The sequence below is a fragment of the Anomaloglossus baeobatrachus genome, chromosome 1 (assembly GCF_048569485.1).
Source record: "Anomaloglossus baeobatrachus isolate aAnoBae1 chromosome 1, aAnoBae1.hap1, whole genome shotgun sequence".
Lineage (NCBI taxonomy): Eukaryota > Metazoa > Chordata > Amphibia > Anura > Aromobatidae > Anomaloglossus > Anomaloglossus baeobatrachus.
In genome coordinates this window covers 72,262,419-72,334,507 of record NC_134353.1, presented here as the reverse complement: position 1 = coordinate 72,334,507, position 72,089 = coordinate 72,262,419, and positions in this window count along the sequence as shown.

Below are 72,089 nucleotides of genomic sequence, written 5' to 3'. Positions count from 1 at the left end.
ATGCTAAGTCATGTTAGACAGCACTGACTCTCACCAATGGACGTCTGTCAGTTAAGATGAGGGACTGTCTTTAACATGCAAATAGGAGAGTGAACCAAGATATCGCCCGCACCAGGGGGGACAGAACCGTCTGCATATATAAAATAAAATATTAAGTTAAAACTGTACATGCCAGTGTGATGTCCCCTGTATAAATGTCTGCAGATTAATTGGCATTTTGGGAGTAAAAGATTTCTTTAAAATGTCATCGTTCTTAGCAGCACATTGTCCTGTGTCTCCCAGGACTTTCCTCTCGTCTGGTCTTCGGCAGCACATACCAAAATGGTGTCCATACAAGGAATCTGTCACCAAGTTTTGCTTCCCCATCTGAGAGCAGCATAATGTAGAGACAGAGCCCCTGATTCCAGTGATGTGTCACTTACTGAGCTGTTTACTGTCATTTTCTCTGCTGCAGATCTAGCAGTTGTACAGAGCTCATGAATATGCTGGACTACCTGCAGCACGCCAAGTAGTCCTGTAATGATAAGCTACTGATGATTAAACAGTGATTTTATCAAAACTACACTAAGCAGACAAGTAAGTGACACATCGCTGGAATCAGGATCTCTGACCCTACATTATGCTGCTCTCAGATTAGGTGGAAAAAACCTGGTGAAAGATTCCCTTTAAGACGAATTGTGTCAATATATTCTCTATTCTTTTAACTGTGTCACATTTTTCTCTCCTAAACATATTCCCACTACACTGTCCGTAGTGAAATATGACACCATGCCCCCCCATATTAAACCCCCTACTGTCCTCCCCACTATGAATTATACCATCCACACCTTCCTCAGTTATGAACTATGTCCTCCACTGTCCCCACCTCTCCATGCAGCCCCCACTTCACTGCCCCCCTCATGCTGTCCCCACTCTATAATGCACCTTATGCTTTGAATTCTGCATACCAAGCCTTCCCAGGCTCCTAACTGAGCCCCCAATGCTGCCCCTTCTCCATATCAAGCCCTTCCATACCAAGCTCCCCCATGCTGCCCCTTCTCCATATCAAGCCCCTCCATACCAAGCTCCCCCATGCTGCCCCTTCTCCATATCAAGCCCCCTCCATACCAAGCCCCCCCATATCAATCCCCCCCATGCTGCAGCTTCTCCATATCAAGCCCCCTCCATACCAAGCCCACCCCATGCTGCCCCTTCTCCATATCAAACCCCCTCCATACTAAGCCCCTCCATACTGCCCCTTACCATATCAAGCCCCCCCATGCTGCCCCTTCTCCATATCAAGCCCCCTCCATACCAAGCCCCCCATGCTGCCCCTTCTCCATGCCGTGCCCCTCCCATGTTATTCCTTTTCAATAACGTGCCCCCTCAGGCTATCCCATGTCCATAGAGCCCCCCCATGTTACCCTATTCTCCATACCATGTCATCCATTCTCCATTCTGCAACCACCATTCGCTATACTGATTACCACCCTCATTTTCCATCCCCCATTCTCCGTAATGTGCACCCCCATCATGCTCCATACCTCAGGCTGCACACCCCATCGTGCTCCATCCCCCAGGCTACGCACCCCCATTGTGCTCCCTCTCCAGGCTTCGCACCCCCATCGTGCTCCCTCCCCAGGCTTCGCACCCCCATCGTGCTCCCTGCACAGGCTGCGCACCCCCATCGTGCTCCCTCCCCCAGGCTGCGCACCCCCATTGTGCTCCCTCCCCCAGGCTGCGCACCCCATCATGCTCCATTCACCCATGCTGCGCACACCCATCATACTCCATCCCCCCATGCTGCGCACACCCATCATACTCCATCCCCCATGCTGCGCACACCCATCATACTCCATCCCCCCATGCTGCGCACACCCATCATGCTCCATCCCCCCATGCTGCGCACACCCATCATGCTCTATCCCCCCATGCTTTTCACACACCCATTATGCTCCATCCTCCCATGTTGCGCACCCCTATCATGCTCCATCCCCCATGCTGTGCACACCCATCATGCTCCATCCCCCCATGCTGCGCACACCTATCATGCTCCATCCCCCCATGCTATGCACCCCATCATGCTCCATCCGCCCATGCTGTGCACACCCACCATGCTCCATCCCCGCATGCTGTCCACCCCCATCATGCTCCATCCCCCCATGCTGCGCACACCCATCTTGCTCCATCCCCCAAACCTCCATGTTGCGCCTCCCCCTGGGTTGCTTGTTCGGCGCGGTCTTCGGCTGTAAAGAGCTTACCTACTCCAGGCTGCATCTTCAGTCCTCTGCGGCAGCTGCATCTCCTGTTTTCGGCGGCGGTGGCGGGAACTCCCATCCTCTGCGGGGGCTCCATCACTTCCCGTCCTCCTCTGCGCGGCACAGCCTCATGCTGCTGTGACCTCTGCACAGTGAGCGCACGGCAGCACTTCGGGGCGGGGAGCTGATTGCAGCTCCTCTGACCCCAGAAGTGCCGACGCGCTCACAGCTTCATTTATATTTGCGTGTCTTATAGACGCGAATATAAAATGACAGCAGCGCCCCCCTCCCTCCTCCAAAAAGATGCCAGATTTAAAAAAAAAAAGAAAAAAACTTTTTTTTCTTTTGGTCTTGGCGCTGCCTCCTGGAAGGCGCCGCCCCAGGCACGTGCCCTCCAGTGCCTAATGGCAAATACGGCCCTGGCTACCACCTCCTTGTGGCACACCGCTCTGGACCCTGATGGCCTTTTCATCTTTAACAGGCAGGGTGAAGAGGTTCAAAAAGAATGGCGCCTCTTTAACTTTAACTTTCCTGCCACCTTCCACCTGGGATCCAGATGGCCTCCTTCACGGAAAACGAGGACATTCAACAAGGGTGACAGTCCAAGCAGTCATTCATTTTTTTTTTTCAAACCTTTAACTAACCTGCGGGTAGCTGTCCATGTTCAGCTACCACTGCTGCATAGGGTCTTGAGGTTCACTCAGCCCTCCAGAACCAGTATTCCAGGAACAACCCCAGCACATTCCGGGAGTTGGGTTCACAAGTGGGAATGGAGGCGGTGTGGTCGGCGGTTTTGCAGCTTCAGGGACTCGGGCTGGCTGGTGCTCCACAACCAGGTTGGAGACTGGTTCCGGCTCAGGGCAGTTCAGTAAAGCTGAGGGGGTTTGCATTCCCATCTCCCAACATTGCTCTGCGTGCACGGCCTGATTCTCATAGGCCCATACTGCTGCCACCATTCTCCGTACCTCCGCTTTCAAGTCCACCAGGCAGCGGTCCCTGGTACCGGATGGCTGGATTCCTGTTTCGCTGGTGCAGACATTTTGTCTCTGCGCCGTCCAGGAACGTTATGGCACAGTCCTGGCACCCCAGCTTCTCTTCCGCTGCTAGATGCCGTCACACTCCCTCGGTTTTCGCCCACCACTCACTCTGGTGCTGTGGCCCTCTGGGAACTTCTGGCTCCGGGCTGACTCTCAGAACGAAGGGCGGGGCTTCGGCTGTGCTTTTGATGGAGAAGACGGCGTTTTGGCGCCAAAAGATGGCGGAAGATGGCGGGAAACGGGAATCTTGACTCGCGGTTTTGACTTCTAAGGTGCCCAGATAAGTGGGTCCTGCTCGTATCCTGTTTGTTACGCTAATCTTTGAGGCATGCCGCCCCTGTGCCAGCAGCCGAGCTGCTCGGATCCGGGTTCTCAATGGCTCGAGGGTCCCCGGACCCAGGGGTCATGCGGCCACTCAAATGAAGGGGGTTATTTACAAGGGAATTTAGAAAGGTTGTGACGCCACCCGTGGTATGTGGTAATTAGAAGTACCACCGCTGCAGTTGGGAGTACTCGGGGAGATGGAATGGGGTAACCAGGTATTAGAACCCTCCACGGGTAGGGGGAATGCACCGGGACTCGGTGTGGGGTATGCCGTGGGATGTAGGTTTAGGAGGTTGGAAGGCAGGAAGCAGGGATCTCACGGTTGGTAGTCGTGGTGCTGGATGAGGTTGGTGCTGTTTTGGAAGGCCATTACACACACAGACTGTAGTTAAACCAAAAGTCCTGGAGTACCGCTGCCGCTCAGGAGGGGAGCCCGTCCAGGTGTCCACTCCCAATGATATTGCTTTGCTGTGTTCCACTCTAGTCCGACCTTCCGGGAGGTTCTACTCCTCAGCCCCTCACACCATGAGGGTTGCTGCTTTGCTGTCCTGGGAGCTCCAACTCCCCAGCTTTCTCTCCCCCTAAGAGTTACTACTTTCCTCCTTTCTCCTTGCTCCCCTGAAGCCGACTGCCCTATCACCTCCCACCAGTCTGCCTGACTCTTAGGTGGGCGGCCCTTTCTCCACTAGACCTACCCACTGGTGTGTGTGTGACTGGGGTTTGCATGCTGATGTTAGCAATATCATTAGGTGGAACCTGGAACCAAGGAGGGTGGGTTCTGCATTATAAGGACAGGAGTGCAGTTCCCTATGACACCCTGACTAGTGCAGGGGCGTCACATATCTTTAAAGGATTTAGAACAATACAAGGTCTCATACATATGACTAACATGAAGTGGAGGAAGGGGGAGGCATGTCCAAATCTTGGGCCCACATTGCACTAGTTATGTCCCTGCCACGTAATGATGTGAGCCAATCAGATTGATACATAGTAGAGGTGCCATTTAATACAGCTATACGCAGATCAGCTAATTTGCATCCGGCAGTCAGGTCACCTGAGGTCACACCGTTGTGGTGCTGTGCCACACCCCTCGTGGCCCACATGCTCCATTCCCTTATCCTTCATAAATCTATTACTTCTGGGGATACAAATACTCTGACCCTTAGCTCTGGATCTCAGGATCTTCTCTGATGAAGGTACGCGAAATGCCCGTCAGGGGGCCACCACTTGGTTTCACAGTGGGCATATGGTAATATACTTCATGATCTTATAATCCCTTCTCTGAGCCATATTGCTGCTTTATGTTCACTAACCGCTGAGTTTACACATTGCACTCTAAGCACCTTAGTAACACCTATGACACTTTAATTGTGTATAAGTTAATATCAGGATTATTACTTCTCTGTATACAGAACACTTTAAATATATGACTCTGCTTCCTGCAGTTACACTTACTGTGTATCCTATGTTTTACTAGTTTTATGTTCAATAAAGAAAAGTTTTTATGCAAATATATTGCATCTGCAAGTATGTTTATGTGAGAGTTTTTTAATCCCCTCGGGGACTATTTTGGGTTTATCAGTAGACTTAAGAGTGCTTCTGTTCCCGTATTGATGTAGTGGGCTCGGTTCTGTTTCCCATATCTGTGGCTCATGGGACCATGATGTGTGGCTCCTGGCTGTGTGCCAGCTTTGTGCATTAGCACCTGGTCTACTAAAAAGTTGGGAAGAGCAGGTCTTCAGATAGTGAATTTTGTGTGGAACCCTGCCATGAAGAGCATATCTGGATGTACATATACTGGACTTCAGGTTGGAGAGCTAAATGTGGTAAGCTGGAGAGACGATGAAAATGCTTGTAGTTGGATGCGATAGTGTGGTTGCGTACTTGATGTGAGAATTCCTAATAGGTGTAAGGTGAGAACCCCTAGATGTGTGTACACTGCCTCATTATTATTTTTATGGGGAAGCTTTGGCTATTATTATACTGGAATTAAGGGCTTTGGGTGTCACTACTGTGGGGAGAGAAGCTGTAGCTGAGTGTCACTATTGTGGGGAGAGAGGCAGGAGCAGAGTGTCACTACTGTGGGGAGAGAGGCAGGAGCAGAGTGTCACTACTGTGGGGAGAGAGACAGGAGCTGAGTGTCACTAATGTAGGGAGAAAGGCAGGAACTGAGTGTCACTAATGTGGGGAGAGAGGCAGGAGCTGAATGTCACTATTGTGGGGAGAGAGGTAGAAGCTTAATGTCACTACTATGGGGAGAGAGGGAGGAGCTGAGTGTCACTACTGTGGGGAGAGAGGCAGGAGCTGAGTGTCACTACTGTGGGGAGAGAGACAAGAGCTGAGTGCCACTACTGTGGGGAGAGAGACAGGAGCTGAGTGTCACTAATGTGGGGAGAAAGGCAGGAGCTGAGTGTCACTACTGTGGGGAGAGAGACAGGAGCTGAGTGTCACTAATGTGGGGAAAGAGGCAGGAGCTGAATGTTACTACTGTGGGGAGAGAGGCAGGAGCTGAGTGTCACTACTGTGGGGAGAGAGGCAGGAGCAGAGTGTCAATACTCTGGGGACAGATGGAAGAGTTGAATGTCACTGCTTGTGGGGAGAGAGACAGGAGCTGAGTGTCACTACTGTGGGGAGACAGACAGGAGCTGAGTGTCACTAATGTGGGGAGAGACGCGAGAACTGAGTGTCACTAATGTGGGGAGAGAGGCAGGAGCTGAATGTCACTACTGTGGGGAGAGAGGCAGGAGCTGAGTGTCACTAATGTGTGGAGAGAGGCAGGAACTGAGTGTCACTACTGTGGGGAGAGAAGCAGAAGCTGAGTGTCACTACTGTGGGAAGAGAGACAGGAGCTGAGTGTCACTAATGTGGGGAGAGAGGCAAAAGCTGAGTGTCACTACTCTGGGGAGAGAGGGAAGAGTTTAATGTCACTGCTTGAGGGGGGAGAGACAGGAGCTGAGTGTCACTACTGTGGGGAGAGAGGCAAGAGCTGAGTGTCACTACTGTGAGGAGAGAGACAGGAGCTGAGTGTCACTAATGTGGGGAGAGACGCGGGAACTGAGTGTCACTAACGTGGGGAGAGAGGCAGGAGCTGAATGTCACTCAGTGGGGAGAGAGGCAGGAACTGAGTGTCACTAATGTGGGGAGAGAGGCAGGAACTGAGTGTCACTACTGTGGGGAGAGAGGCAGGAGCTGAGTGTCACTACTGTGGGGAGAGAGGCAGGAGCTGAGTGTCACTAATGTGGGGAGAGAGGCAGGAGCTGAGTGTCACTACTGTCGGGAGAGAGGCAGGAGCTGAGTGTCACTAATGTGGGGACAGAGGCAGGAGCTGAGTGTCACTAATGTGGGGAGAGAGGCAGGAGCTAAGTGTCACTACTGTGGGGAGAGAGGCAGGAGCTGAGTGTCCCTACTGTGGGGAGAGAGGCAGGAGCTGAGTGTCCCTACTGTGGGGAGAGAGGCAGGAGCTGAGTGTCACTACTGTGGGGAGAGAATCAGGAGCTGAATGTCACTACTGTGGGGAGAGAGACAAGAGGTGAGTGTCACTACTGTGGGGAGAGAGACAGGAGCTGAGTGTCACTACTGTGGGGAGAGAGACAGGAGCTGAGTGTCATTACTGTGGGGAGAGAGGTAAGAGTTGGATGTCTGTCGAGGGCGGAGGAGGGGACGCCGCTCTCTCCCACTGCTCGGGTCCGGCTGCCGCTGCGGCCTGCTGCTGCTCGGTGGCTCGAGCGATGGGCCGGATCCCGGGGACTCGAGCGGCGCTCCTCGCCCGTGAGTGAAAGGGGATTGGGTTTTGGGATAGTTTATTGTCCGTGACGCCACCCACGGTTGTGGTGATTAAATGAACACCACCGCTGCTCTGTCTGGGGAGCCCGGGAGTGATGGTACGGAGCAGCCAGTTGTTGATTTGCCCTTCCGTGGGTAGGGGTTTTGGTGATCCCGGGGCCCAGTGATGGGGTTGGTATGGTGGACAGGCGGGTATGGGGCCTGTGGAGGTGCAGGGGCGCAGGGGCAGCGCTGTGCCGCACGGCACGGAGGTACTCACTCAGCCAGTAAACACGACACAGTTCTCGGTAAACAAACGGCTGGTTGGACAGGTCCCTCGGACGGTTACGGTGCTGCGGTTCCCTGCAGTTAGCGGTGCCGGTCTCTTCCTTGCACCTATGTAAAGTCTCTTGGTAGCGATGGGTTCCCACCAGTTACCCACTCCTCGGCTTCAATCTGGGCCGAAGGAGCCCTACTTTGCCCGCAGGCGCTGGCCCTGCGAAACTGGTGCCCTGGCGGTGTCTCCCCTTCACGGTCGGACTGTTGCCTTCAATCGGGACTTGGTTGTTAGGAGACAGAGGTCCCCTTCACTGACGGATTTGGCAAATTATGGCGACTCCTTGCCTTGCCGGGATCCGAAAGGCCCCTGCCCTGGTGCTGACTGTCCTTCGTATACTGGTCCGGTACCGCCGGGTCACCACCCGTCCGCGGTCCTTCCAGCAACCTCCAAGCAGTCCCCCTGCAGACTATCACCCCCGTTCTGCTGACCTTGCTGTCTCTCAGTCCGGGGCACACACCCGGACCAACTTCAGGCTTTCTTAACTGTTCCTTTTTACTTCTTCACTCCTCTTACAAGCTCCTCTCCTTTGCTCCACTACCACTTCACTTCCTTCTACTTTCACTTCCCTAGCTTAACTCACTCCTCACTCAAGCTCTGCCTGAGCTCAACTGCCTGGTTTTCCCGCCTCCAGGGCTGTGAACTCCTCGGTGGGCGGAGCCAACCGCCTGGCCTACCCCCTGGTGTGGACATCAGCCCCTGGAGGAAGGCAACAAGGATTTTAGGTTAGCTTAGATGTACCTGCCGGGAATGTGGGGTGCATGTGATGTTGTGACCTGTGACCCCTGGCTTGCCCAGGGCGTCACATTCCCCCTTAGCAAAACGCAGACCGTCCTCGGGCTGCACGTCCAACACCGGTTTTATTTTCCTTTTGTTTTTCTGTAAAATAGGAAAAACGGTAACATATATACAATTTATGGCATCATCCCACATCGGGAGGTTCAGTTCTTAAACGTTGCAAACATTAAAACGGTCAATGGTTACGGTCTCCGCTCTCTCCCACCCAAGTAACCTGGCCCTGATGCTGCCCCTAAAGCCCAGGCAGCACCCCTTGACCCCAGTCCAGCACAAGTTACCCGAGCGGGATCTGTCCTTCCCCTCCAGAGGGTAGCCACCGGTTCCTGTGGTGGCTGGGCCCCAGCCTGCTCTGCTGTGGGCCCTCCCTCCAACCTGCCTCTCCGGAGGCGGTAAATGCGGAAACGGTAACACAACTTATTTACAAGCCACTAGCGTCTGTGGTTGCCCTGCAAGTTCACGGGCTTGTCCATCGGAGTTCCTATGCAGCTAAGGGGTCCCCACGGGGACAACGGTGCCGGCAACAGCCGGTTTCCAAATCACGGTAGAATCAGGTAACTGTTCGGTAATCAATTCTTCATTTTCACAACTTTTTCAAACACACTTTAACACACATGTTTTCTTCCCCTCCCCCTTTTAAAGAACGGTTTCCCTGTACCTAAGTGGGGGCCTACCTAGGTTGGGACGGGTGTCAGTGGGGCTAGGCAGTGGGGCAGAGGGAACAATCGGTTCCTCCTCCCTGCTATCGTGTGGGGCAGGCGGGGGCATAGGGGAGCTGGGCACAGGTTCATCCCTAGGTACTGGCACTGGTTCTGGCTCACGGTTGACCGCTTCCACCACTTCTTCATCCACAGGTTGTGGGAACAGTATCACTGGAAGAATCACCGCGCCGTTCTGTGTAGGCCAGTCTGCTGGGAAGTCACCCATCACAGTGTGGATCACCTCTTTTGCCTTCTCTGCTGGTGGAGGAACTGGTACTTCAGCCGCTGCCCTCAATGCTGGTGGGCACCTTTTCAGATGGTCCCGGGAAACCGTGGCCAAAGTGCCCCCTTGGTCACGACTGATCTGGTAAGCCTTTCCATCTTCCCATCCTGTGGGTTGGATGACGTATGGGATTTGTTCCCATTGATCATCCAGCTTGTGGGTCTTCCTCTTCCGCTTTAACACCACATCTCCAGGCTGGAAAGGGCCCGCAGACGCTTTCTGATTGAAGCGCTGCTCCTGTTGTTCTCGACTCCGACTTAGATTCTTTTCCACATACTCTTGAATCTGTCGGTACTGCACCCTCCGCCGGGTGTCCCATTCAGCCGTTGAGGGGAGTGTCTCTGGGGCTTCCAGTCCCATTTCCAGATCCACCGGCAGTCGGCCGGGCCGAGCCCTCATCAGATACGCTGGGGTGCACTTCGTTGAGCTAGACGGGATATTGTTGTACATATCGACCAAGTCAAGCAGCTTCTCCGGCCACAGGTTCCGCTCCTCCAACGGCAACGTTTTGAGGAGGCCAAGGACCAGATGGTTCATCTTCTCACACATACCGTTGGTCTGGGCATGGTAAGGTGTGGTCCGGATCTTCTTGCAGCCGTACAGCTGACAGAACTCATGGAACACCTCCGCCTCAAAGGCTGGACCTTGGTCGGTAAGCACCTTCTCAGGGTATCCATGGGGTCGACAGAAGTAAGCTTGGAACGCTCTAGCGGAGGGACGGCCGGTTAAGTCCTTGACCGGGACAACCACCATGAACCGGGAGTAATGATCTACTATGGTCAGAGCGTAAGTGTACCCACTTCGGCTGGGGGTGAGCTTCACATGGTCCAAGGCGACCAGCTCCAGCGGTTGGTGTGTAATGATCGGGCGTAGGGGAGCCTTCTGGCTGGCTTCATCCTTCCTCCTCAACGTACAAGGACCGCACTCTCGACACCAGGCCTCCACAGACTCCCGCATCCCACTCCAATAGAACCGCTTCCTCAACAGCATCTCCAGCTTCTTCCATCCGAAGTGGCCGGCACATCATGGTACGCCTGCAGAACAGTGGGTACATCAGCTTGGGGAATCACCAACTGGCGGATCTTCTCATGGGTCTTCGGGTTGATCAGCTCACGGTACAACCTCCCCTGATGTAGACACAGCCGGGTCCGTTCCTTCCACAAGCGTTAGGCTTCAGCTGGGGAGTCAGGGTCCATCCCAGCAGCGCCTTGCTCCACCAGGGTCTTGACTAGGCGGACAGCGGGCACCTGATATTGAGCTTCCTGCCACTCCTGATTGGGCAGCGGATCCAGGTTCACCCGTTGCTGGTGGACATGTACCTTCTCAGTTGGTGGCCGGTGGAATGCAGGCAACTCGATCTCTTCGAGGTCATCATCCTCGCACCCACCTTCTGAGAAGTGGGGCATCCGAGAGAGGGCATCAGCATTAATGTTGACACGACCGGCCCTGTATTTGATGGTGAAGTCATAGTTGGCTAATCTGGCCACCCACCGCTGCTCCAACGCGCCCAGCTTGGCCGTGTCCAGGTGAGTCAACGGATTGTTATCCGTGAAAGCGGTGAATTTTGCTGCGGCCAAGTAGTGGCGGAACCGCTCGGTGATAGCCCACACCAGTGCCAGGAGCTCGAGCTTGAAGGAGCTGTAGTTCTCAGGGTTCCTTTCAGTCGGCCGGAGTTTTCGGCTAGCATAGGCAATCACCTTCTCATTTCCTTCCTGGACCTGGGACAGGACTGCCCCCAAACCCACATTGCTGGCGTCTGTGTAGAGAATGAATGGGCAGCCGTAGTCAGGGTACGCTAGGACCTCTTCTCCAGTCAAGGCCGCTTTCAGCTGACGGAAGGATTCCTCATGCCTGTCCTCCCACACCAGTGGGGCTCCGATGGGTCTACCACCTTTGGTCTGTCCCACGAGGAGGTCTTGCATGGGGGCAGCCATCTTCGTGTACCCCTTGATGAAGCGCCGGTAGTACCCCACCAGACCCAAAAACTGCCTTACTTCCCTCACGGTGGTTGGTCTTGGCCAGTCCTGGATGGCAGTGATCTTCTCAGGGTCGGGGGCGACACCTTCCACACTCACCACATGCCCCAGGTACTGCACTCTGGGTTTCAGCAGGTGGCACTTGGAGGGCTTCAACTTCATCCCGTATTTGGCAAGGGACGCGAACACCTCGGCTAGGTGCTCCAGATGGGCTTCATACGTCTGAGAGTAACACAATCACATCATCCAGGTATAACAGGACGGTCTCGAAGTTCAGATGTCCCAGACAGCATTCCATCAGCCGTTGGAAGGGACCAGGGGCATTGCACAGCCCAAACGGCATACTATTGAATTCACAGAGCCCCATTGGGGTGGTGAAGGCGGTTTTCTCCCGGTCTTCCGGGGCCACTGCCACTTGCCAGTACCCACTGGTGAGGTCAAGGGTAGAGAAGTAATTTGCGGTTCTCAGTGCGGCCAAAGACTCTTCAATACGGGTCAGTGGGTAGGCATCTTTATGTGTTATCTGATTAATCTTCCGGTAGTCCACACACATCCGCATGGTACCATCCTTCTTCTTGACCAGTACCAACGGAGCGGCCCAGGGACTACAGCTGTCCCGAATAACCCCTGCCTCCTTCATGTTCCTCAACATATCTTTGGCACACTGGTAATGTGCAGGGGGAATAGGCCTGTACCTCTCTTTGATAGGGGGGTGTTCACCGGTGGGGATGTGGTGTTGGACCCCTTTGATCTGCCCAAAGTCTAGTGGGTGTTTGCTGAAAACTTGTTCATACTCCCGCACCACCCTGTATACCCCTGCTTTGTGATGTGTAGGGGTATCATCAGTGCCCACGTGTAGCTGTTGGTGCCACTCATTTACCTCCCCTTGAGGCGGGGAGTGCTGGTAGTAGGTGGGGAGACTGAGGGAATGGCCTCGTGGATGGTGTGGGGATCCAGGGTGAACAGCTTGGCAATGGTGGCATACCGGGGAAGCCTGACTTCTTCCTCCCCACAGTTCAGCACCCTCACGGGCACTCTCCCTTTTTTTACGTCTACCACCCCTCGGGCGGCCATTACAGTGGGCCAGTGCTCGGAGGGTATGGGCTCCATCATGGCAGGGTAGTCACGCCCCTGAGGCCCTACTGCTGCCCTACACCAAATCATCATCTCACTCCTAGGGGGCACAATCAACGGAGCAACATCCATCACTCTCACTCCACCAATCTCTCCTCCTGTTGAGTTTACATGCTGGCGGTACATCAAGGCTCGGATCTCACGCTGCACAGCTCTCTGTCGGCTCACCGCCGCCGTGGCGGCCAGCTGTTGCAGTAGGGCCAACACATCACCCATACAGTGCTCCATCACATTGGTTCCTAGCACTATCTTCGGGTTATGATCACTGGGTTCATTCATGATCACAATCATACCCTGCTGTTGCAGTTCAGCTTGCCCGACTGTCATAGCCACCTGTTTATACCCCACTTGGGTCAATGGGAGTCCATTAGCAGCAATTAGCGTTATACTAGTATCTGGGGGTGCCAGCTCGTCTATCCCCCAATACCGCTGGTACAATGTGTATGGTATGGTGGTTACCTGTGATCCAGTGTCCAAGAGATCCATCACCGGTATGCCGTCCACAGCCACGGGGATGATGGGCCGGGCCCCGATATACCGGTCCCGCCAGTCTGGGGGGCCACGGGGTTCTACTCCTGAGGATTGGCCCGGGGCCCCAGGGGTTGCTCGTTTAACGGGCACTGTCGGAAGTAATGCCCAGGCTTACGGCAGTTGTAGCAGGTTGGAGGTCTGCTCCGCGGGTTGTTAGCACTTCTCCGCTGCATCCAGGGGACATCCTCAGGGCTGTCGGCAAGCTGTATCTGTGCTGGAGGCTAAGATCTGGTCAAAGGTTGGAGTGCAGCAAGAATCTTGGCAAGGTCTCCGTCCATGCGACGGACCTGGGCTGCCAGTTCCTCCATCGTGCTGCTTGGTGCTGTAGGTATTGGAGAGGTTGGTAGGGCAGGGGCCACCACAACGGGGGCCGTCTCAATGGGCCACGGGGCTGGCTCCAAGATTTCTGAAGCTGGGGGCTGCAGTGCTTTAATGGCCCGTTCCTTTAACACGGCAAAGTCCACATCAGGGTGTTCTAGGGCCCACAGCCGGAGTTGTTTGCGATCCTCAGGGGATCTCATCCCCTGCACAAATTGCTCTACTAACATCTTGTTGCTGTCCGCCTCATTGATAGGATTCACCCGCTTTAGCGTGCGGAGGGCGGTTTGCAGACGTAAAGCATAGTCCCGAATGCTATCCACAGACCGTTGCCGGCACTGGTAAAACTGTATCCTCAGCTCAGCTTCAGTCCGGGTCTCAAAGGCAGTCTGTAACTTCTCAAAGATGGTGGCTACAGAGAGCCGGTCCCCCTCGGCCCAGGTCTCCGCCTCCTGCTCAGCCGCACCGGTTAACTGGCCCAGCACTACCGCTGCACGTTGCTTATCGGTCAGGGGGTACAGTTCTAGCAACGGGTTAAGCTTTTTCCGGAAGACCTGTAAAGCATCAGGCTTCCCGTCATACTGCGGTAGCCAGGTAGCTCCGGGCGCATAGGGCAAGGAGAACGGCATCACCTGAGCGAGTGCGGGGGCCGCGGCACCTCCCGCCAGCGCGGCCGGGACCTGGGCAGGCCCCTTCCCATCCGCGGGTGCCACTGCGGCTGCGACCACCGCTCCTCCAGCGGCTCCGTCGGGCGCAGACATCTTGTTTCCGTCCCCCTTAGCTTCTTTCCGGCCCCTCCTCTACCGGGGCGGGGTTTTGGCCTTCGCGCCTCTACTACTCGAGAAGACGCTCGAGCGGGAACTTTTCGCGCCAAAGATGGCGACTTCTGAAATTTTCCGGCCGGATACCTCCGGCGGTCACAAGGCGCACATCTACCCAACGGCAGAGCGGTAAGATCCTGTTCGTGACGCCAAGTTGTCGCGGGCGGAGGAGGGGACGCCGCGCTCTCCCACTGCTCGGGTCCGGCTGCGGCTGCTGCGGCCTGCTGCTGCTGCTGCTCGGTGGCTCGAGCGATGGGCCGGATCCCGGGGACTCGAGCGGCGCTCCTCGCCCGTGAGTGAAAGGGGATTGGGTTTTGGGATAGTTTATTGTCCGTGATGCCACCCTCGGTTGTGGTGATTAAATGAACTCCACCGCTGCTCTGTCTGGGGAGCCCGGGAGTGATGGTACGGAGCAGCCAGTTGTTGATTTGCCCCTCCGTGGGTAGAGGTTTTGGTGATCCCGGGGCCCAGTGATGGGGTTGGTATGGTGGACAGGCAAGTATGGGGCCTGTGGAGGGCCCCATACTTGCAGGGGCAGCGCTGTGCCGCACGGCACGGAGGTACTCACTCAGCCAGTAAACACGACACAGTTCTCGGTAAACAAACGGCTGGTTGGACGGGTCCCTCGGACGGTTACGGTGCTGCGGTTCCCTGCAGTTAGCGGTGCCGGTCTCTTCCTTGCACCTATGTAAAGTCTCTTGGTAGCGATGGGTCCCCACCGGTTACCCACTACTCGGCTTCAATCTGGGCCGAAGGAGCCCTACTTTGCCCGCAGGCGCTGGCCCTGGGAAACTGGTGCCCTGGCGGTGGCGGTGTCTCCCCTTCACGGTCGGACTGTTGCCTTCAATCGGGACTTGGTTGTTAGGAGACAGAGGTCCCCTTCACTGACGGATTTGGCAAATTATGGCGACTCCTAGCCTTGCCGGGATCCGAAAGGCCCCTGCCCTGGTGCTGACTGTCCTTCGTATACTGCTCCGGTACCGCCGGGTCACCACCCATCCGCGGTCCTTCCAGCAACCTCCAAACAGTCCCCCTGCAGACTATCACCGCCGTCTGCTGACCTTGCTGTCTCTCAGTCCGGGGCACACACCCGGACCAACTTCAGGCTTTCTTAACTGTTCCTTTTTACTTCTTCACTCCTCTTACAAGCTCCTCTCCTTTGCTCCACTACCACTTCACTTCCTTCTACTTTCACTTCCCTAGCTTAACTCCCTCCTCACTCAAGCTCTGCCTGAGCTCAACTGCCTGGTTTTCCCGCCTCCAGGGCTGTGAACTCCTCGGTGGGCGGAGCCAACCGCCTGGCCCACCCCCTGGTGTGGACATCAGCCCCTGGAGGAAGGCAACAAGGATTTTAGGTTAGCTTAGATGTACCTGCCGGGAATGTGGGGTGCATGTGATGTTGTGACCTGTGACCCCTGGCTTGCCCAGGGCGTCACATCTCTGCTTGACGGTCTCTAGATGTGGCTCATGACCCTCTTTCAGAGCTGAACGTGGCTCTCAAGGTGGGGAAGGTTGGGGACTACTGATCTACGGAATGTGAAATTGATGGCATCTATTTATGGAACTCCATCTATAGTTTTTCAGAACAAACTGCACAATAATCCTTTCTATAATATGATAGAATCTGGCTGACTCGCTGCTCCGAGTCTTCATGTCAATTATTTAAGTGGTACTCTTTCCTATGGGGATTAATTAGCCGTCATACATAAGCAGCACTTTCTCTTTCTAACAATAGTCAGCAGATTATCAGTAGACTTGGCTGAGGTTATATCAATACTGAATTCAATTACATTTCTAATTAAAAGCTAAAGTAACGAGACATAAGGACCCTCGTGCCTTTGTGTCTGAAGTGGTCTAAAAGCTGCCGCTTGAGAACAAAACAGTATCATAAATAGTACATGGTAGGTGGATGGTTGTTACCTCTTCTGGCTCCAGAATATGTTCTTATCTTTGGTCTAGGTCTCTTCTTCCTCTGATTTTGTGATGTCATAACACTGCGTTATTTAACCTGGCAAAGATGGTGAGATACTGCCCTAGAATTATGGTAATCTTGCAAATATTTGATATTACGATATTCACTGATATATCTCTTCCATATTATGTACTACTGTCTCAGGACTGCTACATCAATTACCATTGTTCCAACACTGCTACATCATTGTTGTTCCGTCTCGTCTGCTCTGCTGCACCTGTGCTACCTTTCCGTGCTGCATGAGAATTGCTCATCTGTAGCGCCCCTGAGCCACTCAGGGCACTAAAAGGAACTGTATCCTCTTAGGGATGCAGGACCTCCCCCCTGGGACCTGGAGTACCAGTGCCGATACCACCAAAGCAAACCCAAAATCCTAGTTCTCCACTCCACACTGGGCATAGAGGGTTAATCATGTAAGGGGATGGTCGACATAAAGGAACGAGTCCCAGCCAGCCTGGTGGGAGGGGTCAGCAGTCAGTTGAGAGAAGTGAAGCGCACAGATAGGTGTGCATATGTGCTGGAGCTAGGTCCATGCAGCGGTGACCCCGGGGGCACGGGAGAGAGGTTGCCAGGGCGGGTACGGGCAAGTACCGCTGGGACCGGAGTACGCAAGGGGCACAGGGCCCTAGATCAGGCGCCAGTTCTACACGGCTTGATAAATACCTGCCCAGTGAGGACACCTTCATGGACTTCACCGAACCAAAAAAGTCGGGTCATCAGCAGTAAACTAGGATCGGGGTTCAGACACTTACCTCCCCACAGGGTCTGCACTGCCCGCCGTACGGAGAAGGAGACTGTATCCCCAAAGGGGATAGTCGGGCCCAAAAAGCTCCATGCTACGGGGACCCAACCAACAGAGAGTGCCGGGGACAAATCAACCTGTGTCACTGCATTGGCACTGATACTCCAAGGGACCCGAACCAGTAATCCAAGGGCCTGAGTGAGTAGAGACTGTTCAAGACAACTTGGTGTGGTCTCCGTTATTACCCTGTCACATCTTTCAGGCACGACCCTATCTGCAGAGGGCCTAACACCATTGCTGCAACCACCACCAGCTCTGGGAGTACCCACAATCAGCAACGGCGGTTCTCCATCATTAACCGCAACCTGCAGGTGGCGTCACGAACATTAACTCTTATCTCCCCTGTAAATACCCCTTTTACTAAAGGAGCCCCAGGGCACGGAACCGGGCAACGGCCACCAGAGTGACATTCCCATTTGCAACCGCCCGGGACCGAGTACCCCCTTTCCTGGGCGCGACACTTCCAGTTCAGAGACTTCGGCATCTACCCCAAATGGGTGAAACACAACAAATTGGTGGCCAAGGAGCTTCAAGAATAATGTCCAGTCACAAAAGACTTCAAAGAATCCCAATTAGAAGATGTAGAATAAATTGGGAACTCATCATAGAGTTGACAATTCAATGGGGTCCAAAAATTCCCAGATACTTCTCCAAAGAAGCAATGCTATAAGTGCGAACTCCATACTGAAAGACATGGAGCCACCAACAAGTTTGTTTGATTGACCTTGTGCTGTGTTAGAGGGGCTCAATGTACTGTCATGTCCCCATCTTCTACAGGAGATTACGCCCATAATATGGATTGTGATTGAACATGCCGGTACAGTACTAGTAAGAGTGCCATCCAGTAGTTGCGGCCCAAGTCTGGTACTACAGCTTAAGGTCATACATTGGCCAATGGTTGCTTATTGGAAAAAAAAAGGTTGTGCATAGTTCCGGTGAGAGATATAACCTCTTTCAGAAATTTGACAACCATAGATCACACATTGGCTGCTCACCCTAAGGATAGGTAATCACTGTTATATTCTAGAAAAGACTTTTAAGACTTGAGTTGAAGCTGTCAGAATGGTCACCAACTCTAATTTGGGCATAGCATTGGGGGGATATGCATCGAATGGGGCGAGTCATGCCTGCCTGTCAACTTCAACATGGCACAACTTACTCCAGAAATGTAGGCCAGCACAAACTGATGTACATTTCTGTTACAGCATACACTTGTTATCAGAGAGTCCTGATTCATTAAGCCGCATAATTAATCACGTCAGTGCATTCAAGCAAGTGTTTCAATAATACTGGTGGCCCTTTATCATGGCGACTCCAGACTCTGTTCATATTGCAGAGTCTGTCAGACAAACTGTTGCTTCTTAGTTGCTCAGCCAGATTCGGGCATCGACTGTTTAGTGCTCTCTGGTCATCGGTTTAGCAGGAGTTAATTCCTGCTGGCTTGTGAATGGCTGCTGGGGTCACAGGTTGCTGATATCCTATCACAGCCACCTCCACCATATAATAAATGGTGTAACCTAGCCTCATATACTAAAGATAGCTCTAGCTTTGCTCCAGCATTAGCGGTCTTGGGGCGTGGTGATCCAGCTGTTGGTGAACTGTTGTATGCAATTTGGTTTGTTGTGGAAATATTCTTGCTGTTTGTTTATTTCCTCCCTGTACTTTTTTTCTCCCTTAACACGAATTGTCTCTTCCCCTGTGTGTGCTTGCAGTGAGTTTGGACCTTAGTTTTCTTCTGTCTGTCAGTATTTGTGGGATTCTTTACTCCTGTCCCAGCCCTCCTCGGGGCGGGGGAGAGGGGGTGTTAGACCAGGGCTGTTCAGGAGTTAGGGCTACGCTGGCGGTCCAGACCTGGATACCATCAAGCCTACCTCTAGATTAAGGGACAGTCTAGGGCCCTTAGTCTGAGAGCCAGTCTTCATGCTCTTACTCCTGGTTACTGTATCATACCTGTAATACCCTTATGGGTCTTGGGTAGAGTTGAGCGCGGTTCTAGGTTCGAGGTTCTCCAGTTCTAGGCTCGAGTGATTTTCGGGCCTGTTATAGATCGAACTAGAACTCGAGCTTTTTGCAAAAGCTCGATAGTTCTAGAAACGTTCGATAATGGTTCTAGCAGCAAAAAAACAGCTAATTCCTAGCTGGCTTTCCGACGTAATAGTGTAAGTCACTCTGTGACTCACACTATTATGAAATTTCAGTGTATAGTGTGCGTGAACAGCGCCTTCAGATCACTGCTGTTTGTATAATGGCGATCTCCATTTTTTTTTTTTTCCTTGTCTTCCTTCCCTAAGCGCGCGCGTCTTGTGGGGCGGGCCAGCATGTCAGCCAATCCCAGACACACACACAGCTAAGTGGACTTTTAGCCAGAGAAGCAACGGCATGTGTGATAGGATGTCCATGTCACATGTCCCTGCATTATAAAACCGGACATTTTCCTCCAGCACGCCATTATCTGCCTTCTGCGTCCTTGGTGTCAGACATCACAGGCGCAGCTCCGTCCTTTGTCCTATCGCCGATACAGCTGTATGCGCTCCATCCACAGCGCTGGACAGCTTAGGGATAGCACTTTCTATAAGTCCTTTTAAGGGCTCGTACCGGTGGGGTTCCCCTAGAGCCCGGGTGGGACGGCTGTCCCCATAGAAACAGGGCAGGAGAGAGAAAGAGCCGGCAGCTTAGAGAGAGAACTGTGTGTGTGTTGAAGTCAGTTGATTCCGGGATGGGGGAGAAGGAACAGCCAGGGGCAGAGTGTGGGACACCGGCGGTGTTAGCGATCCACCAGAGTATGGTCACACACCCGGTGATCGTCGTGGGTAGTCCCCGTCCGTCCCGTTCAGCGACCCCGTCACCCCCGTCGGGGGTTGAAGAGGCAAAACCGGAGACAGAGGTGCCAGAACCACCAGTCAACTACGAACCGTTCCGGAGGCTGCGCCGCTTGCCAGGTCAGTCCCTTTCCGATTATGTGAGGGCTCAGCGGGCCGAATGGCAGCGCGCTTACCATCCCGAGTGACCCGTAACGACCGGAGGTGATGGACATGTTCGTGTTGAAGACCGGTGGTGTATCTACAAAGACCGGGAGTGCTGTGAAAGCCTCCGGGCAGAAGACCAGCAAAGACCGGGAGTGCCTGCTGAAGGCCTCCGGGCACACTGCCTACAAAGACCGGGAGCTTCCAGGAGGGACTCCGGGCGCAGAACTTGGGCGCTCAGTGGTTGACTTTGTTTATGAAGGTTTTAAAGTTTTATCCAAAGTTTGCCTTGCTGCTAAATTGTGTTTTACAGGTTCGAGCCTTGCCGGGAGGCTTAGGCTTAAAGAGGGGAGGAATATAAGGGGTGGGCAGACCCCTTACAAGGAGGTGCAGTTTCCCCCTGAAGATACCTCACTCTGGGGTAGTTACTGTTGATGTTATTAATAAACATGTTTTTACTGTGCAGTGGGGTTTCCCCTAGAGCCCGGGTGGGACGGCTGTCCCCATAGAAACAGGGCAGGAGAGAGGAGGAGCCGGCAGCTTAGAGAGAAGTGTGTGTGTGTTGAAGTCAGTTGATTCCGGGATGGGGGAGAAGGAACAGCCAGGGGCAGAGTGTGGAGCTGAGTGGGCAGAAAGAAAGAAAGAAAGAAGGGAAGAAGAGAAGAAGTGTCCTCAAGGGTGAAGCAGAATTGGTGTGGGTCCAGTCTGTGTTAGCCGGAGTGGGAGCCTAGGTGAAGTGGAGTAGCCGGGCACATCCCCACTAGAGGAGAAAACAAGGAAAGATTTCCCCGGACAGGAATTGTGACCGTGAGCTACAAAATCCGTGCATTGAGCTGTCTGTGAAACTCTGTGCAATAAAGATGTCGTCTGGTTTATCTGATCCCTGCCTGAAGAGTCTTCCTGCAGCTGAAAGTATTCTCTTTTCCACCACACTCTGCCCCACAGAACAATCCCCTGTCCCAGTAGTGACGGCGGAGCCGGGGGTTGGCCTGAGAGAAAAGGGGGCCACGACTACAAGCCCCGAGGCACCCCCGGCACCCCGTTACATGTGGCGTAGTCGGCAGGATTCGGATTATATGCAAGGGGTCCCGATCCAAGAAGATGGAGACCAAGTGGTGCCTAAGGCGTTGGACCAGGCACAAGACGGCGGTAAGATGGCCGCCGTCTTCACGAGTACAGCGAGCGCGCGAAGAATTGGCGCCAAACGAAAGACCCTGAGTTGGCCGGCGAAGAAAAAGAAGTACAGAGTACGCCGTCCAAAGAGGCGAGGTGCTGGCCCTAAGATGTTACTGAAAACATGTGGAGAGGGTGGCAGTACAGAGAAAAAGAAGAGTCGCCTATGCTGGGTCGATTTAATGTGTGAGACTGGGGGTGGAGCGTATACAAGAGCGGGAAAAGAAGGCCCGCCTCCACCTTCCCCAGCATCTCCACCGTTCCCGGCGCCATTACAGGAAGGTCTGCAAGAGATCGGATGGGAAGAGTGTCAGTACCGGAGACGTACACAGCAGAGACCGGTGCTGGCTGAGATTTCCCGGCCGAGAAACACGCTGGCGGTGTCGCCAGAAGTCATGACAGGACTGAGTGCTGACCCAGACAAGGGGACACCGGCGGTGTTAGCGATCCACCAGAGTATGGTCACACACCCGGTGATCGTCGTGGGTAGTCCCCGTCCGTCCCGTTCAGCGACCCCGTCACCCCCGTCGGGGGTTGAAGAGGCAAAACCGGAGACAGAGGCGCCAGAACCACCAGTCAACTACGAACCGTTCCGGAGGCTGCGCCGCTTGCCAGGTCAGTCCCTTTCCGATTATGTGAGGGCTCAGCGGGCCGAATGGCAGCGCGCTTACCATCCCGAGTGACCCGTAACGACCGGAGGTGATGGACATGTTCGTGTTGAAGACCGGTGTTGTTAAAGAGCCGGAAAAGTTCCACAGTTTGCAACCAGGTTTAAGTTACCGAGCCCGGAAGGAGCCTGATGCTGGACTGAGCCAGGGGCTCCCTCCGTGATGTTAAGGAAGACTTTATTGTTTGTCCTCCTATCTACAAAGACCGGGAGTGCTGTGAAAGCCTCCGGGCAGAAGACCAGCAAAGACCGGGAGTGCCTGCTGAAGGCCTCCGGGCACACTGCCTACAAAGACCGGGAGCTTCCAGGAGGGACTCCGGTCGCAGAACTTGGGCGCTCAGTGGTTGACTTTGTTTATGAAGGTTTTAAAGTTTTATCCAAAGTTTGCCTTGCTGCTAAATTGTGTTTTACAGGTTCGAGCCTTGCCGGGAGGCTTAGGCTTAAAGAGGGGAGGAATGTAAGGGGTGGGCAGACCCCTTACAAGGAGGTGCAGTTTCCCCCTGAAGATACCTCACTCTGGGGTAGTTACTGTTGATGTTATTAATAAACATGTTTTTACTGTGCAGTGGGGTTTCCCCTAGAGCCCGGGTGGGACGGCTGTCCCCATAGAAACAGGGCAGGAGAGAGGAGGAGCCGGCAGCTTAGAGAGAGAACTGTGTGTGTGTTGAAGTCAGTTGATTCCGGGATGGGGGAGAAGGAACAGCCAGGGGCAGAGTGTGGAGCTGAGTGGGCAGAAAGAAAGAAAGAAAGAAGGGAAGAAGAGAAGAAGTGTCCTCAAGGGTGAAGCAGAATTGGTGTGGGTCCAGTCTGTGTTAGCCGGAGTGGGAGCCTAGGTGAAGTGGAGTAGCCGGGCACATCCCCACTAGAGGAGACAACAAGGAAAGATTTCCCCGGACAGGAATTGTGACCGTGAGCTACAAAATCCGTGCATTGAGCTGTCTGTGAAACTCTGTGCAATAAAGATGTCGTCTGGTTTATCTGATCCCTGCCTGAAGAGTCTTCCTGCAGCTGAAAGTATGCTCTTTTCCACCACACTCTGCCCCACAGAACAATCCCCTGTCCCAGTAGTGACGGCGGAGCCGGGGGTTGGCCTGAGAGAAAAGGGGGCCACGACTACAAGCCCCGAGGCATCCACGGCACCCCGTTACACCGGCAGGGTCAGAGCCATAGGTGACAGGTCCTGAAAACAGAAACAGCGTCTGTGTAGCTAAGGTCAGGGATTTCGTCGCTGCATTTCCCCATTAGGAGGGAATAGAAAGGCAGGCTTCCTTTCCTCTACCCAGAGCCCCACAATCCTGGCACTGTACCCTCCTGTCCTCTGCACACTCCAACTCATTATAACTAAGCCATTATACTAGCAAACACTCAGTGTACCTAGTGGCATCCTAAACGTGGCTATTGGACTTTTGTCTAGTCACACTAGTGCAAAGACATTTGCAGCACGTCTGCCTGCATTGCACACTCCAACTCATTATAACTAAGCCATTATACTAGCAATTTATGCTGCCAGTTTAAGGGCCGTAGTTGCATTGTCAGGGATATTTATTCTTTATTATTCTGCTGTTAATAAAGCTAGACCACCGCTGCAATCTACACCACCTCTCAATTTTTACTACCACATTTTCAGTGCACAATCTTGTCACAATCAACATGAGTGGCAAAATGACAGATGCTGGTGGAAAGGGGAAGAGGCGTGGTGGAAAAGGAAAAAAAGGGTTTGTCCGTGGGGAAGGTGGCAAAGCTCCATTATCATCTGCTGAAGATAGACCATCTACCACCAAAAGTAAGATGTCTACTGCTTACCGTGGACAATGCGATGTGCTCCCTTTTTTACGGACACGAACAACAGGAACAAAGGTAGATGATGGCCAAAAAAGGAAAATGCTTGAATGGATCTCAAGTGGTCCAACAAGTGCCCTCTCAGCCACTTCAAGTACCGCATCCAAAAAACACCAGTCCTCTGAGTTGTCATCCCAATCAAACTTGCTTTCTCCCAGCTCTGAAGTCTCCTTAAGCCCTGCACAGTATGGTGGAACTGAGATGGCTGAGTCTGCAGAGCTGTTCCGTCACACTATAGCCTGGGAATCAGAGGTCTGCTCCCAAGCTACAGTGAGTACAGAACAGGAAATGGTCTGCAGTGATGCCCAGAACCTTTGTGACTCTGATTCAGGCCGTGAGGACCAAGTTTCTGAGCATAATGTTGACCCTTTGTCACAAACTGTAACACCTGTGGTTATAGACAATGAGGAACATACTGATGAAGATGAGACGTAGATACCCGATTGGGATGACAACTTAAATATTCGGTCAGGGCAAGAAGAGGCTCAGTCTGAGGGGGGAGGGGAGTGCAAACACAACAATTGATGATGAAGTTCTAGATCCCACCTACTGTCAACCCACAGTCAGGCACTCGAGGAGGTCAACAGAGGTGGTGGAGGAGGATGCAACTGATGACGAAGTTACCTTGCGCCTTCCTGGACAGAGTCGGAGTACTGGTAGCACGTCTACAACTGCATCCTCAGCCACCACTCTGCCTCTGAGCACTAGTCGGGGTGGATCAACAGGTCGCATGCCCTCTAAGCCTTGCCTAGCCTGGTCCTTTTTTGACATAGCAAAAGATCGCCCAAATTATGTGATCTGTAAAATTTGTCATGGTTATATTAGTAGAGGTCAAAACCTCAGCAGTTTGACAACTTCTTCCATGAATCGTCACATGAATAAATATCATATCTCCCGGTGGGAAGCTCACCTTGCTGCAATGCGGCCTAGCGGAGCGAACCATCCACCGCCTGCCCCTTCTAGTGCATCCGCGCGCTCTTCATCTTCTAGGACTGTGGGGACAGCTGTCACACCTGTTTTTCCACGCACAACTTCCACCACTGTAACCGCAACAGGCACTTTGCTTGGTAGGTTGTCAGTTGGTTTGGAAGGGGAAACAAGTGAGTGTGTACAGCTCTCTCAGACAACTGTAAGCTCTTGGCTACCGAAATGCTGCCTTTCCGCCTGGTGGACACACAGGATTTTAGAGACCTTATGTCTGTCGCTGTGCCCCAGTACCAGATGCCTAGTCGCCACTACTTCTCTAAGAAAGGTGTGCCCGCGCTACACCAGCATGTCGCACACAACATCACCGCTTCCTTGAGAAACTCTGTGTGTGAACGGGTGCATTTCACCACCGATACTTGGACCAGTAAGCATGGACAGGGACGTTACATGTCGCTGACTGGGCACTGGGTAACTATGGTGATAGATGTTGAAGGGTCTGCTGCACAAGTCTTGCCGTCCCCACGACTTGTGTGTCAATCCTCTGTCTGTCCAAGTTCCGCCACTGCTTCTGCCTCCTCCACCTCATCTGGGTCCTCCACCTCCACCCCAAGCCTGCATGGTCAGGCCACCAGCATTCTCACTGCGCAGAAGGAATCACGCACGCCTCATTACTATGCTGGCAGCAGAGCGCAACGGCATCAGGCGGTCTTTAGCTTGACATGTCTTGGGAATAAGAGTCACACAGCTGAGGAGTTGTGGTCAGCTCTGCGGTCCGAGTTTAATAAATGGTTGTCTCCGCTCAACCTGCAGCCTGGTAAGGCCGTGTGCGACAATGCTGCAAACCTGGGTGCGGCCCTTCGCCTGGGCAAGGTGACACACGTGCCTTGTATGGCTCACGTGTTGAACCTTGTTGTCCAGCAATTTTTAACACACTATCCCGGCCTAGATGGCCTTCTGAACAGGGCACGAAAACTGTCTGCTCACTTCCACCGTTCAAGCGCCGCAGCTGAGCGACTTGCATCGCTCCAGAAGTCTTTCGGCCTGCCGGTTCATCGCCTGAAATGCGATGTGGCGACACGCTGGAATTCAACTCTCCACATGTTACAGCGACTGTGGCAGCACCGCCGAGCCCTGGTGCAATACGTCATGACGTATAGCCTGGGCCAACGAGATGCAGAGGTGGGGCAGATCACCCTGATGGAGTGGTCTCAGATCAAGGACCTATGCACCCTTCTGCACAGTTTCGACATGGCGACGAATATGTTTAGCGCTGACAATGCCATTATCAGCATGACAATTCCAGTCATTTACATGCTGGAGCACACGCTAAACACTATTCGGAGTCAGGGGGTGGGACAACAGGAAGGGGAGGAACTACAGGAGGATTCATATGCGCAAGGGACAACAACATTACCAAGGTCCAGACGTTCATCATCACCAACGCGGCAGGCATGGGACCATGGGGGACAGGGATCAACAAGGGCGCATGGTAGCAGGCTAAATGTTGAGGAAGGTGCAGGACAACATGAAGAAATGGAGGACGAACTGTCCATGGACATGGAAGACTCAGCGGATGAGGGAGACCTTGGTCAAATTTCTGTTGAAAGAGGTTGGGGGGAGATGTCAGAGGAAGAAAGAACGGTTAGCACCTCTATGCCACAAACACAGCGTGGACTTGGTCCGCATGGCTGCGCAAGACACATGAGTGCCTTCTTGTTGCACTACCTCCAACATGACCCTCGTATTGTCAAAATTAGAAGTGATGATGACTACTGGATTGCCACACTATTAGATCCCCGGTACAAGTCCAAATTTTGTGACATAATTCCAGCCATAGAAAGGGACGCACATATGCAGGAGTATCAGCAGAAGCTGTTACTCGATCTTAGCTTGGCTTTTCCACCAAACAACCGTGCAGGTGCAGGGAGTGATTCTCCCAGTTGTAACTTGCCAAACATGGGACGGTCTCGTCATCTTCAACAGTCTACTCGTACCAGTAGGACCGTATCTGGTGCTGGTAACAGCTATTTTATGGAATCTTTTTATAATTTTTTTAGACCCTCCTTTGCAAGGCCACCAGAGACAACAAGTCTGACACATAGTCAACGGCTGGAGAGGATGATACAGGAGTATCTCCAAATGAACATCGATGCCATGACTTTGCAAATGGAGCCTTGCTCATTTTGGGCTTCAAATCTAGAAAAATGGCCAGAGCTATCCAGTTTCGCCTTGGAGATTTTGTCGTGTCCAGCTGCCAGCATTGTCTATGAACGTGTCTTCAGTGCTGCTGGGTGTGTGCTGACAGATAAGCGCACGCGTCTGTCCAGTGACAATGTGGACAGACTGACGTTCATCAAAATGAACAAGTCATGGATCCACAAGGAATTTACTACCCCTGTGTCATCCTGGGGAGAGTAAATGCTTGTGGATTTGGAATGTGCTTGATGCAAATCAAAACATCCTGTTTGCAACTAGGGCACAAGTGCTGCCACTGATAAGGTGTCTGTGTGGGGCCCAATTTTTGGAAAAAAAGGGAGACTCCGCTGGGAGTAACCCTTGCTTACATTGTTTTTTAAAAATGATCCAAGATGAACAGAGCTGGGATCAGGAAAGACTTTGCTACCTACCCCGGTGTCATCCTGGGGACGGTTAAGTATGGCGTATTTTTGAATGTGCTTGATGCAAATCTAGCTGTGAAGTGTACAACTGGGGCACAACTGCTGCCACTGAAGGGGTGAGTGTCTGTGTGGCCCAATTTCTGGAAAAAAGGGAGACTCCGCTTGGAGTCACCTTGCGGTGTTTTACATGATTTTAGAAGGGCGTGCCATGCCTATATCTGTGTCTCCTCTTTTTCCTTGTCCTGCTCTTTTGTTTTCGCATGAGTATATGTCCTTGTCACTTTCCCATGTGTTTGTGTTGTGTTGTGAGTTGTTTGTCACCTTTTGGACACCTTTGAGGGTGTTTTCTAGGTGTTTTTATGTGTTTGTGATTGCCTGCCATTGTTTCCTATGCAGTTCGAGTTCGGTTCGTCGAACGTTCGACGAACCGAACTCGAACGGGAGCTCCGTTCGGCGAACCGACCTCGAGCCGAACCGGGACCGGTTCGCTCATCTCTAGTCTTGGGTGGCTAGTGTGATGCAGGTCCCCAGTAACTTCTCCCCTCCCCCTTCCACATTACTGACAGATCTCTCCCTATATGAGTGCATAGAGACAGACCTGTCTGTCAGAAGGATTAGGATGGGAGGAAACCTCTGAGGAGCAACCATAGACTAGTTAACCAAGATGCATAGTCTCGGTCAGGGTTTTCCCTGAAATGCTAAAGTCAGACTAATTCATGTGCCTGTCATTTAAACAGCAAAAATCAGATAACAGGTTCCCTTTAAAACAGCTTGCCATCTATATAAATGTATATAAAAAATGTTTAAGCTGCATGGGTGGGCTAGTGAATGATTTAATTTTGGTATTTCAAATGATTGCAAACCTTCAAAACATGAAATCCATTGTTCCCTCAGCTACAATATTTACTCTGAATCAAACATTGTTCATTCTCCTCTTCCAGGTTCCAAATTATCTCTGCAAAATTCAAACTCATCAGTGTTTTACTATGAAACATGCCAAATTTGTACTCTGCCCAATTTACCTCCCTGCCCACCTGGAAGGAAGCAGAAAAGTGTGTGTGATCGGTCGTAAAGGCTAAGTGTTAGCAGCTCATTATGTAATGGTACATCTCCGGAGCTGCTTCCAAAACTCTCACACAATAGATTTACCATTCTGAACAAATGTCTAAACAAAACAATAAAGTAATATTTTCTTTTCATTATAGAAAAGATCAGGACACGACAGTCATTAATCTCTAAGTGCGAGTGATTCACTGCAATCTCAGACTCGACATGGTAGGGGTGAAGGCACAGGACTTTTAAGACTCCTCTTAAATATATATATATATATATATATAAAAAATAAATAAATAAATAAATATATATATATATATATATATATATATATATATATATATATATATATATATATATATATATATATATATATATACACACACACACAGTGGTTTGTGAAAGTATTCGGTGCCCTTGAACTTTTAACCTTTTCCCATATTTCAGGCTTCAAACATAAAGATAAAAATTTTAATGTTATGATGAAGAATCAACAACAAGTGGGACACAATTGTGAGGTTGAACAAAGTTTATTGCTTATTTTAATTTTTAAAAAAAAATAAATATCTGAAAATTGGGGCGTGCAATATTATTCGGCCCTTTGACCTTCAGTGCAGCAAACTCGCTCCAGAAGTTCATTGAGGATCTCTGAATGATCCAATGTTGTCCTAAATGACTGATGATGATAAATATAAGCCACCTGTGTGTAATCATGTCTCTATATAAATGCACCTGCTCTGTGATAGTCTCAGGGTTCTGTTTAAAGCACAGAGAGCATCATGAAGACCAAGGAACACAACAGGCAGGTCCGTGATACTGTTGTGGCGAAGTTTAAAGCCGGATTTGGTTACAAAAAGATTTCCAAAACTTTACACATCCCAAGGAGCACTGTGCAAGCGATCATATTGAAATGGAAGGAGTATCATACCACTGTAAATCTACCAAGACCCGGCCGTCCATCCCAACGTTCATCTCAAACAAGGAGAACACTGATCAGAGATGCAGCCAAGAGGCCCATGATCACTCTGGATGAACTGCAGAGATCTACAGCTGAGGTGGGAGAGTCTGTCCATAGGACAACAATCAGTCGTTCACTACACAAATCTGGTCTTTATAGAAGAGTGGCAAGGAGAAAGCCATTTCTCAAAGATATCCATAAAAAGTGTTGTATAAAGTTTGCCACAAGACATCTGGGAGACACCAAACATGTGGAAGAAGGTTCTCTGGTCAGATGAAACCAAAATTGAACTTTTTGGGTACAATGCCAAACGATATGTTTGGCGTAAAAGCAACACAGCTCATCACCCTAAACATACCATCCCCACTGTCAAACATGGTGGTGGCAGCATCATGGTTTGGGCCTGCTTTTCTTCAGGGACAGGGAAGATGGTTAAAATTGATGGGAAGATGAATGGGGCCAAATACAGGACCATTCTTGAAGAAAACCTGTTGTAGTCTGCAAAAGACCTGAGACTGGGACGGGAATTTGTTTTCCAAAAGACAATGATCCCAAACATAAAAGCAAAATCTACAATGGAATGGTTCACAAATAAACGTATCCAGGTGTTAGAATGGCCAATTCACAGTCCAGACCTAAATCCAATCGAGAATCTGTGGAAAGTGCTGAAAACTGCTGTTCACAAACGCTCTCCATCCAACCTCACTCAGCTCCAGCTGTTTGCAAAGGAAGAATTGGCAAGAATTTCAGTCTCTCGATGTGTAAAACTGATAGACACATACCCCAAGCGACTGCAGCTGTAATCGCAGCAAAAAGTGGCGCTACAAAGTATTAACTTAAAGGGTACGAATAATATTGCACATCCCAATTTTCAGTTATTTATTTTATAAAAAAGTTTAAAATAAGCAATAAATTTCGTTCAACTTCACAATTGTGTCCCCCTTGTTGTTGATTCTTCACCAGAACATTAACATTTTTATCTTATGTTTGAAGCCTGAAATGTGGGAAAAGGTTGAAAAATTCAAGGGGGCCGAATACTTTCGCAAGGCACTGTGTGTATATATATATATATATATATATATATATAATATATATAACAAAAATTACCTTCACACTCACTGTGGGTGGTTATTTGTCCTTCCTCATTCTCGGGTCCTCTACCAGAGGCCTGGGAGTTTGAGGGCTCTGCGCAGGATCTTAGTTTTTCCCAGCACTGCGCTTTTCTGGACAGAGTTCAGATGTTGCTCCTGGAATCTGTTGAAGCCATTTTTCCAACTTAGGGGTCACTGCTCCAAGTGCTCCTATCACCACTGGAATCACTGTTACCTTCACCTTCCACATCTTCTCCAGTTGTTCTTTAAGGCCCTGGTATTTCTCCAGCTTCTCATATTCCTTCTTTCTGATGTTACTGTCATTAGGCACTGCCACATATTGCAGTCTTCTACTATGACAATATCTGGTTGGTTAGCTACCACTTGCTTATCCGTCTGGATCTTGAAGTCCCAGAGGATTTTAGCCTTTTCATTCTCCACCACTTTTTCTGGGGTCTCCCTCCTGGATGTAGGGGGACTTAGCCTATATGCTGTACAGATATTCCTGTATACAATAACCGCTACTTGGTTGTGGCGCTCGGTGTATGCTGTTCCTGCTTGCAGTTTGCATCCTGCCACTATATGTTGGATTGTGTTCGTGGTTTCTTATAGTGGTATGGTATCGTATAGTGTAGTGGTTAAGTGTACTGCCTCCAAAATGGGAGGCTGGGTTTCAAATCCTGGCCCTGTGCCATGTGGCAAAATAAATATAAAATAAAAATTAAATAAATTACCATATACCTTGGGAAAAAGCCTCCTAACACTATAATACCTACATTCCGGTGGCTGTTATAGCATAGTGGTTAATTGCACATATACCGGTAGGGGTCTTTAGGCAAGACCCCTAACACTATAATGCCTACCTCAATAAACATGAGAGTGTCACGAACAAAGAGAGTCATGCCGGCTCGGATGTCGCCCAGATTAACAAGGTCCGCGTTAGATGTTGAGGAACCAGGACAATCTAATGATAAATGGGCTACTGGAACAAACCATACATGGACAAGGCAAGAGAACCTGGTTATATACATTCATGGCCGAAAGTGTTGGCAGCCTAGAAATTGTTCCATAAAATGAAGTATTTCTCCCAGAAAATTATTGCAATTACATGCGTTTTGTTATACACATTTATTTCCTTTGTGTGTATTAGAACAACAAAAAAATTGAGAAACACAGACATACTTTCACATAAAATACCAAAAAAGGCCCTGACAAAACAGTTGTTCACCTCAACTTAATATTTAATGACACACCTTCGGAATAAATAACTGCAATCAATCGCTTCCTATAACCATCCACAAGCTTCTTAGTCCTCTCATCTTGAATTTTGGACTCTTCTTTATAAACTGCTCCAGGTCTCTCATATTTGATGACGTCTTCTCCCAACAGCAATTTTAAGATCTCTCCACAAGAGTCAATGGGATTTAGATCCGGAGTAGTTTCTGCCACTTCAGAACTCTCCAGCGCTTTGTTTCCATCAATTTCTGGGGGCTTCTTGAATTATTTTTAGGGTCATTGTCCTCCTGAAATACCCATGACCTTGGATGCTAACCCAGGTTTCTGACACTGGTTAGTACGTTGCCATCTAAAATCCTTTGGTAATCTTCAGATTTCATGATGTCTTGCACAAAGTCAAGGTACCCAGTGCCAGAGGTAGCAAATTAACCCCAAAACGTCTTTGAACCTCCACCATATTTGACTGTAGGTCCAGTGTTCTATTCTTTTGTAGGCCTCATTCTATTTTCTGTAAACAGTGGAATGATGTGCTTTACCAAAAAGCTCTATTTTCATCTCATCTGTGCACAAAACGCTTTCCCAGAAGGATTTTGGTTACTCACATACAATTTTAGCAAACTGAAATCTAGCTTTTTCGTCTCTGTCAGCAGTTACGTTCTCCTGGGTCTCTTCCATAGTGTTTAATTTCATTCAAATGTTGACTGATATTTTGCACTGACCCTGATGCACCCTGAGCCTGAAGGACAGCTTCAACTTCTTTGGAATGTAATTATGGCTGCTTATCCATCAACCAGACTGCCCTGTATTGCAATTTTTCATCAATTTTTATCTGCTGTCCACCTCAAGGGAGATTAGTTACAGTGCCATGGGTTTTAAACTGTTTGATTATGTTGCGCACAGTGGGCAAAGAAACATGAAATCTCTGGAGATGGATTGTAATCTTGAGATTCTTGTTTTTTTTCCATTAATCTTGGTTTCCAAGTCCACAGACAGTTATTCTCCTCTTTCTGTTCTCCATGCTTAAGGTCCAGTCACACTAAGCAACTTACCAGCGATCCCAACAACGATAGGGATCGCTGGTAAGTTGCTAGGAGGTTGCTGGTGAGCTGTCACACTGCGACGCTCCAGCGATCCCACCAGCAACCTGACCTGGCAGGGATCGCTGGAGCGTGGCTACACGAGTTGCTGGTGAGCTCACCAGCAACCAGTGACCAGCCCCCAGTCTCCTAGTTACAGCACACATCAGGTTAATTAACCCGATGTGTGCTGCAGCTAAATGTGCACAGAGCAGGAGCCGGCAGCACAGGCAGTGAGAGCGGAGGAGGCTGGTATCAAAGGTAAATATCGGGTAACCAAGGACAGGGCTTCTTGGTTACCCGATGTTTACATTAGTTACCAGCCTCAGCAGAAGCCGGCTCCCTGCTCACTGCACATTTAGTTGTTGCTGTCTCGCTGTCACACACAGCGATCTGTGCTTCACAGCAGGACAGCAACAACTAAAAAATGGCCCAGGACATTCAGCAACAACCAACGACCTCACAGCAGGGGCCAGGTTGTTGCTGGATGTCACACACAGCAACATCGCTAGCAACGTCACAAAAGTTGTTCGTTACCAGCGATGTTGCTAGCGATGTTGCTTAGTGTGACGGGGCCTTTAGTGTGGCACACTCAAACAAACCATGCAAAGATTGAGTCAACTTCATCCCTTTTTATTTAGTTTCAGGTATGACTTTCATATTGCCCACACCTGCTACTTGCCACAGGTGAGTTTTAATGAGCATCACATGCTTGAAACAACGTTGTTTACTCATATATTTGGAAAGGTGGCAACAATTTTGTCCAGCCTAATTTTGGAGTTTTGTGTAAAATTATGTCCAAAAAAGAAATAAATATGTGCATAACAAAACATGTGTAACTGCAAAAATTTTCAGGAAGAAGTTTTTTGAACAATTTCAGGGGAGCCAACATTTTTGGCCATCAATATATATATATATATATATATATATATATATATATATATATATATATATATATATATATATATATATATATATATATATCTCTATCTCTATCAGTAAGGGTACTGCTCACTCGGCTGCTTGCGGAGGTAGAGACAGGAACCGTTTCTATTTAAATGTTGGCTAATTTATTTATTCTTCAAAAACTGCTCCAAAAGATAAGCATAAATTGCCTTTCAGGTACACAGTAAGAAAAAGGAAAACAAAATAACAAGATCAGAAAGTGCTGTGGGGTCAACCCATAAAAGATAATGTCTGACTCTTTAACCAAAGTAACACCACTGGTGTAGTGCTAAGATGTTAGTAGCCATCAGGAATCCATATTCGTAGTCTGTGTTTAACCCTTTAAGATATCAGACTGTAAGGGGTACTTTGCACGTTGTGACATCGCTACTGCGATCTCGTCTGGGTCAAATCGAAAGTGACGCACATCCGGCGCCAGTAACGACGTCGCAACGTGTAAAGCCTAGAAGCACCGATAAACGATCGCAAAAGCGTCGAAAATCGATGATCTGTCTAGTGTCGGTCATTTCCATAATTTCGCTGCAGCGACAGGTACGATGTTGTTCCTCGCTCCTGCGGCAGCACACATCGCTGTGTGTGAAGCCGCAGGAGCGAGGAACATCTCCTTACCTGCGTCCCGCCTGCAATGCGGAAGGAAGGAGGTGGGCGGGATGTTACGTCCCGCTCATCTCCGCTCCTCCGCTTCTATCGGCCGCCTGCCGTGTGACGTCGCTGTGACGCCGCACTACCCGCCCCCTTAGGAAGGAGGCGGGTCACCGGCCAGAGCGACGTAGCAGAGCAGGTAAGTGCGTGTGAAGCTGCCGTAGCGATAATATTCGCTACGGCAGCTATCACAAGATATCGCATGTGCGACGGGGGTGGGGACTATCGCGCTCGGCATCGCTATCATCGGCTAGCAATGTCGCAGCGTGCAAAGTACCCCTAACAGTTTTGTTTATATTAGCTTGTTTTTCTGTAATTTACCCAGACACCTGGAGTTATAGTTCTAGTATTAATGTTTAGTGAGAAAGTACATGTTTATAGTATCACCCAGTACCACATAGTTCTATTATCAAAGTTTAGTGAGAATGTACGTTTTTTATAGTATGGTAAAACATCTGAAAGCAGGAGCCTTTTTCAGGTCTCATCTGGTGACGTATTTGTCCTGTGTAGATTGACATCTGAAGAGTTGGCCAGTCAGAAGAGGGATACTATATTGGACAAATGGAACCTGTTAGAGTTTGTGTAACACTTGGTTATGAGAGCATTTGTTTTCAAGTGAGATATAAACTGGTGAAGATTCCAGTGAAGTCAGAAGCCTGTTAACCTGTGGAGGGGACGACTGTGACACCACAGTGTGGATCCCAGGAGTTTCTCTTGTCTTCGCTGTTTTGCTTCTAAGGCTATGTGCGCACTTTGCTTTTTACCTGCTTTTTACCTGCTTTTTTGCTGCTTTTTCAACTGCAGCGTTTAATGCCAAAATGGTTGTGTTCTGCTTTTCAAGCAAAGTCTATGGGAATTTGGGTTTCTTGTCCGCACTATGCAGTTCAAACTGCAGCCTTTTTGTGGCAGAACTTTGGTCAAAAACTCAGCTTTGCAGTGCAAAATCCAAATGGCAAAAACAAAAACATGACAATTGTTTTTTTACAGTAAGGTTGGTGACCTATGGTCATCGCGTTCGTACCCTTGAAGACATTGTGTTGTTATGTAGTGTAATGTGAATAATGTCTTGTGTCTTTTGTAAATATTGCTTAATGAGAATTGTGATTTAATGTTATGTATAGTAAACTGTTCCTGTGTAATGTAAAATGTAAGGCATAGCGTGTAGTAAGGATTATATGGGATACTGTATGGTATAACATTTGTTTAGGAAGTTATCGGACTATGGGATGAGTAATAGTTAAGTGTTGGGACTAGTCCACAATGGAAAAGTTTAGTTGATAGGGAGAGGGATGGTTCATTTTAGAAGGGCAATGAAGATTTAGTGAGCGAAAATTAAGGACGTATAGTCTGTAGTTCATGAAGCTCGCATACAGTGGGTAGTTTGTGGCAGAAAAGAGAAGAAAGGAGACGGAGATGTGATCCCCAAGTGTTCATTGAGACACAGTGCGAGAATGACATGAGGACTAGAGACCAACCTTCAAACTCAGCGGCCCCCAACAAAATTAGCCGGAGTTCAGTTCTGTAGTTGCCAGGCCCCTTAACCGTAAAAGTTATTGGTTAACTTTACAGGCGTGTGAATGTAGAAAACAACTCTACCAGAATCTCCTCAATCATCTGGGAACACAAATGTGACGCCCTGGACCCAGGGGTCACAGGTAATTACATCAGCCACATACACACACACCGCCACCCCCCCCTGTGAGGTCACACACATGTCACCCGATTGGGAGACCTGATGCCTCCCACAGGGCAAGTAGAGCACACCAGGTGGGCAGAGTCAGGTGGAAAGACACGCCCAACGAGGAGACTACTGTCCTGGGGCAGGAAGTTCAAACAGACAGAGTTTAGAGTGGACAGTGACAGGAGGTGGAAAAGGAGAGAGACTATCAGGGACCTGGGTAGGAGCCTGGGCCCCCTTCGAAAACGTCAGGCAGGCAGGTGGTGGTGGCCGTCTGCAGGAGTACCGGAACAGCAACCGGCGGAACCGTACGGACTGGGCTTGGGTTGGAGCCCGCCGGTCCAGAACCGGGGAGTCAAACGTGTACCGGAGCACCAACAGAAGGGTACTCAGACCCCGTCCTAACTTAGAAGCCACTGAGTATAGGCAAATTGACTGATTGCTGGCCGGACCTCATGGGTTCATCCACAACAAAAGACCCGAAAGAAGGCAAAAGCCCACCGAGACCGGGTGAGCGCCACCGCCAAGGGCCAAACACCCGACGGGCCAGCGCCTGCGGGCAACCGAGGGCTCCTCCGGCTGCTCAACGCCGGGGGAGCGGGCTACCACTGCTTAGGCAGGGGGGCCGAAACACAAACATCCAGAGGTGCACGGGAAAAGGGGCCACTATCAACCCCACAGGGGACATCAGCAGCCGGCCGCGGGGACCGACCACTACCGAACTTTCGTTTACCAGTGACTCAGTGTGAATTAATCATGAGTACACCAGTGCCAACCAGGCACGACACGCTACATCGTGGCACGGCGCCCTGCACCCCGACTACAAGAACCACCAAACCTTACCGTCCCCCACCGGGCCCCGGGACACACCGCTCCTACCCACGGAGGGGCTAACATCTCGGCTGCGGCCGCAACACCGATCCCGGACGAGCCTGCCATTACTTCAGCCACAGCGGTGGTGCTTCTCCCATCACCACGACCCATGGGTGGCGTCACGACCCGTTACACGACCACCATCCTCCCACCGCCTACTTCCCCCTTAACAAGAGTGACGTGGCCCCCGGTCCGGAGGTGCTCGTGCCACCGACAACCCAAACCCGGACCTCGAGCGGCTCGGCCCTAGCAAGCGGAGGAAGCGGCCGGGCCCCTCTCAGGGCGGTACACAAACCCTCTGTTCATGGAGACATGAACCCTGATCCTCTCCCCTCCAAAGAGACTAGACATGGAAATCCCAGAAGGGAAGGTGACTGTTACAGACTGTACTGTAGCATTGGGCTGGGTATTGCTGAGACTCATAAGACCAGTAATATCTGAAGCAACCCAGTGGTTGTGTTTAACTCTGTCTTGTATAATGGGAATGTGCTGGAATTTTTTTTGCCTGCTATTAGTGATGAGCGAGTACTAAAAAGCTCGGGTGCTCGAGGCTCGGGCCGAGCATCCCAAGATACTCGTGTACTCGGCCCGAGCACCGAGCCCAATGTTATCCTATGGGAGACCCGAGTATTTTTATGAAATGACCCCCGGCAGCATGTAGAAACCCTAAAAATGTCACAAAAGTCTCAGAAGAGTGCTCAAATGACATGGCAACAGCATGGGGATCCCTTGAAGCATTTATCACTCAAAAGTCACAGCTGTGAACAATTTTGTCCGCGTTTTACGCCATTTTTACGGACTCACCAGAAAACCTTCCAAAATGACACCAAAATGAATTTTCATGGCGGAAATGTTAAGGGCACATACCCAATAGTGAGATAGAGCTGGTGTATGTTACTTTTGGAGATTACATGAAAGATTTTACGTGAAAACATTGTGTGGCACTTCGATGTCCCTGAGAAGAGACGTACATGAAGGCCTCTTGAGTCTAATGTGCCCATTTTGAGGAAGTGGGTCTATTGTAGTATAGCCCTTTGGCAGGGCAGCCAAAAATTGGGAGGCTCCACGTTGTCCCTGGATAGAGACGTGCATGAGGGCCTGTAAACCTGAAGTGCCCATTGTAAGGAATTGGGTCTATTGTAGTATAGCCCTTTGGCAGGGCAGCCAAAAATTGGGAGGCTCCACATTGTCCCTGGATAGAGACGTGCATGAGGGCCTGTAAACCTGAAGTGGCCATTGTAAGGAAGTGGGTCTATTGTAGTATAGCCCTTTGGCAGGGCAGCCAAAAATTGGGAGGCTCCACATTGTCCCTGGATAGAGACGTGCATGAGGGCCTGTAAACCTGAAGTGCCCATTGTAAGGAAGTGGGTCTATTGTAGTATAGCCCTTTGGCAGGGCAGCCAAAAATTGGGAGGCTCCTTGTTGTCCCTGGATAGAGACGTGCATGAGGGCCTGTAAACCTGAAGTGCCCATTGTAAGGAAGTGGGTCTATTGTAGTATAGCCCTTTGGCAGGGCAGCCAAAAATTGGGAGGCTCCACATTGTCCCTGGATAGAGACGTGCATGAGGGCCTGTAAACCTGAAATGCCCATTATAAGGAAGTGGGTCTATTGTAGTATAGCCCTTTGGCAGGACAGCCAAAAATTGGGAGGCTCCACATTGTCCCTGGATAGAGACGTGCATGAGGGCCTGTAAACCTGAAGTGTCCATTGTCAGGAAATGGGTCTATTATAGTATAGCCCTTAGGCAGGGCAGCCAAAAATTGGGAGGCTCCACATTGTCCCTGGATAGAGACGTGCATTAGGGCCTCAAAACATTGTTCCCATTGCAAAGGAGCGGGTCTCCTGTCGTTGTAATGTCCATTCTGAAAGAATGGGCAAAAAAATTTACCACTGGGGTATACCTGAAACAAAGGCCTAACTATTGTAACGGTCATCATGGTGGCGCATGAGGAGAAGGAGGAGCAGTCCAGCGATTATCCAAAGTCCAGAAGTGTGTACCCATGGGTGAGTGGAGGTACATGGCAAATTCCCGTTACAAACTTTAAATTCCGCTGTCATTTGCTGGTGGTGTGGTGAAGTCTGGCCCAATCCAACCCTTGTTCATCTTGATCAGAGTCAGCCTGTCAGCATTTTCAGTTGACAGGCGGGTGCGTTTATCTGTAATGATTCCACCTGCGGCACTAAAAACACGCTCTGACAAAACGCTAGCGGCAGGGCAGGCCAGGACTTCCAAGGCGTAGAGAGCCAATTCATGCCACGTGTCCACCTTGGATACCCAATAATTGTAAGGCACAGAGGAATGTCGGAGTACAGTTGTTCGATCTGCAAGGTACTCCTTGAGCATCTGGGCAAACTTAGGATTTCTTGTGGCACTACCCCGCACCTCAGGGACTGTGGTACGTGAGGGGATGAGAAAACTGTCCCACATCTTAAAGACTGTTCCCCTACCTCTGGCGGATTGGACTTGTGCCCCTCTCGGCTGTACGCCTTGGTTGTCCACTGATTCCTGACCTATGCCGCTAGCGTTTTGTGAGGGGAATGCTTTGCCTACTTCCGTGACTATGGCCTTCCGGAACTGCTGCATTTTGGCTGACCTCTCCGCCTCGGGAATAAGAGACATAAAGTTCTCCTTGTAGCGTGGGTCTAACAGTGTTACCAACCAGTAATGATTGTCGGCCAAGATGTTCTTAACGCGAGGGTCACGAGACAGGCAGCTTACCATAAAGTCAGCCATGTGCGCCAGACTCTTAACAGCCAGTACTTCAGTATCCTGACCAACACGATGACTGAACATGCTGTCCTCCTCCTCCTCCTCCTCCTCCTCATCTACCCTGTCCTCTGGCCAGCCACGCTGAACCGAGGATTTGACTGGTGTGCATGTCATATCCTCAATTTGGCCGGAGAGTTGCTCCATGTCTTCATCCTCCTCCTCGTCATAGTCCTCCACTGCACGTTGTGATGAGACGAGGCTGGGCTGTGTGTTATCACCCACACCCACTACTGTTTCTTGCTCCAACTCATCGCGCTCCGCCTGCAATGCATCATGTTTGTTTTTGAGCAGAGACCGTTTTAGAAGGCAGAGAAGCGGTATGGTGACGCTAATAATGGCGTCATCACCACTCACCATCTTGGTGGAGTCCTCAAAGTTTTGGAGGATGGTACATAGGTCGGACATCCATCTCCACTCCTCAGGTGTTATGTGTGGAGTTTGACCCATTTCCCGACGGCTTAGGTGATGCAGGTACTCAACAACTGCCCTCTTCTGCTCACATATCCTGACCAACATGTGCAGAGTTGAATTCCAACGCGTGGGGACATCACACACCAGTCTGTGAGCCAGAAGATGCAAACGGCGCTGAAAGCCGGCAAGGTCGGCTGAAGCAGTAGGTGACTTTCGAAAATGTGCAGACAGGCGGCGAACGTTTACCAGCAGATCAGACAGCTCTGGGTATGACTTTAGAAACCGCTGAACCACGAGGTTGAGCACATGGACCACGCATGGAACATATGTCAGCTGGCCTCGCCTCAAAGCCGCCACCAGGTTCCGGCCATTGTCACACACGACCTTTCCTGGCTTTAGGTTCAGAGGTGTGAGCCAGTGATCTGCCTGCTGTTTCAGAGCTGTCCACACCTCTTCTGCATTGTGGGGTTTGTCACCTATGCAGATTAGCTTCAGCACAGCCTGTTGCCGCTTCGCCGAGGCAGTGCTGCAGTGCTTCCAGCTTGGGACTAGTGTGGAGGGTAAAGTGGATGAGGATGCGCAGGAGGAGGAGGAGGCTGAAGAGCATGACATTCCGGAGCTGTAGAGTGTGGGTGAAACCCTGACTGAGGTAGGGCCTGCAAACCTTGGTGTGGGAAGGATGTGTTCCGTCCCTCGCTCAGACTGGGTCCCAGCTTCCACAATATTAACCCAGTGTGCCGTCAACGAGATGTAGCGGCCTTGCCCACAAGCACTTGTCCACGTGTCTGTGGTTAGGTGGACTTTGGGTGAAACAGCGTTGTTCAGGGCACGTGTGATGTTTTGTGACACGTGGTTATGCAATGCGGGGACGGCACACCAGGAGAAATAGTGGCGGCTGGGGACCGAGTAACGTGGGACAGCTGCCGCCATCAGGTCGCGGAATGCTTCTGTCTCCACCAGCCTAAAAGGCAACATTTCCAGCGCAAGCAGTCGCGAAATGTTAGCATTTAGAACTGTGGCATGTGGGGCGTTGGCAGTGTATTTGCGCCTGCGTTCAAAGGTTTGCTGAATGGATAACTGAACGCTGCGCTGGGACAAGGATGTGCTTGATGATGGTGTTATTTCTGCATAGGCAACTGCAGGTGCAGGACCGGAGGAGGCTTGTTCGCAGGCAGCATGGACAGGGGATTGGCTCGCATGCACAACAAGCGAAGAAGTAGCAGTGACATCAGCAAGCACTGCTCCTCGACTCTGTTGTACTTCCCACAAAGTCGGGTGCTTGGCTGACATGTGCCTGATCATGCTGGTGGTGGTCAGGCTGCTAGTTTTGGTACCCCTGCTGATGCTGGCATGGCAGGTGTTGCAAATGGCCTTTTTAGAATCATCTGGAGCCAACTTAAAAAACTGCCAGACTCGGGAAGACCTAACATTTGTACAGGCACCTTGTGTCGTGTTGTTGTTCCGGGGAATAGTTGCCTGACTTCTGCCTGGAGCCACCACCCTGCTTCTTACTGCCTGTTGGGATGCTACGCCTCCCTCCCCCTGTGCACTGCTGTCCTCGCTCTGCATATCCTCCTGCCAGGTTGGGTCAGTTACTGGATCATCCACCACGTCGTCTTCCTTTTCCGCACCCTGCTCCTCCTCCTGACTTCCTGACAATTGTGTCTCATCATCGTCCACCCCTTGTTGAGACACGTTGCCAACTTCGCGAGAACGTGGCTGCTCAAATATTTGGGCATCTGTACATACGATCTCCTCATGACCCACTTCAACATGAGCTGGCGAGAGGCCAGAATGTGCGAATGGAAACGTGAACAGCTCTTCCGAGTGTCCAAGTGTGGGATCAGTAATGTCCGAGGACGTGTACTCAGCTTTGTGGTAGGAAGGAGGATCAGGTTCTGAAATGTGCGGTGCAGTATCACGGCTACTGACACTTGACCGTGTGGAAGACAGAGTGTTTGTGGTTGTGCCAATCTGACTGGAAGCATTATCCGCTATCCAACTAACAACCTGTTGACACTGGTCTTGGTTCAAGAGCGGTGTACTGCTGCGGTCCCCAAGAATTTGGGACAGGACGTGCGAGCGAGTAGATGTGGCCCTTTGTTGTGGCGAAATTAGAGCTTGCCCACGACTTCGGCCTCTGCCTGCACCACCATCACGTCCACTTCCTTGTTCGTTGCCAACGCCCTTGTGCATTTTGCAATGCTGTGCGGACGTGTATTCACTAGACTTGTGCGTTATATCCAAGTTTGTGCAAAACGCACACAAGTGCACCTGTACGCTGCCACCCACAGGCACACACATGCGGTTTTTAAATGCAAGCACGGACGCACTAAGAACCTAACAGGTTTTTAGGAGCGACAATTACTGAGAAGTCTGACACTATCAGGACTGTTTTAGACTGTGTACACCAGCCCCAGATATGATGAAGGCTGGTATACGGTCACCACTAGGAATGGCTATATACCCTGCCTGCCTGCCTGCCTGTATACTGCTACAATAGTCCTGACAAGGACTCTTCTGGTCACTAGCCTGTATTCCGACCTGGCTATACCCTGCCTGTATACAGCAACAATAGTCCTGAGAAGGACTCTGCTACTGTACTCCGACCTGGCTATACCCTGCCTGCCTGTATACAACTATAATAGTCCTGAGAAGGACTTCTGGTCACACTGTTTGCAGCCCTGCTACGGAAATAACTATAAAGGGCCGCAAACCTTTCCCTGAAGCAGCAACACTCTCCCTGCACTGACTGTCTGGATGGCTGTGTGCAGAGCACAGCGCGCCCGCCGGTATAAAGGCTCGGTCACGCTGTGCAGGCCGGCCAATCACTGCAATTCCACAACTAAGAGGGCTGTGGCATTGCAGTGGTCTGCCAGCCAATCCCTGCATGAGGGCTGGCTCTCAAAAGAGCGCCAACATGCAGGGATGAAGACCACGAGTACAGCACGAGTATCGCGAGATTACTCGGTCCCCGCCGAGTAGCCCGAGTACAGTGATACTCGTGCGAGTACCGAGTAGTAACAAGCATACTCGCTCATCACTACCTACTATCTGAAGTGTAAAGTTGTTGCTGAGAGAGGAACTGGTGTGTAAAGTACTGTTGTTTGAAACAAACTCTTGGTCTCCTTGGGAAAACGAGACGTCAGCACAGTATATGGCCCACATGGATGTGGATGAGAGGCTGTTCTTTTCAGCCCTGGCACACTACATGAAAAATGGGGTCCTGTCTGGGTGTGTGGACTTGTATCACAGGGATGGTATGCCCTTGCAGGCTGCTTGATACCGTTGACCACGGCTGGCCAGGACCAGGTGTTAACCTGTCGCGGGCGGGGAGGAGGGTGTCAGCACACCGCGCTCACCCCTTCTGCTCGGGTCCGGCAGTTGCTCCTGGTGGCTCGAGCTGCGGGCCGGATCCCGGGGTGTCTCGAGCGACACTCCTCGCCCGTGAGTGAAAGGGGGGTGTTTGTTGGGGTTATAGTTCGTGACGCCACCCACGGTTGTGGTGATTGCACCACCGCTGCTTTGGATGGGGATCCCGGGGATGGTGATGGGAGCAGCCAGGTGTTGTGTTGCCCCTCCGTGGGTAGGGGTTGGTGATCCCGGGGCCCGGTGAAGAGATGTAAAGTGTAGGGCCTGGAGGGCGCAGGGACGCGGGGGCAGCGCTGTGCCTTGCGGCACTGTGGTACTCACTCAGCCTGAGACACGGACACAGTTTGTACGGTAAACCAACGGCTGGTAGGACGGTCCCACAGACGGTTGCACCTGCACTCCCGGTAGGTGACGGTGACGTCCCTCTTCCTTGCACCTGTTTGACTGATGGTAGCGGTGGATTCCCTCCGGTTACCCGCTCCCCGACTGCAATCTGGGCCGGAGGAGCTCTACACTTTGCCCGCAGGCGCTGGCCCTGGGGAAACTGGTGCCTTGGCGGTGGCGGTGTCTCCCCGGTAATGGACGGGCTGTTGCCGTCAATCGGGACTTTGTTGCTGGGGGATCTACGTCCCCTTCACTGACGGATTCGGCAAATTGGGCGACTCCTAGCCTTGCCGGGGTCCGAGAGGCCCCTGCCCTGGTGCTGACTGTCTTTCGGAACACTGCTCCAGACCACCGGGCACACAGCCAACGGGGTCCTTCCAGGAACTTCCAAACGGTCCCCCTCCGGACAGTCACCGCCGTCGCTGACCTTGCTGTTCTACCCCTACACACAGCCGGGCTCTCAGGCTTTTCACACTCTCTGCGCTGTCTCCACTTCTTGCTTTCCTCCTTTTCCACTTTCCTTTCCTTACTTTCACTTCTTGTCGTTTACTCTAGCCCTCAGCTAGACTGCACTCTTCCCCTGCCCGGGGCTATCTCACTCCTTCCACTTCCTCCTCCCTGACAGAACTGCCTGGAACTTCCTGCCTCCAGAGTTGTGAGCTCCTTGGTGGGCGGAGCCAACCGCCTGGCCCACCCCCTGGTGTGCATCAACAGACTCTTGGAGGAAGGCAACAAGGATTTCTGGTTAGCAGATGTGCCTACCTGGAGTGTGGGGTGTGGTGGTGTTGTGTCCTGTGTCCCCTGGCTTGCCCAGGGCGACACATTCCCCCTTAGCAAAATGCAGACCGTCCGCGGGCTGCTGTCCTACACCGGTTTTATTTTTCTGTAAAAAGGGGGATAACAGGGTTAAACATAACATACATGACATTTTTAATAACTTCTTCCCAAGACGGGAGGCACATTTTACTTTTAACGTTTCAACGGTGTACGGTCACGGTTTCCGCTCTCTCCCACCCAAGCAACCTGGCCCTGATGCTGCCCCTAAAACCCAGGCAGCACCCCTTGACCCACAGTCCAGCACAAGTCACCCGAGCGGGATCTGTCCTTCCCTCCAGAGGGTAGCCACCGGTTCCTTTGGTGGCTGGGCCCTGGCCTGCTCTGCTCAGGGCCCTCCCTCCATCCTGCCTCTCCGGAGGCAGCATTGCGGAAACGGTAACGGTACCCAACATATTTACAAGCCACTAACGTTTGTGGTTGCCCTGCAGAGTTCACGGGCTTGTCCATTGATAGTTCCCATGCATAAACTTTTAACGGTCCCCACGGGGACAACGGTGCCGGCTCCAGCCGGTTGCTAATCACAGCTGACAATCAGGTGAAAACTCGGTTCAATCAGTGTTTTTCCATTTTTCAAAACTTTCAACTTTTTCAAACAAACACACAACACTCTTTTACATTTGCAGGCCCCTCTTACTCATAGAACGGTCTCCCTGTACCTAAGTGGGGGTCTACCTAGGTTGGAACGGGTGGACCTCCGGGGCCCGGTGTCAGTGGTGCTAGACAGTGGGGTAGAGGGAACAATCGGTTCCTCCTCCCTGCTAGAGTGTGGGGCAGGCGGAGGTGCAGGGGGGCTGGGTACAGGTTCATCCCTGGGCACTGGCACTGGTTCTGGCTCACGGTTAACCGCTTCCACTACTTCTTCATCCACGGGTTGTGGGAACAGTATCACTGGAAGTATCACCGCGCCATTCTGTGTAGGCCAGTTTGCTGGGAAGTCACCCATGACAGTGTGGATTACCTCTGCTGCCTTTTCCACTGGTGGAGGAACCGGTACTTCAGCCTCTGCTTTCAACGCTGGGGGGCATTTTTTTAGATGGTCCCGAGAAACTGTGGCCAGGGTGCCCCCTTGGTCACGACTGATCTGGTAGGTCTTCCCATTGTCCCACTCGGTGGGTTGTACGACGTAAGGGACTTGCTCCCACTGATCATCCAGTTTGTGGGCTTTTCTCTTCCATTTCAGCACCACATCTCCTGGCTGGAAAGGACCTGCAGGCGCCTTCTGGTTGAACCGGTGCTCTTGCTGTTCTCGACTTCGACTGAGGTTTTTCTCCACATACTCCTGGATTTGCCGGTACTGGGCCCTCCTCCGACTTTCCCACTCTGCCGTTGAAGGGAGTGCTTCCGGAGCCTCCAACCCCATCTCCAGATCCACCGGCAGGCGGCCAGGCCGGGCCCTCATCAGATACGCTGGGGTGCACTTCGTCGAGCTGGATGGGATATTATTGTACATGTCGACCAAGTCGGGTAACTTTTCCGGCCACATGTTCCGTTCTTCCAGCGGTAGCGTCTTGAGGAGCCCCAGGACCAAGTGATTCATTTTCTCGCACATGCCGTTGGTTTGGGCGTGGTACGGAGTGGTCCGGATCTTCTTGCAGCCGTACAACTGGCAGAATTCGTGAAACACTTCTGCTTCAAAAGCCGGGCCTTGGTCAGTCAGCACCTTCTCGGGGTACCCATGGGGTCGGCAAAAATAGGCCTGGAACGCTCGGGCAGCGGTTCGACCAGTCAGGTCCTTAACGGGGACTACCACCATAAATCTTGAGTAGTGGTCTACCATGGTCAATGCGTAGGTGTACCCACTTCGGCTAGGGGTGAGTTTGACATGGTCCAGGGCGACCAGCTCCAGCGGCTGATGGGTGACTATGGGATGTAACGGTGCCCTCTGGCTAGTCTCGTCCTTTCTCCTCAGTGTACAAGGACCGCACTCTCGGCACCAGGCTTCCACCGATTCACGCATCCCACTCCAATAGAACCGCTCCCTCAACAGCATCTCCAGCTTCTTCCACCCGAAGTGGCCAGCACCATCATGGTATGCCCGCAGGACAGTAGCAACCTCGGCCTGAGGAACGATCAACTGGCATATTTTCTCATGGGTCTTTGGGTTGATCAGCTCACGGTACAGCCTCCCTTGGTGTAGGTAGAGCCGTTTCCGTTCTTTCCACAAGCGTTGGGCTTCGGCTGGAGCGGCAGGGTCTATTCCCATAGCACCCTGTTCCACCAGGGCCTTGACAAGGCGGACAGCCGGCGCTTGGTCCTGGGCGTCCTGCCACTCTTGACTGGGCCGCGGGTCCAGATCCACCCGTTGCTGACATACTTGTACTCTCTCAGTAGGCGGCTGGTGAAACGCAGGCAACTCAATCTCCTCGAGGTCGTCATCCTCACACCCCTCTTCTGACAAATGGGGCATCCGGGAGAGTGCATCTGCATTGATGTTGACACGACCAGCTCGGTACTTTATGGTGAAATCATAGTTGGCTAACCGGGCTACCCACCGCTGCTCCAGCGCGCCCAACTTGGCCGTGTTCAGGTGAGTTAGCGGATTGTTGTCCGTAAACGCGGTGAATTTTGCCGCCGCCAGGTAGTGGCGGAACCGCTCTGTGATAGCCCACACCAACGCCAATAGCTCGAGCTTGAAGGAGCTATAGTTCTCAGGGTTCCTTTCGGTCGGCCGGAGTTTTCGGCTGGCGTAGACAATCACCTTCTCCTTTCCATCCTGGACCTGGGACAAGACCGCTATCAGCCCCACGTTACTGGCGTCCGTGTGGAGGATGAACGGGCGCCCATAGTCAGGGTACGCCAAGACCTCTTCTCCGGTCAAGGCCGCCTTCAACTGGCCAAAGGACTCCTCATGCTTGTCCTCCCACAACAGTGGGGCTCCAATGGGTCTACCGCCTTTGGTCTGTCCCACGAGGAGATCTTGCATGGGGGCAGCCATCTTCGTGTACCCCTTTATAAAGCGCCGATAGTACCCCACCAGACCCAGGAACTGCCTTACTTCCCTCACTGTGGTTGGTCTCGGCCAGCTCTGAATGGCAGTGATCTTCTCAGGGTCGGGGGCAACACCATCCGCACTCACCACATGTCCTAGATACTGCACCCTGGGTTTCAGCAGATGGCACTTCGAGGGCTTCAACTTCATCCCGAACTTGGCAAGGGACGCGAACACCTCGGCCAGGTGTTCCAGATGGGCCTCATACGTCTGGGAATAAACAATCACATCATCCAAATACAGCAGGACGGTCTCGAAGTTTAAATGTCCCAGACAGCACTCCATCAACCGTTGGAAGGTCCCGGGGGCATTGCACAGCCCAAACGGCATGCTATTGAATTCGCAGAGCCCCATCGGGGTCGTGAAGGCGGTCTTCTCCCGGTCCTCGGGGGCCACGGCCACTTGCCAGTATCCGCTGGTGAGGTCAAGGGTCGAGAAGTAGTTTGCAGTTCTCAGTGCAGCCAAAGATTCTTCAATACGAGGCAATGGATATGCATCTTTATGGGTTATCTGGTTGATCTTCCGGTAGTCCACACACATCCGCATGGTACCATCCTTCTTCTTGACCAGTACCAACGGAGCGGCCCAGGGACTACAACTGTCCCGAATAACCCCTGCCTCCTTCATATTCTTCAACATATCTTTGGCACACTGGTAATGTGCAGGGGGAATAGGTCTATACCTCTCTTTGATAGGGGGATGTTCACCCGTGGGAATGTGGTGTTGGACCCCCTTGATCTGCCCAAAGTCTAGGGGGTGCTTACTGAAAACCTGTTCGTATTCCTGCACTACCCTGTGTACCCCTGCCCTGTGATGTGTAGGGGTATCATCAGTGCCCACATGTAGCTGTTGGTGCCACTCCTTGGTGTCCCCCTGGGTTGGGGAAGTGCTGGTGGTAGGTGGGAGTGGGGATGGACGGGCTTCCTGGATAGTGTGAGGGTCCAGGGTGAGCAGTTTGGCAATGGTGGCATACCGGGGAAGCCTGACCTCTTCTTCCCCACAGTTTAGCACTCTCACAGGCACTCTCCCTTTCTTCACATCTACCACCCCTCGGGCGGCCACTACAGTGGGCCAGTGCTCAGAAGGCATGGGCTCCATCATTGCAGGGTAGTCACGCCCCTGAGGCCCTACTGCTGCCCTACACCAGATCATCATCTCACTTCTAGGGGGCACAGTCAATGGAGCAACATCCATCACTCGCACTCCACCAATCTCCCCTCCGGTTGAGCTTACATGCTGGCGGTACATCAGGGCGCGGATCTCACGCTGCACAGCCCTCTGCCGGCTCCCCGCCGCCGTGGCGGCTAGCTGCTGCAAAAGGTTCAGCACATCAGCCATGCAGTGTTCCATCACATTGGTTCCCAACACTATTTTCGGGTTATGATCACTAGGCTCATTCATGATCACAATCATACCCTGGTGTTGCAGTTCAGCTTGCCCCACTGTCATAGCCACCTCTTTATACCCCACCTGGGTCAATGGAAGTCCATTAGCGGCAATCAAATTTATACTATTGTCTGGAGGCGCCAGCTCGTCTGTGGCCCAATATCGCTGATACAATGTGTACGGTATGGTAGTTACCTGTGATCCAGTGTCCAAGAGAGCCATCACGGGTATGCCGTCCACAGCCACAGGGATGATAGGGCGGGCCCCGACGTATCGGTCTCGCCAGTCCGGGGGGCCACGGTGTTCTACTCCTGAGGATTGGCCCGGGGCCCCAGGGGTTGCTCGTTTAACGGGCACTGTCGGTAAACATGGCCCGGCTTACGGCACTTGTAGCAGATTGGAGGTCTGCTCCGCGGGTTGTTAGCGCTTCTCTGCTGCATCCAGGGAACATCTTCGGGACTGTCAGCAAGCTGTATCTGCGCTGGGGGCTGAGATCTGGTCAGAGGTTGTAATGCAGCAAGGATTTTGGCAAGGTCTCCGTCCAGGCGACGGACCTGGGCTGCCAGTTCTTCCACTGTGCTGCTCAAGGCTGCAGGTAGTAAAGAGGTTGGTTTGGCTGGGGCCGCCACAACGGGAGCTGTCTCGACGGGCCACGGGACGGGTTCCAGAACTTCAGCAGCTGGGGGCTGTAGTGCTTTGATAGCTCGCTCCTTTAACACAGCAAAGTCCACATCAGGGTGTTCCAGAGCCCACAGCCGGAGTTGTTTACGATCCTCAGGGGACCTCATCCCCTGCGCAAATTGCTCCACTAACATCTTGTTGCTATCCGCCTCATTAATAGAGTTCACCCGCTTCAGCGTGCGGAGGGCGGTCTGCAGACGTAGAGCATAGTCCCGAATGCTATCCCCAGCTCGTTGCCGGCACTGGTAAAACTGCATCCTCAGCTCAGCTTCAGTCCGGGTCTCGAAGGCAGTCTGTAGCTTCTCGAAGATGGTGGCTACAGAGAGCCGGTCCCCCTCGGCCCAGGTCTCCGCTTCCTGCTCCGCCGCACCGGTTAACTGGCCTAGCACTATCGCTGCACGTTGCTTATCAGTCAGGGGGTACAGCTCTAGCAACGGGTTAAGCTTTTTCCGGAAGGCCTGCAAGGCATCCGGTTTCCCGTCATACTGCGGTAGCCAGGCAGCTCCGGGCGCATAGGGCAAGGAAAACGGCATGACCTGAGCAAGCGCGGGGGCCGCGGCACCTCCCGCCAGTACGGCCGGGACCTGGGCAGGCCCATTCCCATCCGCGGGTGCCGCTGCGGCTGCGACCACCGCTCCTCCAGCGGCTCCGTCGGGCGCAGACATCTTGTTTCCGTCCCCCTTAGCTCTTTCCGGCCCCTCCTCTCTCGGGGCGGAGTTTTGGCCTTCGCGCCTCTACTGCTCGAGAAGACGCTCGAGCGGGAACTTTTCGCGCCAAAGATGGCGGCTTCTGAAATTTTTCTGCCGGATACCTCCGGCGGTAACAAGGCGCACCTCTACCAGACGGCAGAGCGGTAAGATCCTGTTCGTGACGCCAAGTTGTCGCGGGCGGGGAGGAGGGTGTCAGCACACCACGCTCACCCCTTCTGCTCGGGTCCGGCAGTTGCTCCTGGTGGCTCGAGCTGCGGGCCGGATCCCGGGGTGTCTCGAGCGACACTCCTCGCCCGTGAGTGAAAGGGGGGTGTTTGTTGGGGTTATAGTTCGTGACGCCACCCACGGTTGTGGTGATTGCACCACCGCTGCTTTGGATGGGGATCCCGGGGATGGTGATGGGAGCAGCCAGGTGTTGTGTTGCCCCTCCGTGGGTAGGGGTTGGTGATCCCGGGGCCCGGTGAAGAGATGTAAAGTGTAGGGCCTGGAGGGCGCAGGGACGCGGGGGCAGCGCTGTGCCTTGCGGCACTGTGGTACTCACTAAGCCTGAGACACGGACACAGTTTGTACGGTAAACCAACGGCTGGTAGGACGGTCCCACAGACGGTTGCACCTGCACTCCCGGTAGGTGACGGTGACGTCCCTCTTCCTTGCACCTGTTTGACTGATGGTAGCGGTGGATTCCCTCCGGTTACCCGCTCCCCGACTGCAATCTGGGCCGGAGGAGCTCTACACTTTGCCCGCAGGCGCTGGCCCTGGGGAAACTGGTGCCTTGGCGGTGGCGGTGTCTCCCCGGTAATGGTCGGGCTGTTGCCGTCAATCGGGACTTTGTTGCTGGGGGATCTACGTCCCCTTCACTGACGGATTCGGCAAATTGGGCGACTCCTAGCCTTGCCGGGGTCCGAGAGGCCCCTGCCCTGGTGCTGACTGTCTTTCGGAACACTGCTCCAGACCACCGGGCACACAGCCAACGGAGTCCTTCCAGGAACTTCCAAACGGTCCCCCTCCGGACAGTCACCGCCGTCGCTGACCTTGCTGTTCTAGCCCTACACACAGCCGGGCTCTCAGGCTTTTCACACTCTCTGCGCTGTCTCCACTTCTTGCTTTCCTCCTTTTCCACTTTCCTTTCCTTACTTTCACTTCTTGTCGTTTACTCTAGCCCTCAGCTAGACTGCACTCTTCCCCTGCCCGGGGCTATCTCACTCCTTCCACTTCCTCCTCCCTGACAGAACTGCCTGGAACTTCCTGCCTCCAGAGTTGTGAGCTCCTTGGTGGGCGGAGCCAACCGCCTGGCCCACCCCCTGGTGTGCATCAACAGACTCTTGGAGGAAGGCAACAAGGATTTCTGGTTAGCAGATGTGCCTACCTGGAGTGTGGGGTGTGGTGGTGTTGTGTCCTGTGTCCCCTGGCTTGCCCAGGGCGACACAAACCAGTTTACTGAAGGGGACTACCAATTTTTGAAAGACTTTCTTTAATGCACAACCATTTTATGGCAACTTTACACATGAGATAGCGGGCACAAAACGTCTTGTACGTTTCTTCATCAAAACAGAGTTTCTCCATAAACAGTCTTTCTACTCTTTCCATTTCACTTGTTCCTGTCCTTACTAGTCCTGTTTCTTTCACAACCACCGAGCCTAGCATCGCAGTACAGTCAATGAGTCATCTACTCTTCTTCACATCACATTCTCCTTGTAAAGAAGCTGTATTGCCAATATTGCCCAACCTTATCTTCATGCTCTCCAACGCTTAGGGAACCCCAGGGCACTCATTTTGTTTCAAGTTCAATTCAGTCTTAGCCTGTAACTTTTAAGAGTTGTAAACTGCTTAGGGCCTCTTTGCTGAGTGTCCTAACCACTTCATTAGGTCACTTGTTCCTTCGGTGAGTCCGCTGACCCTACACCAATAGATCACTCTGTCTCATGTGTCACAGTCACCTTTCTCTGACTCTGTGCTCTCGATCACACTATTTCTCACTCCAGTTTCCTCTTCAGGAACCCACCCACGTCATGTGGGCTTTTCAGCTACCTAGATCTTAGGCCCTATTTGCCTTTCCAATAATAAACTGTCACTGTCCATGCATCCTAGCCCCTCCCTCTATGGGCTAGTCTCAATTGGTAAATCTCACTTGCCCTAAAGACTGTGCTAACACATTTAAGATTATAACACAGGACACAATACACACTGCACATTAAATTACACAACAATAATGTGATTAGTGTCTTCAAGGGGGAATAGAGCAGTCTGTCCATCTCCTTACACAGGCACAGAATGCCGAGTGCTCCTCCGGTGGCATTAAGTGTTCATTTAGACCTGCATGATAATTATGCCTGAGAGTTCCTCGTTCCCTGATAATCATGTAGTCTAATTAGGTAGCCAATCACCCGCCACACAAGCAAAATGCTGAACAACTGAGGTATTAACGTCCTAACATAACCTAATTAAATAGCGCATCACTTAGGCACTTCAACTACAGGCATAAGCTATAAATTAGTAATTTACGAAAAACTACACACCGGAACACTGAGGAGCTACAAGTCCTGGCATAACTTAGTAATGACCTGAGCTAAGTTCACACAAGGAATTGGGAATTCAGTTTTTCTGTTACGTTGTCGAAGTAGAAAGAAACAGAGTTCATGCAGTAACTAAGGGTCCCATGATGGACACAAACAGCATCTTATTGGTTATTTTGTGATTCCGTTTGGGTTTCTATTAGGGTATCTGTGATTTTAACAGAAAATTACCACAACATTAACAGAGACACTAAAGCAGGCATAAATCAAGCCTAATTACTTGCTGGAAGCCTGGTATCACATGCCCGTATTTTCTCCATCCGAGAAAAATGGTCCGATTATTATGTCAATCAAAGTTTGATCAGAGTCTGTTCAGAGTGACATCCAATATTCTCGGAGGTGGAAAGAAAAAAAATGTTTCTTCATCTCCTCTATAATGTTAGTCTATGAAAATCAGACCACACTTGGATGTCATCCGCATGTGGCCCAATTTTGTTCCACGGATTCATAGAGTTGAATGGGCTTTCCTCACATGGTGGGTACCAAGATTGTTTAAATACTTGCTTTTCTCTATTTTTGAAAGCAAATCTTTTAATCACACCTCAGCCACACCCACGAGGAGCTTGTCAAGCTAGGCAAGGGGACGTACCAAGTGCACGGCGAAAGGGAAGAAAGGGAAGGGAAACTCTATGTCTTTGGTAAGGGAAGATGGTGACCCCTGACCAAACCTACTACTGGTCCCTGCAGTTCCTCACCACCCTAGATAGGTTCGGCTCCTATGCGCCGAGCCGGATACCTGTCTTTAGATATCCCTAGTGCTGGGCCCTAAATAGGGAACAGATGGGTTGAACTCTTCGTGAACCCCACTAACCATTATAGATGACACAAGGAGGACACACAGGGGGGAAATACATGAACTACATATCTACAGATGATCCAGGTAGAAGTTCAGCAAAGCTGTTTGCAGAGAAAGCACAGAGGAGTACAAGCAATGTGCTGGCACCCAGGGCTTGAATGAACTGAAGAATATCATCAGCACCAGTCCAAAGAAGGAAGGGGTCCCTCACAACCCTAGATAGGTTCCGAACTTATGCACCGAGCCACATACCTGACTCTAGGTATCCCTAGTGCTGGACCCTAAAAAGGGAATGAGTGGGATGAGCACTTTGTCAACCCCACTAAACGCTAAAGGAAGACACAAGGGGAACACATGAGGAGAAAAAGCATGTACAACTTATCCACAGATGACACAGGCAGGAGTTCAGCAAGCTTCAGTAGTGATAGACATTGAGTACAAGCCACCTGCTTGCAACCAGAGCTATGATGAACTGAGTTATATCACCAGCATCAGTCCAGGGAAGAAGGGAGTATTTAAGCACTAAGTGAATACTGATGATCAGCAGCTGGGTAGAAGGGGAGCTCCAGCTAGGTACAAAAGGGAGACAGCTGAATCCAGCAGGAAAGCTACCTATACACATGAATACGAACAGCAGGAATAATGGAAAGTCAGGGAGCATTCTGTGAAGCCAAACGCTGTGACCTTCTATGGCCAGAAACCACATGATTGTCTGTCTCCACGTATGTAAACATTAGCGGACCACACATATTTGGCCAGTATGGCTTCATACACCTTGTATAGATGTTGTTTTTTTATAGTATTATCCATAATACATCACTTAACAAATATTAAAGGAGATTTGACAATTTGAGGTAAAAATCCAGAACTAGATTTTGCAGCCATAATAGGACTATGAATTACATTTCATTAGTGTCTTCATTTGCATTTTAAAAACTGCAATCTTACAAGGAAAGGCGTAAGATAACAATATATTTCATTCTACCCAGCAAGAACCTCACAAAAGGAACAATGTTTGATTTGCTTTGTGCCGCAATTAGTGTACGACAACAAAGCAGAGCCCGTGACGCTGAACGACTCTCGCCGCGCAGTAAATGAGGAACCACGGAGAGGTGTTTGTCTAATGCGTTTACAGTGTATTTGGCAGAAATCCTAGAATGCAGGAGACTCGGTGCGGAAAAGACGCCATCACCGTTTCCTTTGAACATCATTTTTCCAGCAGGATGTGATGATTCATAAAGCAATCTAGGACTGTCAGGTACTGAAAGCGGCGTGTCACTTCTCTAATGTGCTGTGTAATTGTACGGCTCATATTCGGCTGACAGTCTCTGGGACACGTGTCTCCGCACCGCACACTTAGGGTAAGACAGAGAAGTATTTCAGGAATACGGTTTGTGTGGGAAGTTCCACATGTTCAGTGAGAAAAAAAAATAGAAATATGAAGATTTGTGCGAATTCTATCAGCAATGAACTCATGCGGCTAACAAAAATGTACCTGTCTTTCCACACAAAACCTATGGAAAACCATGTCCTAGTGCCTCACCCCTCAGATCAAATTATTAACCCCTTCACAACATCATATACGGCGCAGTGGGTTTCCATAAACCACCGTATGTGTGTTGAGGAGAGCCATAAGATGAAATACTTAATTAACTTCTTGACAAGGGATTGTGGGAAATATGTCGATTTGCCTTACGTAATTCAGGTTTCAGATCATATACATGACACAGATATAAAGGTGGCTGCCATTGCCTGTTTCTCCACACCTTGCCTGGAATGCAAGGAATGTCCAGGTGTAAGAAGATACCATATAAGCTGGTCAAGCTAGAAGACATCACAGACCAAACCATCAGCATGGATTCCACCAGATGACGTCCATCCCATCACCATCACCATGGATCCATCCAATGATGTCATAGACCCGCCTACATTGACGCCCACCAATCAGCTCATGGACTAACACATTGTTCGACCTACTGACCAATGAACACATCCGGACATGCCCCTTTGCAAGCTTATATCAGAGCAAGCTCAGTTGTAATAAAGGCAGAGCATGGGCTGACTTCTGTCGAGGAAAGATGAATATCCGACTGTGTCTGATCTCATTTTTCAAGCATGCACTCGATCCACACCAGTTAGACCAGGCAGTAGGCAACTAGTGATCTCTGATTAAGAGTTCACCCTAAGATTATTGGCGCCCAACGTGGGGCCAATAGACGGAGACACCTGAAATCCTGATGAACCGGCAACTGGAATGGCATGACGTGCTGGACACCCCAGGGAACTGATCACTTCCTAACGAGAGTATGGTAAGTCTGCTGATTTTTTCATAATCTGTAGTCTTCCCGTGGTCTCGGTGGGGTGTGTGGCACTGATTGCCTGACTGTGTCCGGTTTGTTGGGGTATCTGTTGATGGGCAGACGGGTCTCACGGCTATTGGCCATATTAATCTCGGAAGAACCGTCACATATTCAGTTGCCTGCTGCCTGTTGTGTATTTGTGAAGAGAGCATGTGGGTTTATGAGTTCTGTTAGTTGTCGCCTGTGATATGGTTTGTGGTTCTAGTGGAAACTTAAGTAGTTAATACGGTTTGGTATAAGACCTAGAGATATAGGGCAGGTTTTAATTGGTCAGGTTAGGCACGTGTTTTTCACGGGCTCTCAAATTTGTTGATATGGTAAAGGATATTGTCTGTGGTATAATATATGGTTGTCGCCTGTGGTACAGTTTATGGCTCTGTGAGGAAATACGTGGGACTGCTGGTACGTGGTAATCTTGGGGCCTAGCGCAGTGTAGCGTGGAATGGCTGGTACGGATACCATTGGGGCATAGCGTTTAAGTTGCGCATTGTGGCTGGTACGTGGTAGTCTTGGGGCCTAACGCTGGACGTGAAATGGCTGGTACGGATACCATTGGGGCTTAGCGCAAGCAGGGGTGATACTAGGTGGTTTTTTTATTAGGCTAGTTATAAGTCCTCCAAGAGAGGCGAATCGGCCGGTATAGACACCTTGTAGTCAGGGGTGATACTAGGTGGTTTTTTATTAGGCTAGTTGTAAGTCCTCCAAGAGAGGCGAATCGGCCGATATAGACACCTTGTAGTCAGGGGTGATACTAGGTGGTTTTTTATTAGGCTAGTTATAAGTCCTCCAAGAGAGGCGAATCGGCCGGTATAGACACCTTGTAGTCAGGGGTGATACTAGGTATTTTTTTGTATATTATGGAACGCAGAAATCAGACAGGGACCACGTGGCAGTATAAGGAAGGATTTGGAAGTGTGTGCTGCAAACTGCAGGTTTTCTTTAGTGTTTCAGTTATTTGTCATCTCCCCCGTCTTTTTGTTTGTCTGTTTTTATCTGGTATGCATAGAGAAAGATTGCTTGTTTGGTGTTGTTTATCTTGAGAGAAAGATGGAGAAATTGATGAAGTTGTGTGTGTGTGTGTGTGTGTGTGTGTGTGTGTGTATATATATATATATATATGTATAAGTACAGACTATAGAAAATGGGGAGACAGTTTGAGCAGATGTGAGGTCAGTTTTCCTTTTTCTCTGCCACATGTTCCTACAGATTTTAAAATGGGGGATGAAGCACATGGCTGAGGCATGATTGAGACAAAGACAGGAAGTGAGGGGGGGATGTGCAATGGATTGGATGGAGCACTATATACTTAGACAGAAACATGAGTGTTTTTAACTGTAGTTGGACCAGGACTGTAGATATCTGAATGTGTGTATATGATATATATAAATGTATGTGTGGTGTGTATGAATAAAATCCAGACTATGGAATATAGGGGGAAATAGTTGAGAAAAAAAAAAAAGTTTACCTTCCCCTCCCCCCAGATGATGCTGCAATCCCAACAAAGAAGGAAGTCACGTGCTGTGGGGCCATTTTCTACAGGCCTCAGTGGAGCTGACAAAACTGCAGCCACTGAATAACATGAAGTGTTAGTAAATGTTTATAGCACTAAAAGATGGAATATTGAATGATTGGGGAGTTGTGGAAAACACTAAATATAGATCCAGTGTGCAGGTTGGATTGAGTTAGGACAGTCACAAGGAGCAATATCTTATTAATTAGTAAACAATAAAAGAATAAGAGAAAAACCTTAAAATAAGCGTACCTTAAAACAGATCTGATGAAAATAAATAAATATTCCAGTTATGGATCTGATAGATTGATCCTGAGAGTTGTATGTTTTAAAAATAAATAAATAAATATATAAAAAGATTAAATATATCCATGCGAAGAGAGGTCGCAATGTTGACTTGTCTTGCAGAAGGAAAAAAAAAAAAAGAAACCCTGTTTTTGGCTACAGGGGGAGGAGGAAAAATACAGGCTTTTCCACTAGAGTATCAGGTTACAGGGGGGGTAGTTCTATCTATTTAAGTTTACACCTTAAAGAGCAGCCCAAGGAAAAAAAAGAAAAAAAAAAGAGCTTTCTGCATTTAATTCATTGCAAATTATAATGGAAAAAGGTATAATTTATTTTACTAATTTTATCCTAAAGGAATAAAACTTAATTGTGTAAATGTTTAGATTTATTGGTAGCTACAAGAGCATGGGAAGCTGTTTAATCAGATGGATTTCTATGGTAAAGCAGCAATTTATAGAAAACGTAATAGTATTGATGGACAGAATTATCACAGAGCTGCTGAAAATTTCCTGATAATTTCCTCAATTTTGCAAATATGAACGCCTCTATAGCCAGAGGTTGTGTTACGTTATTAATATTATTGTTGTTAATAATAATGATAAAAATAATAATTATTAATAATTTATTCATAATTACAATAATTTGGTTTAAAAGTATGTGGATGATTTATGGCATTCTGTGTTTTATATATAATGTATTGAATCATCTGTTTTCTTTTCATAGAAAGAATGATTGCAATGCAGTTTTCTGTGGTCCAAGCAAAGGTTATAAAAGCCATTGAAAGGGTTTTCCATTATTAAGTTACAGATAAAAACAATATTTCTGGTGTTCCCGATTAGGTACAATCTATACAATGTGACTTGTATGCCTAAATGCAGAGCTCCGGGGCCACACACTTTTTGAATCTAATTATGCTTTGGATAATAGATTCAAAAAGGGGGGGGGAAGATGATGTGGAAAATCGCACATATTATTTAAGGTTTTAATTTGTTCATCGATTGAGTTTTTCTATTAAGTTTTCTTTATATTTTTATCTGTAAGGAGGATACAGCAGATTTACATATCTCATGATTGCTCTGATGTAACAAGAATTGTCAGGTTTTGAACATGTCTCAGATGAGGCCATTGCTAATGCAGATTTTGAGTTTTTCCATAGATGGATCCAGATACCAAGATGCTGGTTGATTCTGCACTGGATATGCTGAGGTTACGCAACATGAGGTATTAAAAATCAAGCCACTCCTCTCTCATCGGAATAGGAGAATGAGATGAAGATTTGCGATCACTGTGGTTCGTAGAGCGGAAAGGGGAGTTAGACCAGGCAGTAGGCAACTAGTGATCTCTGATTAAGAGTTCACCCTAACATGTGTACGGCACTAAAGGCCGCTTTACACGCAACGACATCACTAACGCGATGTCGTTGGGGTCACGGAATTCGTGACGCACATCCGTTCTCGTTAGCGACATCGTTGCGTGTGACACGTACGAGCGACCGCTAACGATCAAAAATACTCACTTGATCGTTGACACGCTGTCCAGTTCCCAAATACCGTTGCTGTTGCAGGACCCAGGTTGTACGTCGTTCTTGCGGCAGCACACATTGCTATGTGTGACACCGCAGGAACGAGGAACCACATCGTACCTGCAACCGCCCGCAATGAGGGAGGAAGGAGGTGGGCGGGATGTTCGTCCCGCTCATCTCCGCCCCCTCCGCTTCAATTTGGCGGCCGCTTAGTGATGTCGCTATGACGCCGAACGAACCGCTCCCTTAGAAAGAAGGCGGTTCGCCGGTCAAAGCGACGTCGCTAGGCAGGTAAGCGACTTCTCCCCCTGATGAAATGATCTCATCCTGATCGTGAAACATATACGTCGGGGCTCTTCCTCCAGGGGGTCCTCCTCGCTGCTTCTTTGACCTGTTGTGTAACCCTTTAGGGTATGTTCATTTAACTGTTTGGGTCTGGCTGCTTCAACTGGGGTTCAAATTCCACTAGTTTAGGGATATACAACCAATATTCATAAACCCTATCTAAAACTTAACATTTATTTTAAATAGATTCTAAAAGGTATATTTACCACATTTAAGTGAATATGTGCACAGAAGAGAGAGGGAGATGATCCCTACAATATCCACTCCCTCCTGTGCTCTACCTAGCCGCGGAGGTCGGCACCCTAAAATTGCGCAACGGCACCCCCGCTCCTCGACGGCTATCCCTGCTGTGACCCTATGAGTCCCTAGCCAAAAAAATAAAGTGCAGTGCATATAATTAAAGGGCAGTGCAAAACCATAAAGTGATATTGTGCCAGTATGAAACTCACAGTCAACCTCTATAAATAAGAGACTGCAAATCTTTTCTCAATGAATTCACAATTATAGCAGGGATTTAAAACTTAGCTTATGCTGCCTCAACGCGTTTCCCCATTTTCTGGTTCATCAGGAGGCCGATATCCATCTATTGTGGTATGATAAACTCGTGGCAGTCAGAATGCTGCCAAATTCACATGATGCTAAGGGCCCTCAGGAACTGGGGTTCCTCATTATTGTTGTCCTTTATTTGGCACTCATTAGCATCACCCTGTGGATTTTCTCTGTATCTCCTTGTAAAACATGGTTTTGCAGCTATAATGTTATCTTGCCAATTGGAGTCCTTATATCCCTTTGTACCATTTTTCCTTTGAATTGCATCTCTGTGATCCTTGTGATATTATGTCTCTACGTATGGAACATTAACTTAGAGTATGCAATTCTACTATTAGAATGTACTCAGCGCTGGTTTATACGACTCTTTGTGCACATTAATTGACTTGCAAACCCTTGTATTAATTTTTTCTGTACCCGGGGTGCCTCTATTTGAATTATTTTACATGATCTATGTAGGACCCAGACTGTCAGCCTCTACCCCTGTGTATATTAACTTGCAATTTGCTATTTTACCACTATTTTCTACACAACTGGCTCCAATTGCTGCTGATCTCCTTTATGCCAGCTGTTCCTCAATTATTTAATAAAATATTTATTTGCACTTTACTCTTCTTGTCCTCCTGCTTTTGCTATGCTTTGAGTGTGCTATACAGGGGCCATGTCTTGGTTTTCCTGTGTATTTACTTTTTGGTCAATTTCTGTACTAATAGGCAGGTAAGTAGTGTGATGGGTCCGAGCGATGTTGTGCGCCACGGGCAGCAATTTGCCTGTGAAGCACAACCGACGGGGGCGGGTACGCACGCTAGCGATCTCGCTAGCGAGATCGCAGCGTGTAAAGCGGCCTTAAGATCACGCCGCCTTTTAAAATTATCAGCAGGGGTCACCTATATATTATAGATGATGCCCTGCACTAATGTCCATGATCAATGCTAGCTCAGACCATGGGCATTTAATCCACCTGACAGTGGCATAAACATTAATCTGCTCGTAGAGGGAGGGAGCTCCCACTTCTCTCCAATCGACACAACATGATTGAGATCACGTTGTGCAATGGTCTCCATGGTAACCCCGGCCTGTATAATGTCCACGGGGACACCCAAGTATGGTGGCCTGTGAGGTCCTGCCTTGAGCAGGACCTGACACCCCTCCTGCCTGTGTGCAAGTCACTGATCTGATGCCCTGCCATGTAAAAGTATTGCAGAGCATTAGATCAGCTATCAAACCAGAGAAAGGTAATGTCCCTGTCACGCTAGGTACAGGGAAGTACCAAGCAAACAGCAAATGGGAAGGGAAACCCTGTGTCTAGGGAAAGGAGGAGATGGTGACCCATGACCAAGCTTACCGCTGGGCCCTGGGTTCACTCACTACCCTAGATAGGTTCCCTACCTATGCTCTGAGCCAGATACCTGACCCTAGGCTGACCCTTATCTGGGCACTAGGTAGGGAGTGGATGTATGAGCTCTTCGTCAACCCCACTAAGCTCTAAAGAAGACACAGGGATAACAAACAAGAGAAAACAACAAACGACTTATCTCAAAGAAGATACAGGGAGAGGAACTGCAACATTCAACAAAGTACTCTAGCTGAGTGCAAGCCGACTGCTTGCACTCAGGATCTGTAGGAAGTTAGAGCTATCAACAGTGCTAAGTAATAGGAAGCAAAGGTATACAAAGCCACCAATAAGTGCTGATGAAAAGCAGCTGAAAGGCTGAGGGGCTCCGCAGGGTCCTAAAGGGAAAGGGATGAATACCAAGCAGAAATAATAGAAGGTCATGGAGCAGTTTGCACAGCCAAATGTTGTGTCGTTCTGTAGCCGGACACGACAGGACTGTCTGTCACCCATGACACACCTGTGACAATCCCATCCTGGGACTAGGTAAAAAAAATTAAAAAAAAGTTTTAAAAATTTGTAAAAATATAAAACAAATCACAAACTAAAGAACAAAAAAAAGAAAAAATATTATACAAATAAATACACATTTATGTAAAAACAACAATAAACAAAAAAGTACACATATTAGAAACACCCACTCTTCAAAACTGTCTCACTAGTTAACACTTTCAGTGAACACCATAGAAAATAAACAAAAAATGTGGCAAAAAACTGTGCTTTTCCATCATACAACTGAAAAAAAGTGGAATAAAATGCAATCAAATAGTGGCATGTATAATGTTGAAAATAATATTTGATACAGTGCCGATTTTGCAAGTTTTTCCACCTACAAAGAATGGAGAGATCTGTAATTAACTTCAACTGTGACAGACAGAACAAAAAAAAATCCAGAAAATCACATTGTATGATTCTTAAATAATTAATTTACATTTTATTGCATGAAATACGTATTTAATATAATAGAAAAAAAGAATTTAATATTTGGTACAGAAACTTTTCTTTGCAATTACAGAGGTCGGACGTTTCCTGCAGTTCTTGACCAGCTTTGCACACACTGCAGCAAGGATTTTGGCCTACTCCTCCATACAGATCTTCTCCAGATCTTTCAGGATTTTTGGGGCTGTCACTGGGCAACATTGAGTTTCAGATCCCTCCAAAGATTTTCTATTGGGTTCAGGTCTGGAGACTGGCTAGGCCACTCCAGGACCTTGGAATGCTTCTTACGGAGCCACTCCACAGTTGCGCTGGCTGTGTGTTTCAGATCACTGTCATACTGGAAGACCCAGCCACAACCCATCTTCAATGCTCTTACTGAGGGAAGGAGGTTGTTGGCCAAAATGTCACAATACATGACCCCATCTATCCTCCCTTCAATACGGTGCAGTTGTCTTATCCCCTTTGCAGAAAATCACCCCCAAAGTAAGATGTTTCCACCCCCATCCTTCACGGTTGGGACGGTGTTCTTTGGGTTGTACTTATCTCTCTTCTTCCTCCAAACATTGCGAGTGGGATTGATTCCAAAACATTCTATTATGGTCTCATCTGACCACATAACCTTCACCCATGCCTCTTCTGATATAGTGCCGCATAACCATCTCTATCCTCACCTACTGTATCCTCAGGCATCCCTTGTAGACTGCGAGCCTTCGCAGGCAGGGTCCTCTCTCCTCCTGTACCAGTCTGTACCTTGTTTTGTTTAGGATTAATATACGTGTCCCTACTATGTGTACCCCTTTTCTCATGTAAAGCGCCATAGAATAAATGGCGCTATAATAATAAATAATAATAATAAATTGGATCACCTAGATGGTCATTGCCGAACTTCAAATGGGTCTTGACATGTGCTGGCGTGAACCAGGGGTAACTTGCTTGCCTTGCAGGATTTTAATCCATGACGGCGTAGTGTGTTTCTAATGGTAATCTTTGATACTGGGGTCCCAACTCTCTTCAGATCATTGACCAAGTCCTCCCATGTAGTTCTGAGTTGACCCTGACCTTTCTCAGAATTATCCTTGTTGCCTTCTCACCAAGCTGCTTGCTTATTGTTCTGTAGCGCATCGCAACCTTGTGAAGGACTATAATTTTGTCCCTGGTGTCCTTAGACAGCTGTTTGGTTTTGGCCATGGAGGAGAGGTTGGAGTGTGGTTGATTGTGTGGACAGATGTCTTTTAAACAGGTACCGAGTTTAAACAGGTGCAATTAATACAGGTAATGAGTGCAGAGTAGGACGACTTCTTAAGGAAAAAATAACAGATCTGTGAGAGCCAGAATATTTAATTAAATAAAATGGAAATTAAGTATTTAAAAATCATACAATCTGATTTTCTGGAGTTTTATAGATTCTGTCACAGTTGATGTGTACCTATGATAAAAGTGACAGACCTCCTCATTCTTTGTAGGTGGGAAAATGTGTAATTTCTGCAATGTATCAAATACTTATTTTCTCTACTGTAAATAAAAAGGTTATGGTTGAAAATGGCATCTTGTCCTTTAAAAAATGTGTCCCCTCTCGGCTCCGTCCACAGAAAAATATTAGAGCTATAACTCTATCTGGTCTGCTTGCTCATTTCATCACATGATCATGTCGCGGGCGGAGGAGGGGACGCTGCGCTCTCCCACTGCTCGGGTCCGGCTGCCGCTGCTGCTGCTCGGTGGCTCGAGCGATGAGCCGGATCCCGGGGACTCGATCGGCGCTCCTCGCCCGTGAGTGAAAGGGGATTGTTTTTTTTGGGATTGTTTATTGTCCGTGACGCCACCCACGGTTGTGGTGATTGTATGGACACCACCGCTGCTCTGTATGGGGATCCCGGGAGCGGTGACAGGGAGCAGCAGAGTTGTTAGTTCTCTCCTCCGTGGGTAGGGGTGGGTTGTCCCGGGGCCCAGTGATGGGGTGGAGGATGAGGGATGGCGGGCCGGTGCAGGGCCTGGTGGAGTGCAGGGATGCGGGGGCAGCGCTGTGCCTCACGGCACTGTGGTACTCACTCAGCCTGAGACGGGGACACAGTTCTCGGTAAAACACACGGCTGGAAAGACGGTTCCCACGGACGGCTGCTGTTGCTTTTCCCCGGTAGTTGACGGTGACGGTCCCTTTTCCTGCACCTAAGTCTATGTTGGTATCGATGGGTTCCCACCGGTAACCCGCTCCCTGGCTTGGATATGGGCCGGAGGAGCCCCTCTTTGCCCGCAGGCGCTGGCCCTGAGAAACTGGTGCCTTGGCGGTGGCGGTGTCTCTCTCTAAAGGTTGGACTGTTGCCTTCAATCGGGACTTGGTTGTTGGGAGACCCAGAGATCCCCTTCACTGACGGATTTGGCAAATTCACGGCGACTCCTATCCTTGCCGGGATCCGAAAGGCCCCTGCCAATGGTGCTGGCTTCTCTTCGTATACCGCTCCGGTACCGCCGAGCCACCACCCGTCCACGGTCCTTTCGGCAACCTCCAAGCAGCCTCTCCTGCAGATGGTCACCGCCGTCTGCTGACCTTGCTGTCTCAGTCCGGGGCACACACCCGGACCAACTTCAGGCTTCCTCAACTATCACTTTCTCTTCCACCTTTACTCCTCTCTCTTGCTCCTTTACCACTTCACTTCAACTCCTAAACTCATCTGTCCACTCCTTCACTTCCCTAGCTTGACTGCCTGGTTTTCCCACCTCCAGGGCTGTGAACTCCTCGGTGGGCGGAGCCAACCGCCTGGCCCACCCCCTGGTGTGGACATCAGCCCCTGGAGGAAGGCAACAAGGATTTTTGTGTAGCTTTGGTGTACCTATCCGGGGTGTAGGGTGTGGTGGTGTTATGACCTGTGACCTATGGCTTGCCCAGGGCGTCACATTCCCCCTTAGCAAAATTCAGACCGTCCGCGGGCTGCCCGTCCAACACCGGTTTTATTTTTCTGGAAAGATAAAAAAATAACACAAGACAAGTATAATAACATCATCCCACAGCGGGAGGCACTTTTCTTAAACGTTACGGTAACATTTTAAATGGTTGCTGCTGCCGCTCTCTCCCACCCAAGTAACCTGGCCCTGATGCTGCCTCTAAGAAACAGGCAGCACCCCTTGACCCCAGTCCTGAACCAGTTACCCGAGCGGGATCTGTCCTTCCCCTCCAGAGGGTAGCCATCGGTTCCTGTGGTGGCTGGGCCCCAGCCTGCTCCACTGCGGGCCCTCCCTCCAATCTGCCTCTCCGGAGGAGGTAACGGTAGCTGCAACAAACATATCTTATTTACATGCCACTAATGTTTGTGGTTGCCCTGCAAGTTCTCAGGCCTGTTCATAGAGAGTTCCCTATGCAACTTTTTGAAGGGTCCCCACAGGGACAACAATGCCGGCAACGGCCGGTTCCAAATCACGGTGCTGACAATCAGGTTACTGTTCGGTAATCATTTACTTTCATTCTTTAAGAACTTTCAGAACTTTTAAACACACAGAGTTCCTCTCCCCCTGCCCCTTTAAAGAATGGTTTCCCTGTACCTAAGTGGGGGTCTACCTAGGTTGGGACGGGTGGACCTCCGGGGTCCGGTGTAAGTGGGGCTAGGCAGTGGGGCAGAGGGAGCAATCAGTTCCTCCTCCCTGCTATCGTGTGGGGCAGGCGGAGGCATAGGGGAGCTGGGTACAGGTTCATCCCTGGGCACTGGCACTGACTCACGGTTGACCGCCTCCGTCACTTCTTCATCCACGGGTTGTTTGGAACAGTATCACTGGAAGAATCACCGCGCCGTTCTGTGTAGGCCAGTCTGCTGGGAAGTCACCCATCACAGTGTGGATCACCTCTTTTGCCTTCTCTGCTGGTGGGGGAACCGGTACTTCAGCCATTGCCCTTAAGGCTGGTGGGCACCTTTTCAGATGGTCCCGGGAAACTGTGGCCAAAGTGCCCCCTTGGTCACGACTGATTTGGTAGGCCTTCCCATCTTCCCATCCTGTGGGCTGTATGACGTACGGGGTTTGTTACCATTGATCATCCAGCTTGTGGGTTCTCCTCTTCCGCTTCAGTACGACATCTCCGGGCTGAAAAGGGCCAGCAGACGCCTTTTGATTGAAGCGCTACTCCTGCAGTTCCCGACTCCGACTCAAGTTCTTCTCAACATAGTCTTGAATCTGCCGGTATTGTACCCTCCGCCGAGTTTCCCATTCAGCTGTCGAAGGGAGTGTTTCTGGGGCCTCCAATCCCATGTTCAGATCCACCGGTAGCCGGCCGGGCCGAGCCCTCATCAGGTATGCTTGGGTGCACTTCGTCGAACTGGAAGGGATATTGTTGTACATATCGACCAAGTCGGGTAGCTTCTCTGGCCATAGGTTCCGCTCTTCCAGCGGTAACGTCTTGAGGAGTCCCAGGACCAAGTGGTTCATCTTCTCACACATGCCGTTGGTCTGGGCATGGTAAGGTGTGGTCCGGATCTTCTTGCAGCCGTACAACTGGCAGAACTCATGGAACACCTCTGCTTCAAAAGCCGGGCCTTGGTCAGTAAGCACTTTCTCTGGGTATCCATGTGGTCGGCAGAAATAAGCCTGACGCTCTAGCGGCAGTACGACCAGTTAGGTCCTTGACTGGGACAACCACCATGAACCTTGAATAGTGGTCTACTATGGTCAACGCGTAGGCGTACCCACTTTGGCTGGGGGTGAGCTTGACATGGTCCAGGGCGACCAGCTCCAGCGGCTGATGTGTAATGATCGGGTGTAGGGGCGCCTTCTGGCTGGCCTCGTCCTTCCTCCTCAGCGTGCAAGGACCGCATTCTCGGCACCAGGCCTCTACAGACTCCCGCATCCCACTCCAATAGAACCACTCTCTCAACAGCATCTCCAGCTTCTTCCATCCGAAGTGTCCGGCACCATCATGGTATGCCTGCAGAACAGTGGGCACATCAGCTTGGGGAATAACCAACTGGCGGATTTTCTCATGAGTCTTCGGGTTGATCAGCTCACGGTACAACTTCCCTTGATGTAGATACAGCCGGTTCCGTTCCTTCCACAAGCGTTGGGCTTCAGCTAGGGCGGCAGGGTCTATTCCAGTAGCGCCTTGTTCCACCAGGGTCTTGACTAGGTGGACAGCGGGCGCCTGGTTTTGAGCTTCCTGCCACTCCTGACTGGGCAGTGGATCCAGGTTCACCCGTTGTTGGTGGACATGTACCCTCTCAGTTGGTGGCTGGTGAAATGCAGGCAACTCGATCTCTTCGAGGTCGTCATCCTCGCACCCTTCTTCTGACAAGTGGGGCATCCGAGAGAGTGCATCAGCATTAATGTTGACACGACCAGCCCTGTATTTGATTGTGAAGTCATAGTTGGCTAGCCTGGCCACCCACCGCTGCTCTAACGCGCCCAATTTGGCCGTGTCCAGGTGAGTCAACGGATTGTTATCCGTGAAAGCGGTGAATTTTTCTGCGGCCAAGTAGTGGCAGAACCGCTCGGTGATAGCCCATACCAGTGCCAGGAGCTCAAGCTTGAAGGAGCTGTAGTTCTCAGGGTTCCTTTCAGTCGGCCGGAGCTTTCGGCTAGCATAAGCAATCACTTTCTCCTTCCCGTCCTGGACCTGGGACAGGACTGCCCCCAAACCCACATTGCTGGCGTCTGTGTAGAGGATGAATGGGCAGCCGTAGTCAGGGTACGCTAGGACCTCTCCTCCGGTCAAAACCGCTTTCAGCTGGCGGAAGGATTCCTCATGCCTTTCTTCCCACACCAGTGGGGCTCCGATGGGTCTACCACCTTTGGTCTGTCCCACGAGGAGGTCTTGCATGGGCGCAGCCATCTTCGTGTACCCCTTGATGAAGCGTCGGTAGTACCCCACCAGACCCAGAAACTGCCTTACTTCCCTCACGGTGGTTGGTCTTGGCCAGTCTTGGATGGCAGTGATCTTCTCAGGGTCGGGAGCGACACCTTCTGCACTCACCACATGCCCCAGGTACTGCACTCTGGGTTTCAGCAGGTGACACTTAGAGGGCTTCATCTTCATCCCGTATTTGGCAAGGGACGCGAACACCTCGGCTAGGTGCTCCAGATGGGCTTCATACGTCTAAGAGTACACAATCACATCATCCAGGTATAACAGGACGGTCTCGAAGTTTAGATGTCCCAGACAGCACTCCATCAGCTGTTGGAAGGTTCCAGGGGCGTTGCACAGCCCAAACGGCATACTATTGAATTCACAGAGCCCCATTGGGGTGGTGAAGGCAGTTTTCTCCAGGTCCTCCAGTGCCACTGCCACTAGCCAGTACCCACTGGTGAGGTCGAGGGTAGAGAAGTAATTTGCAGTTCTCAGTGCGGCCAAAGACTCTCCAATATGGGGCAGTGGGTAAGCATCTTTATGCGTTATCTGATTAATCTTCCGGTAGTCCACACACATCCGCATGGTGCCATCCTTCTTCTTGACCAGTACCAACGGGGCGGCCCAGGGACTACAGCTGTCCCGAATAATCCCTGCCTCTTTCATGTTCCTCAACATATCTTTGGCACATTGGTAATGCGCAGGGGGAATAGACCTGTACCTCTCTTTGATAGGGGGGTGCTCACCGGTAGGGATGTGGTGTTGGACCCCTTTGATCTGCCCAAAGTCTAGTGGATGTTTGCTGAAAACTTGCTCATACTCCCGCACCACCCTGTATACCCCTTCTTTGTGATGTGTAGGGGTATTGTCAGTGCCCACGTGTAGCTGTTGGTGCCACTCATTTAACTCCCCTTGGGGCGGGCGAGTGCTGGTAGTAGGTGGGGAAACTGGGGGAGCTGCCTCGTGGATGGTGTGGGGATCCAGGGTGAGCAACTTGGCAAGGGTGGCATACCGGGGAAGCCTGACTTCTTCCTCCCCACAGTTCAGCACCCTCACGGGCACTCTCCCCTTCTTTACATCTACCACCCCTCGGGCAGCCATTACGGTGGGCCAGTGCTCGGAGGGCATGGGCTCTATCATGGCAGGGTAGTCACGCCCCTGAGGCCCTACTGCTGCTCTACACCAAATCATCATCTCACTCCTAGGGGATACAATCAACGGAGCAGCATCCATCACTCTCACTCCACCAATCTCTCCTCCTGTTGAGTTTACATGCTGGCGGTACATCAAGGCTCGGATCTCACGCTGCACAGCTCTCTGTCGGCTCCCCGCCGCCGTGGCAGCCAGCTGCTGCAGTAGGGCCAACACATCACCCATACAGTGCTCCATCACATTGGTTCCTAGCACTATCTTTGGGTTATGATCACTGGGTTGATTCATGATCACAATCATACCCTGGTGTTGCACTTCAACTCGCACCACTGTCATAGCCACTTGTTTATACCCCACTTGGGTCAATGGGAGTCCATTAGCAGCAATCAGTGTTATACTAGTATCTGGGGGTGCCAGCTCGTCTGTCCCCCAATACCGCTGGTATAATGTGTATGGTATGGTGGTTACCTATGATCCAGTGACCAAGAGAGCCACAGCTCGGGGATGATGGGCCGGGCCCCGATATACCGGTCCTGCCAATTTGGGGGGCCACGGGGTTCTACTCCTGAGGATTGGCCCGTGGCCCCAGGGGTTGCTCGTTTAACGGGCACTGTCGGAAGTAATGGCCAGGCTTGCTGCACTTGTAGCAGGTTGGAGGTCTGTTCCGTGAGTTGTTAGCACTTCTCCGCTGCATCCAGGGAACATCCTCAGGGCTGTCGGCGAGCTGTATCCTGGTTGGAGGCTGGGATTCTGTCAAAGGTTGGAGTGCAGCGAGAATCTTGGCGAGGTCTCCGTCCATGCGGCGGACCTGGGCTGCCAGTTCTTCCATCGTGCTGCTGGGAGCTGTAGGTATTGGAGAGGCTGGTGGGGCAGGGGCCACCATGATGGGGGCCGTCTCAATTGGCCACGGGGCTTGCTCCGAGATTTCTGAAGCTGGCGGTTGCAGTGCTTTAATGGCCCGTTCCTTTAACACAGCAAAGTCCACATCAGGGTGTTCCAGGGCCCACAGCTGGAGTTGTTTGCGATCCTCAGAGGACCTCATCCCCTGCACAAATTGCTCTACTAACATCTTGTTGCTGTCCGCCTCATTGATAGTGTCTACCCGCTTTAGGGTGCGGAGGGCGGTTTGCAGACGTAAAGCGTAGTCCCGAATGCTATCCACAGACCGTTGCCGGCACTGGTAAAACTGCATCCTCAGCTCAGCTTCGGTACGGGTCTCAAAGGCAGTCTGTAGCTTCTGAAAGATGGTGGCTACAGAGAACCGGTCCCCCTCGGCACAGGTCTCCGCTTCCTGCTCAGCCGCGCCGGTTAGCTGGCCCAGCACTACCGCTGCACGTTGCTTATCGGTCAGGGGGTACAATTCCAGAAGCGGATTAAGCTTTTTCGGAAGACCTGTGAAGCATCAGATTTCCCGTCATACTGCGGTAGCCAGGTAGCTCCGGGCACATAGGGCAAGGAGAACGGCATCACCTGAGCGAGAGCGGGGGCCGCGGCACCTCCTGCCAGCACGGCCGGGGCCTGGGCAGGCCCATTCCCATCCACGGGTGCCACTGCGGCTGCGACCACCGCTCCTCCAGCGGCTCCGTCGGGCGCAGACATCTTGTTTCCGCCCCCCTTAGCCTCTTTCCGGACCCTCCTCTATCGGGGCGGGGTTTTGGCCTTCGCGCCTCCGCTACTCGAGAAGACGCTCGAGCGGGAACTCTTCGCGCCAAAGATGGCGGCTTCTGAAATTTTCTGGCCAGACACCTCCGGCGGTAACAAGGCGCACCTCTACCCAACGGCAGAGCGGTAAGATCCTGTTCGTGACGCCAAGTTGTCGCGGGCGGAGGAGGGGACGCTGCGCTCTCCCACTGCTCGGGTCCGACTGCCGCTGCTGCTGCGGCCTGCTGCTGCTCGGTGGCTCGAGCGATGAGCCGGATCCCGGGGACTCGAGCGGCGCTCCTCGCCCGTGATTGAAAGGGGATTGTTTTTTTTTGGGATTGTTTATTGTCCGTGACGCCACCCACGGTTGTGGTGATTGTATGGACACCACCGCTGCTCTGTATGGGGATCCCGGGAGCGGTGACAGGGAGCAGCAGAGTTGTTAGTTTTCCCCTCCGTGGGTAGGGGTGGGTTGTCCCGGGGCCCAGTGATGGGGTGGAGGATGAGGGATGACGGGCCGGTGCAGGGCATGGTGGGGTGCAGGGACGTGGGGGCAGCGCTGTGCCTCACGGCACTGTGCTACTCACTCAGCCTGAGACGGGGACACAGTTCTCGGTAAAACACACGGCTGGAAAGATGGTTCCCACGGACGGCTGCTGTTGCTTTTCCTCGGTAGTTGACGGTGACGGTCCCTTTTCCTGCACCTAAGTCTATGTTGGTATCGATGGGTTCCCACCGGTAACCCGCTCCCCGGCTTGGATATGGGCCGGAGGAGCCCCTCTTTGCACGCAGGCGCTGGCCCTGAGAAACTGGTGCCTTGGCGGTGGCGGTGTCTCTCTCTAACGGTTGGACTGTTGCCTTCAATCGGGACTTGG